Here is a 57,379-nt window from a genome sequence, read left to right as displayed (position 1 = left end):
GCCTAAATATATATTTTACCTGGTTAATGTGTGTGGCGGGGCGTGGTCTGCAGCGCCGCTGCATGGGAGGCGGACGCACCTGAGCAGCACCCGCAATCACGCCTCGCCGCCCTAAAGTCTGTGCTATCTATGCTGTTGTGTTGTTGGGCTGTGAGCTGAAAAGCTACAGCCAGCTGTATGCGTACAGCAACCGTGTGTGAAAAGTGGTCCGAAATGACCCACTGCTGCCGTGGTATGTTTACAATGGGACTTCTGCTCCTGAACCTCTGCGCACAGCGTCTGCAAATCGGGGCTGTACAAAGTCACTTTCATCTTTACGCAGGACTGTAAGCTGTCGTCTGTGAGGCGTGAGCGGTGTTTGTTTTTAACATAGTTCACGGTGGAGAACAGCTGCTGACATAATGTGGATCCGAAGATCTATAATTGGCCTACCTGGGGTTGAAAGTCTCGATAAATGCACGGCATTTAGGCTTCTGTGAGTGTGACACGTATTTTGAGCGATGAAAAAATTATAAAATATAATTTTATTTTTATATTTCAATATCACAATAATCTTCCAATTTAGAAGTACAAGTTAAAAAAGAACTAACATAAATAAAATACACTTCAGCTAAATACTTCTAATTTATTTTCCCAAACCACGCAGAGCCGCAGTACAAGGACTGAAGAGCCGCATGCGGCTCCGGAGCCGGAGGTTGCCGACCCTTGGGCTAGACCAATGACTGTAGAAAGTCATGAAAAGCAGCCAGTATCCAAAGAAAACCATCAAAAAGCCTTCAGAAATCCTGTGCAACTAGTTGCACAGGAGCACTTTAGAAATTAAATTAAATTATTATTAAATTAAAATATCTTGGACATATGCATTTAAAAAAAAAAAAACAACTTGTTTTAAAAAGTATATGAAGTATATAATTTCCCTCCTCAAAGATCTGACACGAGGTGTCCGCTTGTATCATTTATTTGAATTATAAATAAGGAATCCTCTGTCTTTAAGTGGCTGTAATGCATCAGATGTAATTACAGACATGCTTTCACACCAATGAGTGCTCATCAAATGTAATCAGACTAATAAGTGACTTTACAATTATATTGAATAACCAGCTCTGCCTGGAAAACAGCTTCATCGGACATTAAATTCATTATCCTTTATTGCATTTACTGTATATCTGAGATTATTCTTTCACTAAACTCTTATTCAAACTGGTGCCTGCTCTTTAAAGCAGGAAGAAACACGTCAGCGCTTTCCTAACTTGTGAGTGCTTCTGAGACACATAGAGAAAGTGATATCAGTCGAAACATAAAGACACAGGGAGAGGCGTGGAGAGCAAGCATTTAACAAGGCAATAGTCAATACAAGGATGGTGTATATAACAGTTGGAAGCCAATGAAGGTGGAAAGAACTGCAGGCTTCCTTGTTTGGTGAGCTGTAAGGAGATTACTTACCACCGGCCACAACATCTTATCCTCTAAATCCCTCTCTAACACCAGGCAGCCTGCAGCGAATACAGATTTTATGCTCCTTGTTGCCACCCGATCCAGGAACTTTTTCTATCTAGGGTGCAGGATATAATCAGCACAATATAAAACAAGAAGAAAAGTATAGACCCTGCCAAACTTTAATAAAAAATAAAAATACATAAATATATAACCAGGCTTTGGGGGGGCTTAAAAGATTACAAATCAAAACAATGTACTTGAGCCAAATCCAAAATAATGACAAGTAGCAAAATAACTATTAACTTAAGGCTCTTGCAATACAGAACTGAATGTAAAATTAACATGTTGCAATGCTAAAGATGAGGTAAACTGCAAGTGATTTATAAAGTTTTTAAGCAGTTTTTTTTTTTTTTTTTTTTAAGTTTCACTTACAGAGAAGAAACTCCTCACACCTACTTCACATTAGATGCTATCTCACATAGTTTTGACTCCCTTTGAGTGAGAGCAGGATAAGAGATTACACTCAGGCTGGCAGGTGACCAACTTGACCATCTGAAGATTTGCTTTGATCATAGCGGCATGTTTTCTTTTTCTTAAACTACATTAATTAGTTCAGCCAACCCACAAGACTCACCGCTGCCGTCAGAGGCCTCTTTAGTTAAAATTCTCCATTAGCCACACACAAACGAATGTGTGTAGATCTATAGCAGCTCTCTGTCAGCAGTAAACAGATATTTATAGTATAAAAACTAGCAGCAGTATATTTTCTTGGGACACATTGGCCTCCTTAATACCAACAGAGCATTGTCTAAATGCCACAGCGGTGCTGCTGACCATGTCCGTTCCTTGTTTTCCTCTGCTGGTTGTTTCCAGCAAGATAAAAACACCAAAGCTCAAATAATTTCAAACTGGTTTCTTTAACATGACAGTTCACTGTACTCGAATGGCCTCAACAGTCATCAGATCTCAATCCAATAGAGCACTGTAGGGATGCAGTGTAACCAGAGATTTGCATCTTGTATGCCGAGTGAACAAATCTGCAGCAACAGCGTGATGCCATCATGCCAAAATGGAATAAAGTCTCTGAGGAATGTTTCCAGCATCTTGTTGAATTTATGGCACAAAGCATTAAGGTAGTTCTGAAGGCAAAAAGGCAAGATGTACCTGATATATAACACTCCTAAGCCAGTAAAGACACCAAAGATTGATTTATTTTTGTCTAATCCAGTTTATTCTTCTTCAATAAAACAAAAAAGGGTGAAGAGGAGAAGCAAGCGGTAAAGCAAAAGAAAAATTATAGAATTTTACACAAGTGACCTTCTCACTTGATATCTTAACAACCAAAAGAAAATTCAGCTCTAAACTTCGATGTAAGTTTGAAATGCAAAATGTTAACAAGGTTAAATAAGTTTTTTATTTAGGATACCAAATATTCATTCATTACGCATTCTCTTTTCATTTTTTCTACACTCCATCTGGAAAACCTTTGGAAGGTAATTATTTACTGAATTTAACTTTCAGCACACTGACTCCAGCCCTATGCCCTCCATCTACAGCGCAACAAGAAATAGGGATAACGAATTAAACGAGAGAAAATAGAGCAATCAATACAGGGAAAGACGAGAAAACCAAAGAGAAGCACAGGAAGAGGAGAACGCATGTGATCTCATCATGCTAGCTAGAAATCGCAACTTATAGTAAGGGATATTAAAGTACTGGTAAAAAGGAATCAAATATGCCCATACAAAATCTTGCTTCAAAGCTGGGAACAAAGATAACTAAAAAACATGATGAGACCCAGACTGCCATCAGAAACTGCTACTGCAGCTTCAGATCAAATTATGTATACAGCAACGTTAGATTTTACCTGTTTGTGCTCAATGTGAACAACAGCTGAGCGCATAAAATATCACCAGAGTCAAACTGTGTATGATAGCAAAAGTACAGTAATGTGTAGCAATGCAGGTCCAAGTCCAAATCATAAGAACGCTTTATCCCTCACATCCTGTAAATTTTGTCGTGCTGAAGTTTGTACACATCCTGAAAAAGATTATGGATGTGAAGAGGAAATGTCTTTATGTGAAAGGTTTGCACATAATAAAGAGATAAGAGAGACAAAAAGAGGAAGACAAAATCTTCAAGTCTTCCTCAGTCACATCCTGACACTGAAGACAGGTCTCAGTTATTCAAGGACAAACGGTTTACGGTTCCCACCACCACTGTGTGTGTCTGAGTCCAAGACAGCCTGCAAGTTCTGAATATATGGACTTAGACTTCCACCAACAGTTTTATCATCCACAGTGGCAGAAACAGCCTCACAGAATCCTAAATGAATGGAGAAAATTGTGTTGTGTAGAGTAGGAGAGAAGGATGGAAGTTGATGGGAGGAGGGAAGACTGAGCTTCAGTATCCTGAGGTGGATGATTTTAACAGGTGTTTGTGTTTCTAGAGGTTAAGGGTTATGGGTGATCGATGGCCAGGGGGGGTAAGACACTGAATTAAACTGAGGCTCGCTTGCTCGTTTGTTTCACAAAGTCCATGCTTGGCGCAGAGTACAAAGCAGCTCTGGTCTGATTTTGAGGTAAAGAGCACAGTCTATAAACAGCGCCAAAGCCAAGGAGTACATGAAAGATAACCTTTTCTTTCTCCTCCTCCTCCTCAGTTTCTTCCTTTCCTTTTCTGAGGTAAAGAGTAAAGTCTGGCTTCCAAGAAATACACTTGTATAAAGCATTGCATTTCTTGTCTTATTCATGTCATCTTACTTGATTCATTTTTATGAAGTCGAGAGTTTGCAACAAAAGGGAACAAACTGTATATTTCCTTTGCTCTTTATTGTTTTGTCTTTCCTTGGTTTGGTTTTTTCCAAAAGGCAGCAGGGATATAATCAAGCCAACAAAAGCAGAAAACAACCAAGATAGGCGATAGTGGAATTCAAAAAGAGCAAGCATAGTTTTAAGAGAAAAAAGGTGGAGGTTTGTATCTCCACTCTCACAAAAAAAAAAAAAAAAGCAAAAATCTCGAGGAAAAAAAAAAAAGACAAGAAAATAATATCCCTGTTAAAGATTCTTCTGAGGGAACGACTATTCAAGAGCACTCTTCCCCGATGCGCTGGCATGAGCGGCCCACCTTGCGGTCTAGCTTAACCATTTTGAGGACGGCGTCCTGACGTCCACGGCCCATGTGGTCAAACAGACACTCGTGCTGCTCTGGAAGCCGATGGAGCATACAGAAGACATAACCTAAAGGACGGGTTTGGGGTTGTGGATAAAAGAGACAAGGAGGGATTAATTTGTTGCCTTAAGTAAATGCACAAATATTGCAGTTGTAACTGTACACACCGCAGTTAATACATGAACTAAAGAAAAAAGATATGGCTACATAAAGCACACCTAAAACAATTTAACGAGAAATAAAATCAAAAGAGTAGCATTACTTTTAGATGCCAGTAAAGGTCGATAAACATTTAGTCTTTAGATATACTTTTTAAATGGTCAAGGGCAGATAACATGTAGTACTTGCCACAGTGCCTGTGTGTCAAAGAAGACATTCTACTTGATCGCTTCCTCTTTCAATGCTTTTCCGTTTTTCAGTAGATAGTGTTTCCTCCCTCTAACTACTGTAGCACTTTCAACAAAAAGCCCTGCCAATGGTGGAGGCTCGTTAAGCTCAGGGAAGCTCGTTAGCTTTCATCATCTTAAATTCATTCATTAATACACATAATAACGCTACTGGCATTTAATAAGTAGTGATTAAAGGCCCAGTTTAACATCTGGTTTCTAGGCAATTAAAACCTATACAATTACAGCACAAGCGAGTGGATTAGAAGGGAGGAAAGTTGTCACGTTGGACAGAATATTCCCCCTATTAGAAAACACAAATCAAAAATTTTGTCCTCTGCTCACTGCTGGTATTTTCTAACAAAATGGTGAACTGAGTTCTTCTGTAAAATTAATGAACTGGGAAGAGACGTTGTGACTTGAGAATGTATTTTGTGATGCAAAAAACAATCTGTGAGTATACTGTAAGTTTCAAAGATTTTACAGCTAAAATCCAACATGTCTAAAATATTTATTTTACGTAGAGGCAAAAATGAATAAAGGATGAGGAAGAGCTGATGTGTGCACACACGCTGTAAAGGAAACCCTTAAACATATCCAGTTATATGCCTGGAAAATGTCAGACTGCAAGTATAATAACAGCTTGTGTGTCTGGACCTGTCAATCCCTACTTCTGTACACCAAAAACAGACCTGGCTGCACTGCCTCTTTACCAAGGCCCAAACTGTCTCTTGCACCTGCAGCATACCACCCTTGGTTAGAAACATAGCAGATGAAGACCTTCACCTCTGGGGTTCTTCTCTGGATAACATCTATGCCTTGGTCTTGGGTGCTTCGTCCTAATCTAACCTCTAAATCTAATTGCCAGTGAGTGAGTCACCAGTTATTGTATGGCAGACATTAATTAATAGGCTAATTATTTACAAAGTGTTTTTTCATTGTCCCCATTGCTTTACAACATGCAGCCGGCTAGCAAGGTCAAACAAACTGCAGCCACTGTGTGATTAAACCGTGTTGTATGCCCAGATTAATAATTACTTAAACCAAAGCTTACTGTCATGTTTTGAAGTAAGGTCAGAAGGCCAACAAGAAATCAAGTTTTAAGGTTGTAGTACTCCCTGTTCTCATCGTCTGTTGATTGTCTTTCTGACTTTAGAAGAATTTTACATTTTAGCCACACATATAATTGAGAGAGATTTCGCATTTTCCCCATTATGGGGAAAAATCACAGAAGTAATGTTTAGAAATTAGCAGGACCACTGTTATTAGGTTAAAAGGAAATGCTTTGGTTCCTTCATCTGTTAGGTCTCCACATTAAAAGATATGATATAATTAGCTGTTCAATTCCAGTGCCTCCACTCTGTGTTATATTAATACCTAGTACGATAAATAGCAACTGTGTAAAAGCAGAAAACTACTGAGACTAACAGCATCGGATCAGATTCACTACTTGAGCTATTTTTTCACCCCAATACAATCTGAAAAGCATTCATCCTTTCAGCTCATTATCAGACCTTCTTGGCTTACACTGTGGAACATTCTGCAGAACCATTAGCAAAGTAATCTGCAATTACTGCAACAGTCAGAAATCACTATAATTGCCACCATTTTCCCTTTCAATCTGTAAAAAGCATGTTTTCATAGTAAGCACTGGACTATTAAGGATGGATAGCCCGTGTATTAAGCAGCACCTGGTGGAAAAAAAAAGGCAAGTCAATTTCCAATTTAGAAATTATTGCATTGGTTTAAGCAGATTGGTCTTTAAGTAGTGAAGAGCTCTGACTTTTCAAGTACTTTAATTTGTATGCAAACAAGTTGATTAGCAAGCCAAGTATTGGTTTGAACTACATTAGTGTTTGTGGTAATTGGCTTATGTTTTATGTGCAATGTGAAACATTGAGGCTTTCCTGTAATGGTCCCTCAAGGCTTGCAAAATATATATATATATTTTTTTCAACACACAAAGAAATGTCCAGGTAACGGTGCTGTGCTGGACACATAATTCACAAAACTATTATTAAGCTAACCGAAGTGTACTTATGTATGTATCTGCATATTAACATAAGGTAATAACATGGTCTAAGGTGATATCTTTAAGTTAACAGTATTATGCATGTACTTAATGATAATGCTCCTTTGCGTAAGTGTTCATGTGATGCGTATGTTAATACTGTACATATGAAAATGTGTCATCATACCACAGCGACAGGAACCCAGCTCTTGCTGTACCAGCTCCAGTTTGGTTTGGCAGCGATGGCAACGCTTACGGCTCCGCTGTTTAGAGCCACTGCGAGACGAGGATGAAGACGATGATGATGATGAAGACTCCTCACCCTCTGGGATCCCACCTACTCTCGCTCGCTTCTCAGGTGAAACATCACTTTCTGAATCTGAAGCTTAGAAGAGAGAGAAAAATAAGTTAAAAAACAAAACAACAACAACATTTGGCTACAACTGTTTTGCTTAATTGTTGTTTTTTGTTGTTGTTTTTAGATCAGGCATTGCCAGTTAGAGCCCTGCAACAAAGGAACTGAACTTAAACTCAGCTTTTCATTTTTCTTTCAAACCCACTTTCACATTTTCATTCTTAATTTATTTGTTTATTTTCCTTGTTACTAAGACTGTTGTTGTTGCTTTAGTATGTATTTTGTAGCCATGTTTTAAATGGTGCTAAACAAATAAAATTTATACATCTAAGAAAAATAGTTCCTAGAGATTCTCTTAATGCAATGAAACACTGAAAGTCTGGAGCTACATTAAGCTGACTTTCAGCAAAATGACTAGCAATATTGTAATAGCTTAAGAGTATTTTGCATCTTTTTTCTGCTTCTATTGAGTTAAATCAGACTAGACTGTGATTACATTACATGTAAAAATTCATTCAATGAAAATTAATCTGTTTTGTACGGCAGACACAAAAATGCAAAGTGTAACAAATTTAAAATGGTTTGATACAATAAATCTAAAGCAACTGAAGCCAAAATTCTTCTTTACTTTTTATTACCATGGAATAAACAATACAAAACCTGAGGAACCTAAGAAAAACTCCAATACACCATTGTCAGAATTGGTCTATTCTGTAACTGGGATTGCACAGACGATGGCAAACTGGAACTAAACTCTTCTTTGTGATAAATTTAAAAAAAAAAAAAAAAAAGGAAGAGCGAGATTGATAGTACTCCTGCATTAAATTATGTGCAGCCCAGCACCTGAGACAGCAAGAGAATGTAGCAAGGTTTCACTGGTTGGCTAGAATTTCAACTCAGCTTTTCTCATCAATCCTGCAGACTTTTTCACTGGCCTGGCCGAAATGCAGATCAGCGCTCAATAAATCTCTGAGAACTAGGCCAAGCTGAACAGTTAGATCCCCTCCTAGTCTGCTCCATCGATCCCTTTGTGTGTATGTGTGTCTGCACATGTGCAATTGCATGTTGTGGAAAAAAAATTCATTCTTGCCTGCTTTTTGTTATCCTAGAAGATCTCGGCACCCAATTTAGCAAGCTGTAACATCAAATTTAAATGTAAGTGAACAACTATAAGTTAAAGGAGGAAAATATGTGAAGGCAGGGCATTTGCACTGTAAACTGATGAGCGGTTGGTTGACTTAATGTCGTTTTAATTCAAGATTAAATATTGTACAAAAGGTAAAGTCAAAGTGTATCCAATGTCTAAAATGAAATACAGATGGCCCCAATTTAGAGAGATTGTAAAAAGTGAAATGTCAACTCAACCAACAGTAAAAGGTTTAAATGACGCTGTGTGAGTATGTGTATTACTAGACATGATCCTGCTTTTTTAGACAAGGGATCAGTATGTTCACACACCTTTACTGAGCCTATCCTACTCTGTACTAGACATTGTCGTGTGTGAGTGTGCCCGCATGAGTTTAGCAAGTTGTGCCACCTAATGGTGAAAGAACAATAAAAGCAATCTGCAATAGGAAATAGTCTGGCTGTTTTATAGACCTCATTCAGTAGATTCCCATTAGTGCTAATGATAATGCTGTCCTTCACAGATCCACATGTGGTGTGCCACTGTGACCCATTTCCTCTTCATTAATCAAAATCTATGTTTTTAATCTATAGAATCAAATGAAGATGCTGCTAACCATGAAGCTACAATTCTCTTTCTATGTGACTTTTGCCATTTAAATCTCCATACTGCATGTCGATGTTATCATTCCGCGCAACAACTACATGTGGATATACTGCATATTCATGGTGTTCATTTACTCTAGTACAGCATGATTGGCTTTACATTTGCCTTGGCACATTCTGTTGCATCAGTAATATCCTGCTGTCCGCTACTTGTCCTGGAAGAACCATTAACCCAGCCATGTTGGATCAGTTATATGCTATTGACGCTAATGGGTCCTCCAATTTGAACTTTCTAAGTGCACATGACTAAAACATACAAACAAAATGCAACAGTGCATATTGTAGTAGTATAGAACTGAGGTATACCTGACTCAAATGTACGTTTTGTCGGAGTGGAGAATGAACCCAAGACTGTGTCGTTGCTGGATGCTCCTGAGGCAGAAAATAGTTTTTAGAAAAAAGAAGAAAAAAAAAAAGAAGGGAAAGGGATCAAAATGAGTAAAAGAACCAAAGAGGAAGGAAAAGAAGATTAGTTTCTTACTTTAATGTGATTTTTCAACTGAAAAAATTAATTATTTAGCAATTAAAAAAAAAAAAGTAAAAAAAAAAAAATCTGCAATTAAAGATCAAAATTACTAATTGTATAAATATCTCAAGCCCTTTAGACATGTAAATGAAATTTTAAACTGTATTAGATTGACAGACTAGGTGATGTGTTACAGGGACACTGTTAGGCCCAGAGTTTAAAACCCTAAGAGGCTGAGGACAAAAGCTGTCGAGGAATCTGCTGGTGGTTGCCCAGATACTCGGGTACCATCTTCAATATGGAAGCAGGATGAAAAGACTGTGACTGAGGCGTGCGAAATCCTTTATTATGCAATGAGGGGTTTTTTTCCCTCCTTGCAGCAACTATGATAGATATCTGTGAAGGAAAGGCCGCAGTGTGCATGTGTACAGGCTGGAGCCAGCCAAGAGGCAGTGTGGCTGTGGGTGGTAAAAAGGTGGTAAAAAGATAAAGAGTTGCACCAAATGTGTTATATGATCCACCTGTTCCTTATATAGTTTTAAAGGAGTTTGTAAAAAGTGTGTAACACTAGGAATGCAACAGAGTCAAATATCTTGACTTTTTCAAGAATGGTGACATTAAACACTTTCCTAGCTAGTAATGTGGTATTATTTACTCAGTCTAAGCAATATGATTCTATGATTACATCCAAATGATTTTCTGCTGTGGAGCCAAATATTTGAGCATCAGTTTCAGGCATTAAATTGAAGTACTTTCAGTCACTGGTCAGACAAGTATAATTTGTTAGTGGCAGATAAAGGATCAAAACCAGGAGTTTGTGAAGCTTTAAATAGCCAGATCGAAGAGTTATATGTACATGCTACATGTACAAATCTTTAAAAAAAAAAAGTGTGTGTGTATGTGTGTGTATATATATACACTGAACAAAAATATAAACGCAACACTTTTGTTTTTGCTCCCATTCCCCATGGGATGGACGTAGAGACCTAAAATTCATTCCAGATACACAATATAACCATCCCTCCCAAACAGTGGTCACAAATCAGTCCAAATGTGTGGTAGTGGGCACATCTGCTATATTGAGATAATCCATCCCACCTCACAGGTGTGCCACATCAGGATGCTGATCTGACATCATGAGTAGTGCACAGGTGTACCTCAGACTGCCCACAACAAAAGGCCACCCTGGAATGTGCAGTTTTTTGCGCTATTGGGGGTCTGGGGACCCAGAACCGGTCAGTATCTGGTGTGACCACCATTTGCCTCATGCAGTGCAACACATCGTCGCATGGAGTCTATCAGATTGTCAATTGTGGCCTGTGGAATGTTGGTCCACTCCACTTCAATGGCTGTGCGAGGTTGTTGGATATTCGTGGGAACTGGTACACGCTGTCGTATACGCCGGTCAAGCACATCCCGAACATGCTCAATGGGTGACATGTCCGGTGAGTATGCTGGCCATGCAAGAACTGGGACATTCTCAGCTGCCATCTGCCCTGAACAATGTGAACCATGATTCATCCGTGAAGCGCACACCTCTCCAACGTGCCAGACGCCATCGAATGTGAGCATTTGCCCACACAAGTCTGTTACGGCGACGAGCTGGAGTCAGGTCAAGACCCCGATGAGGACGACGGGCATGCAGTTGAGCATCCCTGAGACGGTTTCTGACAGTTTGTGCAGAAATTGTTTGGTTGTGCAAACCAATTGTTCCAGCAGCTGTCTGGGTGGCTGGTCTCAGACGATCTTGGAGGTGAACCTGCTGGATGTGGAGGTCCTGGGCTGGTGTGGTTACACGAGGTCTGCGGTTGTGAGGCCGGTTGGATGCGCTGCCATATTCTCGGAAACGCCTGTGGAGACGGCTTATGGTTGAGAAATGAACATTCAATGCACGGGCGACAGATCTGGTTGACATTCCTGCTGTCAGCATGCCAATTGCACGCTCCCTCATTGCTTGTGGCATCTGTGGCATTTTGCTGTGAGACAAAACTGCACATTCCAGGGTGGCCTTTTGTTGTGGGCAGTCTGAGGTACACCTGTGCACTACTCATGATGTCAGATCAGCATCCTGATGTGGCACACCTGTGAGGTGGGATGGATTATTTCAATATAGCAGATGTGCCCACTACCACACATTTGGACTGATTTGTGACCACTGTTTGGGAGGGATGGTTATATTGTGTATCTGGAATGAATTTTAGGTCTCTACGTCCATCCCATGGGGAATGGGAGCAAAAACAAAAGTGTTGCGTTTATATTTTTGTTCAGTGTATATGTGTGTATATGTGTGTGTATGTATATATATATATATATATATATATATAAGATACTGCGCAGGGTCCTGCACAGTATCTTAGCTGTTCCCAGGACTGCGCTCTTCTGGACAGAGATCTCCAATGATCTCCAATGCAAGCTAGCCACTCGCCTAGCTTGGGAGTCACCGCACCTAGTGCTCCGATTACCACGGGGACCACCATCACCTTCACCCTCCACATCCTCTCGAGCTCTTCTCTGAGCCCTTGGTATTTCTCCAGCTTCTCGTATTCCTTCTTTCTAATGTTGCTGTCATTCGGAACCGCTACATCGATCACTACGGCCGTCTTCTTCTGTTTGTCTACCACCACTATGTCCGGTTGGTTAGCCACCACCATTTTGTCCGTCTGTATCTGGAAGTCCCACAGGATCTTAGCTCTGTCATTCTCCACCACCCTTTGGGGCTTCTCCCATTTTGACCTCGGAACTTCCAGGCCATATTCGGCACAGATGTTTCTGTATACTATGCCGGCCACTTGGTTATGGCGTTCCATGTATGCCCTGCCTGCTAGCATCTTGCACCCTGCTGTTATGTGCTGGATTGTCTCAGGGGCATCTTTACACAGCCTGCACCTGGGGTCTTGCCTGTCTCGTTTACTCTTGGCATACAGCTTGATGTCATCCATGTACAGGAGGTGGCTGACAACTGCTCCATTCCATAGTCTGTATCCGTAGCCAGTCTTGTTAATGATCTCACTGAGGGGGTTCAGGCCTATGCAGAACAACAGTGGGGACAGCATCTCCTTGGTAGATCCCGCACTTGATGGTGACTTGTGCTATGGGCTTGGAGCTGGCTTCTAGTGTTGTACACCACATACCCATTGAGTTCCCGATGAAGGCTCTCAGGGTCCTGTTGATCTTGTACAATTCTAGGCATTCCAGGATCCAGGTGTGGGGCATTGAGTCATAGGCCTTCTTGTAATCAATCCAGGCAATGCACAGTTTGGTCAGTCTGGTCTTGCAGGCTCGGCTGACTGTTCTGTCTACCAGTAGCTGGTGTTTTGCGCCTCTGGTATTCTTGCCAATCCCTTTCTGTGCTCCGCTCACGTATTGACCCATGTGCCTGTTCATCTTAGCCGATATGATGCCTGACAGGAGTTTCCATGTAGTACTGAGGCAGGTTATTGGTCGGTAGTTGGAGGGGACCGGTCCCTTCTTGGGGTCCTTGGGGATCAGGACTGTCCGACCTTCGGTTAGCCATTCCAGGTGTCTCTCGTCAACTAGCAGCTGGTTCATTTGTGCTGCCAGACGCTCGTGGAGTGCAGTCAGCTTCTTCAGCCAGTAGGCGTGAACCATGTCAGGGCCTGGTGCTGTCCAACTCTTTATACTAGAAACCCTTGCTTGGATTTCTGCCACCGTGATGGTTACTGGACCCTGTTCAGGGAGGTTGCTATGGTCTGCCCTCAGATCCACTAGCCACTGAGCATTGCCGTTATGGGTTGTGTCCGTCTCCCATATGCTCTTCCAGTATTGCTCCGTCTCCAGCCTTGGTGGTGCTGTTCTCTTATTGTTCCCTTGCCACTGAGAGTACACCTTTGCTGGTTCAGTGGAAAACAGCTGGTTTATTCTCCTGCCTTCTATCTCTCTGGTGTACCTCCTCAAGCGGCTGGCCAAGGCTGTGAGTCTTTGCTTGGCAGTTTCCAAGGCCTCAGGTATGGACAGCTTGCTGTATTTTTTATGCACCTTCTTTGTCGCATCTTTCTGCAACTCCGTTAGTTGGCTAACCTCCCTCCGTGCTACTTTGATCTTGCCCTCTAGCCTCCTTCTCCATGGAGGGTACTGCCCCTTGTGGCTGTTCAACTTGTAGCCAAGCATCTCAATGATCACTGCTGCCATATTGTAGATCAGCTTGTTAGTCTCGGTAAGCGTGGCTGTAGGTAACATCCGTAGTGCTGCATTAACATCATCGAGCAGACCTTCTGGTACTTCCCGTAATCTTGGTAACCGGCTACGGGGGATCCAGGTTTCAAGCTTGGCCATGATCCTATCTTTCAGGTCAGTTCCTCTCGCACTCAACGATCCTTCTCCTGTCGTACTTGGGGCTTTGTACCCAATCTCGGGTGGGGGTGATGATATCTCCCCCCTGACCTGGCGTCCTGGCTCCCCCTTGCTGTAGCATTTATGTTGTACCTCATCAATCTCTAGCTGTGAGAGCAGTCCCTTCTTTTGAATGTTGGAACGCTGAGCTACTAGTTGTTTCGCCTTCATTGTGGATGTTGGGTATTGAAGAATCCATAGGTCCCTCATCCTATTCATGTAACCCCTTCCGCCAGGGTTACTTGCGTAGTAGCATTCCAACAACGCCCTGTTTTCGTCTCTTGCCCACCGATGCTTTCTTGTTCAAGTAGCCCACTTCTCGTCAGGGTGCCCTGGTTCCTCAACACTTGACGTGGACATTGTTGATCCGGGCGACGTCCGAGCCGGCATGTCTTCATATTTATCTGTCTCGCTCATGTCTGCGGTAGGCTCACTTAGCATAGGGGGTCTAGCCTTACAGTTTTGGTCTTTTATTATTTTAATAACATAATAAAAGACCAGGTTAGTGTGGCATTTTTTATACCATTTCTGCACATCCGTTTTGTAGCCACTTTATTTTTCTGTTATGAATTGGCCTCCACAAATAACCTTGTCACTGTATAGCAATGACTGATGCCCTGGCAATTGTAGGTGTCCTCTTAAAACCTTCACTTCTGAATAGATGCCCTTTCCTATCATTCTATCTGTGCCATGAGGACAAATATAGCCAGGACAGGGATACTGCAGCTGCTGCTTGAGCTGGCAGAATCTACTAACAGTGTTCCACAGAAAAATGCTCTCATCTAAAAGCTCTGGTTTTGACAACTCAATTTTATAAAGGCACACATTAACTCACTTCTAAATTTGAAATCTATGAATCATACATTGTTTCCATGTGTAGGGCGCACATTACAAATTACACACATTATATTACCAAGCCTTTAAGTTCATAATATTTTAAAGTGTAAATGTTCACAACCCACAGATCCAAAGGAAAAACTTGCTGATTGTCTTACCGTCCTGAACAGGTAGAGATGTCACTCCTATCTCTCCGGGCAAAGGGTCGTCTGATATGAGGGACTGACTAATGCTGTTGTTTGTTTCATTACAGAACATGTCTGCTTGACTGGTGTTAGAGTTTGAAGAGGCCTTTGGAGCACAGTCGTCGTTTGGCTGTTTCTTTTGAGTGTCTATGGAAACATGGACATGAGGACATTTTCTTTGTTTGGAGGTTTTAAGACAGAAAAATCAGTCAACAAACTCCCACTAAAACAATAACTTACCTGCAAAACATTTTGAGCAGAGATTCATGGTTTTGCTTGACCTGAGGAAAAGGAATGCGACGCAATTGTGTTAATAGAGCAGTCTGGGTGTTAAAAACAGTTTTGCAGTAAAAGGTATAAGATAAAACAGACAAGAGGCTAAGATAAAAGTGAGAGTGAGCGGTGAAATGTATCTTTTTGGCTATATTTTTGCTCATGTACACTTACAAAAACTTACAAAGACTATTTTTATTTATTTTTTTCTTTATTAAATCAATTTTAAACACATTTCATACAACTATCCAGTTTTCAAAACTCAAGAAAACAAACCTGTCACACATAGTGTCTGTACAATGTAAAATAAACTGATTTGTTGCAGTACAAACTAAAGTATGGATTATTGCTACAAATACAGGGCGTATCAAAAAGAATCTTCTGACTTCAAAGTACTTTAATTCTTTCAAAGTACTTTAATTCTGCAGACGTTCACCAGTAACGATTGAAACACGTACTGTTAGAGAGAGGGGCTTTCTGAGTTTCATCTGGTTGCCAGTATATAGCATAACAGAATTATCTTTGAGTTTGATCAGTTTGATTGTACAGACATAAGTGCGTCTGGGGGGGACATATTGAGCAGCTGTGAATACAAAACATAGGTTTTGTATGTAAAACTTTATAGTCAGTCATGTATTTTAAAATGTACCACAAACTTTTATGTTCATTACCTAAAGAAATTGGATAATTCTTTTTGACACACACTGGACATGCCAGTCCTCCAACGTATTTACCAGAACAATCTGAACAGTCAATATAAGTACAGATTTACATTATGTTTCTGTGTTTTGGATTTAGATTCTGTCTCACTTTGATCACAAGGTTCTTAAAACTACTTTAAGATGAGCTGAACAAAAGTCAACTAGTTCCCTCTGATTGTTATGAAATTCCCCATAGTATGTTAATGGGGATACAGACTCAAAGCTAGTGGTTAGCAGTAAGGGTTAAAGTATCAGTGTGATAGTTAGAGTTTTCTCAACATACTTTTCCTTCCTGAAGGAAATAAAGACTTTTGATATAAGTTATCTATTGTCATGGAGCCTTGCTGATTTCAGTGGCACAGCTCTTTCACAACAGATGGCTCTGGGTTTAGTCTGAGAAAGGCTCCTCTCATTTCCTCTGCAGCCTTCGTCCTTACTGTCTGTGCACTGAGCGTGACGGTCGCTGCTATCAGTCACATTCTATTTATTTTGGGCGCTCCATTGCACACCTTTGTCCTCATTTCTAAATGTGGGGTCAGCTGCAGTCAACCTGAGGGCTTTCTGTCAGTCTCCTGGTGTGTAGTCTCAGGTATAAAAGGGAAAGGATGAAGCAAGAAGTTAGGAAAGAGGAGAAACCTCATCATTACATGCAGGCAGGGAGGAAGCCAATGCTGGGTAAACATCAAGTCATATCCTCTTATCAACCTTACAATCAGAGGTAATCAAACTACAGATTCATTAAGGAAATTAAAAGGGTGAAGAAGGGTGAGAAAAACTATGCAGGAGAAAAAACAGCTCCATGGCTGTTAAGCTGACTGAAGCCTGAACAGAGTGCACACAACATGTCTATTTCATAGTTGGCCTACTGCTGTTACTAATGAGAATATCTGATTGGAACAGACAGGAAGACAGGCTCCACTGCCTTTGTGATTCAGCTTGAGTGACACAAAGGAGTGAGATATTGGAAGGGTGATAAATGTTTTGAAGAAATTAGTTTTTAACAATTTTTCTTGACATGAGCAGGTAAATGAAAGACAACATAAATACAGCTAGAACTCAGGTGATAGAAAGCAATCAAAGCATAGTATCACCAGTGCATGTGGCTCAATTACTTTTAAGATGATGGTATACCTTTACTGGGGGTAAAAAGTAACGGCAAAGGACTGAACTGTTTTAGTTTTATGTTACTGGGGAAGCAGACATACCATGCAGTTCTTCATGTGTGCTAGAAATACCTATTTTATTTTAGGTGATGTGTTTCTCAAAAGAAACTGTAAGGGTGGCACATTATCAAACAAACACCCAATTTTGAATTCAAACGGTAATCTTTAATACACTAAAATTGAAGGTCATACTTTGGAAAGAATAGCTCTTAGATTGCCTAAAGGATTTTTAATGTTTTGCTCAATGCTAATTTCCATAATTATGCTTTTTTTCCCTCCCCATCCTCTTACACACACAGAAAAATGCCTGGAGAGAACACTGACCTGAACAGTTTTAAAAAAACTAGCTTATTGACATTTCATAAAAGACAACTTAGCATTACCCTTACAACTTACACAGCTGAGCAGTCAACTGGAACATAGACGGATAAGCAGATCAGGTGGCTGCTTGCGAGTAGATCTCACAAATAGAAGAAAGTTAAATAGGAAGGGGCATTTGATGCTAAACTATAGAGTTTGGATGCATCATTGCTGACTTTTGTAACATCCTATTATAGTACCGAACAGCTTGTTCTCTGCTTTGGCTTTCTTTCTGAAAATGACACAATCTACAAACTACTGCGAGGCACACAATTAGTGCTTGTATTGATCCAAAATGTTTTGGTGTGGATAGCAATACAGAACAAGTTATTAAACTAAGTGACTGGGTAATTACTTGACTAATCCAGTCATTTTGCATAGCCTTGTCAACAGCGATCGCCATTTTCAGCATTATACATCTTTTCTGCTAATATGAAATCTTTAAAATGGGCTGGTGCTATCATGATTTTGCCATTCAGTACAAATAAAATGTTTTATATCCATGTGGGTACATGATGATATAAAATATGGATTCAATAAGTGAATTATTGTTTATGTGCAAGGCAACTTAACTGCTTTCCCAAAACTGTTAAAATAAATGTGGCCAAGAAATGGTTGAAGTTCACTCTGTCATTGCAGCCACATTAAAATATGTTTTCTCACAGCCTAACTGCAAAATTCAGAAAATCATTCATTAGTAAAATAATAAAATAATCAGAAGGCACAAAATAAATGTGCCCTTTTTCGCACCTACTCACATACGGACTACAAGTGGAGGTCACGGAAATGGGTGAAGTGCTGACGACAACATGCTATGTTACCATAAATGTACTAAAAGCTTAAGTTAGCGTTGACTTATTCCTTGTCAGTTTAATTAAATACCTCGCACCTGACCTTCTCAAATTTGTCTGAGAAAAAAAAAAAATAAAAACTTTGAACTTTTTAGAAAGAGCAAGTGTCTGATACTAATTGTGACAGTATTCACTTTCATTTACCCAATATGAACTTTTGGAATACTCATATTTATGTATGACAGCCAAATATTTTCAGAAGCAGTGCAAGACGTTTTCAATCAATTTATGCATCCTCACAGCCCAGCAAACAGTTATTTCTGGCCAAGATATGTGCCTGTGTCCTTGGTACCATTACAACGGATACCACCACTGGTAGCAGATAAGTTGTTGGAGGATGGCATAAAAAATGAGTCTAAATAAATAATACTAGCTATCCAAGTAACAGAACTTATGCAGTCCACACTCATAATTGTTTATACTTATTAACTTGTTTTTAAAACAAATCTTTGGTCTACTTAAAACATTTAAAAATTAAAGACATTTGATGTACTAAAAAAATTAAATATTGAGCCATCATGCTTAGTTTGGTACTGTAACAAACCCATTTAAACGCTTCTCCAAAGGCCAAGGCGGTATGGATATGATTATTTGCGTGCCAACTCCACAGATATTTAAATACTTCATAAACTCTAGTCAGGTAGAAAAAACTGATGCCTTTGGTCATGGAAAACACATTCTCTGATGAGAGCTGGTGACTGACATTGCAGTGTCAAGTCAAGTCAAGTTTTGTATTGTACATCATTTCCATACTAATCCAAAGGTTAGTGAATAAAGTGGCATTTTTGTAAAATATACACAAACGGAATGAGATACTTGTGAGTTCCAATAGTCTCATTTCACTTTGTGAGAACTAATTTTGGGGTCCTCTCTTGTCTGGCTAAGTGCTACATTTCTCTGATTTTTTACCACTGAGCTGAAAACTCAAGACTGCAAGTGTTTATAAATGCCTATCATAAATACGCCCACTAAAGTACAATATTTTGTATCCATTTTTTCCTAAAATACAACAATGTGGGCTACTTTTTAAAATTCGACATTTGAAGAACTAGCCAAAGAGTGATAACACTAATACATTTTTCAACCGGTCCATATTACAAAACCTAATTTGGGCTCATATGTGTTGCAAAGTTAACATATGCCTCAACACACATGAATCAAATTGTACACAGCAGGATTACTGCACAGTGCCAGTTTGTCTGTGCCACCCCGGCACATTCAGTTTAAAGTACCAGTTGCCCGTTTCTTTCTGCTAGAGTCTGGTTCATGGCGACACTTTGATGTCTCTAACTAACTGCTTCATGCATGAACTTAACACGTTAACTATCCAGTTGATTAACACTTTCACACCTGTCGCGTAACCTGGAAGGCTTACCCCAGATTCCCTACCCTGCTTCCTTCCTTTACAGGAGAAGGTTACCGAGGCCAACTGGTGTTAGCTAGTAGCTAATGCTACAAAACAATGGGGAGGGGGTAATAAGGAGAAAAGCAGCTCATCCCTGTTTGAGCTGCTAATGCTAGTGGCTATCGACTCTGCTAGCTACTGGCAGAGAAAGAAAGCGAGACGTTTGACAGGTTATTCTGCTTACCCCCAGAACCCACAGGGGCAGCGAGGGGGTATAACGTTAACGTTACTCGGAGGCTTGCTGCCCTCGCTCCCCGTGTCGCCCATGTCTGTCTCCCGTGTCAAGCTGTCGGTGTAGCAGGTGAATCCGTGGATGGAGTGAGGGCCTCGTATTTGCGTTTAGATCCCCTTGGCTTTGATAAGCATACAACCGTCACTCTGCCCAGATAATTCTTCCGAGTTTCAGTGTAGGGTGGACAATTTGACGACACAAGCAGCCACCTAGTCCGTCAAATTAAAGTAGTTGAAGTCGACGTTAAGACGCTGGGGCCGTCAAAGCCAGCAACGGACGGAACCACCGGGGATCCTGGGCCGATCAGCTGGAGTGAGGAACGAACCACTGGCAGAGAGGGGGAGGTGTGTGAGGAACACGAAAGACAAAAGTTAGATTGACGTGTTTGTACAAACTGTTAAGGGACACGGAATAACGACACAATAATTGTTAGCATTGTGTATACAGAAATAACATTTGAACTCGGTAAATGACTCATTTAAAATAATTCATTTTAGAAGCGTTATCATGGTATGATCCAGACAAAACCACAGTTAAAAAGCCCAGAGCTCTCAAAGTGTCTCTGAGAGTGTTTTGTTCACTTAAAAACAAAGTTATCCTCCCAGGATGTATCTTAGAAATGTAAAATGATGTGATAGGCTGTGACAGACCCTTTTCACTGGACATATTTTGACGCGTCTCGGTAGCAGTTAAAAAAACAAAACGAAACAAAACAAAGCCCCCAAAAACATGTAACAAAATTAAAACTGTAGTATGCATAGTTATTATAAAGGAATATTTAAAACACAAACAAAAACATCTGAATTTAAAAATCTAGATAGATAAAAAGATAGATAAGGCTTTATTTTTAAGATGTTAGAATAGCACAAAATGTAAGGAAAACGATAATAATAATAAATAACTTAACTTCCCATAAGAGGTGAAAAGAAGCATGCGGTTATTTAATCCCACCCTTCGCCACTTTTAGCAAATAATAATCTCTATTATTAATTAATCTTCCTTATTTAGTAAATAATAATTATCTCTTTAACTTCCGGTTTGTGTCCTGTCCTATCATCAATCCTTATTTACATTTTGCTACATATATTAATATGTGAATCATATAAACGTAAATAGGAAACTGTCTTTTAATAAAGTATTTAGCAAACGAAACATGCCTATTGACCTTTTTTTGTTTATTTTTTTTCTCTGTTACATCACATGCAATGCTTTCTTATTTTAGGATAATAATATTGACATGATACATTGTGAGACATTTGGGTTTTTTTTATAAAGGGTGTCCAATTTAAGGAATAAGTACAATTATGTGTTTAGGTGGTTGAAGTATTGATGGAAACATGCAGTAGTTTAGTATTGGTTAAAATACCTATAAAGACAGTCATGATTAGGGATGGGTATCGAAAACCGGTTCTTGTTGAGAACCGGTTCCCACTGTTTCAATTCCTTGGAATCGTTTGCCACTTTTAAAAACGATTCCCTTATCGATTCCAGTCGCCCCGAATGACGTCATCACGTTGAGTAGCGTCTTTTACCCAGTAGGAAACACGGCGCCTGAGCGGCACAAACGCTCAAAAGTTTGGTTACACTTTATGAGAAAGGATGACAACAGGGCAACGTGCAATACTTGCAAAGTAGAGATTTCATCAAAGGGAGGAAACACTACGAATATGCAAAAGCATTTGCTCAAAAAACACGCGATTGCTTTCAACGAATGTCGTGTTTTTGATCCGCTCCGGACTAGCGAAGCTCAACCCAGCAGCAGCGGTAGCGTTTCCACGTCCTCTCCCGTTAATACTGCAGGTAACTAATCAATTAGCATTGCACATTATGTTAGCGCGATTTACCTTATTACAAAACCTGCTATTACTGTGCGTTGCATTTAGATAACCATGATGAGAGAGACAGAGTCTGGCTGGCTCAGATGCTGGTGTTCCAGATCAACTGGCGTTTAGATCAACTGGCGTTGGTCGAACAGATGTGTGGCAGTCTTGCGTTTCAGGAGCTCCTACCGACAAACCAGCAAAAAAACACCAAATGTGTCATCTGTGACACTTGTGAGGTTATCTCAAACACACTCCGTCAGTCTTGATGCTGTTGAACAACAAAATGTTTAAAAATGTGGCGAGTTTACCTGGTGATATCCTCATGCGCGACGCGATCGCGAAAACAGCAAACAAGTAACACCACGCCGTTGTTGTTCACAGGACAGCAAGAGTAAACGATCGGGAGACCCTTGTCGTCGTTATCGTTCCACTCGCACGGTTTATTTCACCGAATTCAGCGTTTTTGCTTCACAACTAAAGCGAGCAGTTTGCTCTGTGCACCAACATGGACTCGAGTCAACCAGCGCCACCTCTGGCCAAGTGCCACAGCCTACAGCCAGATCAACCTGTGACACACATCTGCACCACGTTTGAATTCGTGTCATGCACATTTGTACCTTTCAATTGTGTGTTTGTGCGTCATGCAAATAAACCTTTGAAAAGAATGAAATGATATCATATATTCCTTATTGGCCTACATTTGTACAAAATTCCAAATTATATACACAAAGTCATAGAAATCACCACTCCAATTGGTCATCATGATTTTAATATTCTCTTTTTCCATAACAATGAAATACGCCTTGGACAAATATGACACATCAATATTTCATTAGTGTTGTAACATCACATGTCGCTAGCATAGTCTGTCTGTGTCTTTTCCCTGAAAATGAATATTTCCAGCCAATATAGGCAATTCATCAACATGGCTGGAGTTATATACAGTCTGTATAAGTGTGGTTAATCTAATGAAGATTTGTAAGGAGACGGCAGTTACTGTGAATCCACAGCAGTTACACAGTGATTAGTAATAAACAGCCAGTGAGAGTGAGTGGATATGACTGTTCCCACCACTAACACATGACCATAGCCCACTACTAGATTAACTTGTGACACATCTGCACCTGCTGCTATGATCACAGTGAGTAGAGGCTGAGTGGCTGCACTTACCCCTGGTACATCCAAATCTGCCCACAAACATGTTGAAAGATGCAATGCCAGCAATGTGGATTGTCAACACTGAAAACAATCAGTAAGCAAAGACAACAGGGATCACTTTTTTCTGTTTATTTAGCACCCACAACATTTGTAGTCGCCTTCTGCACAGGGGAAGTCCACACACACTGTGTGGTACCACTTTCCACAGAAGGTGCAATCTGCAAGATTGAATGAGATTGTCAGAGTCATTGTCTGGCTGTTTATTACTAATCACCTGCTGTACATTCACAGTAACTGCCATCTCCTTACAAATGTTTATTAGATTGACCACACTTATGCAGACTGTATATCACAACCAACTCTAACATGTTTGTTTGCAGAGGGAAGACACAGACAGACTACGCTAACGACATGTGATGTTACAACACTGGTGAAATATTAGTGTGTTCACGACATTTTTCGTATGGGCAAAAGTATTGATATCAGGATGGTGATTCTTATGTGTATGTCATTTGGCATTTTGTACAAATGTAGGCTGATATTAAATACATGATATCATTTCATTCATTTCAAAGGTTTGTTTGCATGACGCACAAACACACAATTGAAAGGTACAAATGTGCATGACACGAATTCAAACGTGGTGCAGATGTGTGTCACAGGTTGATCTGGCTGTAGGCTGTGGCACTTGGCCAGAGGTGGCGCTGGTTGACTCGAGTCCATGTTGGTGCACAGAGCAAACTGCTCGCTTTAGTTGTGAAGCAAAAACGCTGAATTCGGTGAAATAAACCGTGCGAGTGGAACGATAACGACGACAAGGGTCTCCCGATCGTTTACTCTTGCTGTCCTGTGAACAACAACGGCGTGGTGTTACTTGTTTGCTGTTTTCGCGATCGCGTCGCGCATGAGGATATCACCAGGTAAACTCGCCACATTTTTAAACATTTTGTTGTTCAACAGCATCAAGACTGACGGAGTGTGTTTGAGATAACCTCACAAGTGTCACAGATGACACATTTGGCGTTTTTTTTGCTGGTTTGTCGGTAGGAGCTCCTGAAACGCAAGACTGCCACACATCTGTTCGACCAACGCCAGTTGATCTAAACGCCAGTTGATCTGGAACACTGGCAGTTCTCGCTGCAGTCTACCGGTAGCGTCTCCTTTCAGGCCAGGATAGACGAATGTCACCCAGCAGTGTCTAAGTTTGTGGTCAAAGGCTTGCACCCATTTGCCACAGCAGATGCCCCCGATTTCACTTTGGTAAGTGAATGTGTTTAATTGTAGGCAGGGACATTACTGGATATTCTTGTGTAATTGCTACAGAATAATTTATGTTAAACTTTGTTATTGCTACAGGAGAATATTTATTTTATTATTTTACATATACGTTTTTTTTCCTGGGGACCCTGTGACACCCCATTGAAGAGCCGTAGGCTGTGGATCTCTTAAGATCTCACTGTTGGGTTTGTAAGGTCATGTTACTCCTAAATTTCTATCTTGTTCAAAGAGAAGATATAAAACAAAGTTCTAAGCTAATCGACCTTAGTGTTCTCCTTTTTTAAAAATAAGAATCGATAAGAGAATCGATAAGGAATCGAATCGTTAAACAGAATCGAAAATGGAATCGGAATCGTTAAAATCTTATCAATACCCATCCCTAGTCATGATTTAACTGTTGCTTTAATAAAAAGCAAATATGCGAAAGAGGTGGAAAATCAACACCATAGCTCAACAGTGTTTCAATATCAGAATCTGACATTGTTTCAATGTCAGCAGTATTAGAAAATATAACGTTGAATCAACGTCAGGTTTCAACATTGATTCAACATCAAAACCCGACGTTGTTTCAACGTTAAAAAAGGGTGCAAGAGTGACGTCAGGTCAACGTCACACTTCAACGTTGATTCAATGACACAGCCTGATATTGACTCAACATTGTTTCAATGTTTCCTTGCTATCTGGGTTTGGTTTTGTAACCCTGTAACACATCAAGGGATATAGTTATATTAACAGATTTACATATATATGTACACATTGCTTCCACAGCTTCACTCCATGCACAAAAGTACAAAAAGTTCATCAGATTAGTAAACTTTAATCTTTTTCATTTCAAGAATAGTTGATTTGCATGATTTCTGTCAGAAGTATTATCGCTTCATATAGGCTAAAAGTAAGTCAGTGCTTCATGTGTACTTGAAACATGTGAGAAAAAAAGTCAGTTCCCGATCAAAAATGTTGAGTCATTGGCTCCATTTTGTAAAGCATGAAAATAGAAGATGATGCTGAATTCCTTAAAAGTTGGTTTTTAGGGCCATGGTAATGTACATGCTGGCTTAAAGTCATTCTTATACTCATATTGAGTACAAGGCAGGAACTGTTAGTATTAATAGTAACCACTGTTACTATTACAACAAGTTTTGGGACATATTGCTCGAAAAATGCAATAAATGGCTACTACACCTAATTATTGTCATTTAACATGATATGTTTTCATCATAAATCAAAAGTATGCAGTGAGTCAAATTCAAGGTTTATAATTTCAAATGGTAAATGGTCTGTATTTATATAGCGCTTTTCTAGTCCCTAAGGACCCCAAAGCGCTTTACATATCCAGTCATCCACCCATTCACACACAACTTCACACACTGGGTGATGGCTAAGCTACCATTGTAGCCACCCAGCCCCCTGGGGCGCACTGACAGAGGCGAGGCTGCCGGAGCACTGGCGCACACCGGGCCCTCTGACCCCACCAGTAGGCAACCGGGTGAAGTGTCCTTGGCCCAAGGACCCAACGACCGAGACTGTCCAAGCCGGGGCTCGAACCGGCAACCTTCCGATTACGAGGCGAACTCCCAACTCTTGAGCCACGATCGCCCAAAAATGGTGGACAAAAATGCATGTCTCCCTGCAGGATTAATATTACAAATTATGTATTTAATGTTTTTCATTCTTTGTAGCATTACCTGAACATTAAGCTTACTTCTTAGCCATCTTTTGTTAAATCAATCTTGCAATTCAGTGGCTTAATACAAATAAATGGTGGTGATTAGTTTGACCATCCTCATGAACAGACTTCCTTGTATAACACATTTCAGAACCACATTCATCAAAAAATATTTTCCCTGGCTGAAACCTTTTTTTTTATTAATCACACCTGTGTTTTATCTCTTTTTGGCAAGACACGGCACCTGTTGTTGTTTTTTATGCTGATGTTAGCTCATTAGCATGTGCACTTTATTTTTTCCTTTCAAGTTAATCTTAACTAAGCTTTCTTTCTTTCTTTTTTTTCTTTTCTTTTTTTTTGCTGACTTGAAGTATCATTACAGACTTTGCTGGGAATTGAGTTGTTTTATGTTCTTGTGACTTGATGGTGCCAAGAAGTAGCATTACTGAATTCTGTTTCTCACCTTAAAGTGACTTTCAGAAAAACACAACACTTTACGTTAGAGCCAGGAGGCTTGAATTCCCCTCAGCAAGACCTGCCAAGAAGTAGCTACTCTCTGCAGGGAAGGACAAGTGGGCCTTGGGTGGAATGAAGATAGATAGATGATAGTTCATTAGCTTGGTAGGCACAGGGAGGTTGATGCCGCAGAGAATTGCAGAATCTCGTTTTTCACTGTTGCTTAGAGCATTTATTCGAGTAGAGAATGTAACAATAGCTAGCACAGATTAGTTGTTTTTTGTAGTTTTGTCTCACCCAAAGCTAAATAGTTTTGACTGACAGTTTACTATCTTAAGATACTGTATTTCTGATGGGATGCTTTATTTCAAATAAACAGGTAATAGTTCAGTGCTGCAAACATGGCCATGACAAGCCCCAGTTTTGGCCTCACAGTGAAAAAGCAGTTGTTGCTTCTCTCCAAAGCCTCAGTCCAGCCTCAGGCTTGGCTGTCCTCTAGAGATTTGGTGTACACCACTTCAAAGAACCACCACCTCTCCTCACATGCCATACATCCTCTCTCCCCTCCCCTGCAATAAACACAAGAACTTAAGGAATTAATTAGACACTAAATCAAGCATGGGTTAGAAAATTCAGCTCACTTAAAATATCCATAACAGTGATGTCACATGCAAACCCTTGTACCCCTTGTTATGGATTATCTTTGATATGCATGTAGATCCAGTAAGATAACATGCATTTGCAGTCTCTTGACCCCTCTTTAATTCACTGAGGGATATGGATTGTGTATTTTGCAGGCTTTACTCCTCACATAACATGATCGCCCTGTAAAAATGCAATGAGGAACATCCTTGATACAGCTTGGCTCCTTGAAGGGCTGTTCATTAAAGAAAGTTCTAGTCACAAAGGAAGTTTTAAAATGTATTTTCACTTCAAAGAAGCAGAAGATAATCTGTGAATCTTCACAGAGTTCGATCAGAGGTGAAGGTTCATTAATTTTACAGTACATCTAATTTTTGGAATGTGAGTGTGAATGATTGTCTGTCACTCTCTGTGTTAGCCCTGTGACAGACGGGCAACCTGTCCAGGATATACCCTGCATCTCACCAATGACAGCTGGGACAGGCTCCAGCACCCTCATGACCCTGAACTGGATAAGTAGTTAAGAAAACAGATGTGTTGAGGGTAAACCAGTATAATCTAATATCTCAAATTTCATACCCCTTGTGTAACCAATGTAATATCTTTGTTTATAGGTATAGTAACAAATCACTGCCTAAACAATATGCTGATTAACCAGCTGGACTTGCATTAGCCCATGTGTCGATAAAGGGAGTTGATTCATGACTTCTATTATGAGAGACAGGCCCTCTACAAGATGGATTGTATGGGAAATCTATGTGAATACATTTGTACATAAATGAGTCTTTGTTATCTTTTAATGACATCCCCAGATAGGCAGGCTGGCTATTACTGACTGGAGACAAGCAGCCTGTTAAGCTTGTAGTGTGAGGGGTGTATCAAAAAACACAATTACAGTTTAGTCAACAGCATTATTGATTTGCGTAAGCACTGTGCACCATCTTGAGTTTGAACACTGGTTCTTTTATGGGATGTCTGTCTGTGATATTTACAGTTGCAAAGTTTTGGGGAAGTTTTATAATTGCGCAATGACACAAACACTACTAACTAAAGATCTGTAGTGAAAAAGAGCTGGCGCACTCTTCCTATTATTTCAATGTGAGTCTGTCACATCATTCCTTGCGGTGAACTTTCTGCAAAACACTTGGTAATGCAGTGTAATATATTGCACTTGCTGTGTGCTGATTGAAGTCGGTCAAATGACACTGAGTGCAAATGCCTTTTTAGCAATGTGCAGTTTTCAGCTGCACAAATGCTCATTGACAGACGAGGAAAAACACCTTTGACAACAAGCTGAGAGATCAGAACTTGGCTGTGAAGCAGCGGTGACTGTAGGCAGTGTTTAGAAGTATACACAGCGAGGATAAACATCAGAGAGGACCCTGCCAGGCAGCCAGTAAAAACAATGCGCACTACCTATCCGAGTCCCCCACCCCACAATTGTTTTTCTTATTATGTGTCTTTTCCTCTCTTTCACTTACTGTCTTTCTTTAGTTAAATATCTCTTCCTCTTTCCTTTTCTGTCTCTGACACACATTTATTATGCCTGCACACACTCGCATACACACACACACACACACACACACACACACACACACACACACACACACACACACACACTAAAAGTCCAGCCTCCCACTGTGTGCAGAATGTGTAGTGAAGCCACCCGTGTATCAGGCGGGGAATCCAGCATAGGCAGCCTTCCTACTATCTCATCTGTTGATCAAAGAGCTGCTAAACAGACAGAAACTACAGTGGGTGCAAAAGGAGAGCATGCACAGCAATACAATTAGCAAGCAGCTTTCCACTTTTTTTTTTCTTTTTACATGTTGAATTCCACTCCCTACCCCAGACACTTTCAGAAGCAAACGCAGCTATGTGCATACAAATGTGGAAAATATAAACATGCAAACATGTCTGTTTATTCCAAATATTTTTAACGCATATATATTCAAAGTATAATCAACTGTGGTTTCACCTTTGAGTGACTGCTCATGATAGCATCAGCCACTGATCTTTAAGTTGCTCAATTAAAGTGAGTGAAGAGCCTCAGCAGAGCAACGACTGGAGAGGAAGAGGAAGATCAAAGGAAATATAATAAAAAAATCATTGCTAGAAAAACAGGGAGAGAAAAGGGACGTGTGAGAAAGTGCACAGAGAGAGATCATGATAGGAATAGGAGCTAAGAAATCTCAGAAGAGGAGAGCACAGTGGAAAAAACAGTTAGGCTATCCATCTTACCCATCTTATCCACTGTCGTCTTCTTATATTGATGGAAGAACAATAGCTTGCATGCAAAAACAGATAAGACATAGCAGTATGAAAAAAATAAGTTGAGAGGCAATTGTCTCTCTGCTGGCACCACATTTCTATCCCCAAACTCACAATCGTTTCTCCACTTAGTGATTATTTTTTTTAATCGTTTGACCCTGTTGAGCTGTCAGAGAAAGCAGAGGTCAGTTCGTGTCATTAACAGCTGATTAACAGCAGCACTCCCATCTACAGCAGAAACCGTATGAAGCACGAAGCAAATAAAAAACATGCATTTATGAGATAAGAATGATGAACATGTGAAAAGCAACTCAAAATGCCAAGTGGTGCAGAGTGAAAACAATGCTGAGTGCCAGAGAGTTTAAATAATTACAAAACAGATATTTCAATTTCAATTTAGTTCTGACTTTTTTTTAGGACTACTTACATACAGTTGGACTAAAAAATTAGTCAAACCACACCCTGTTGTGCTTTCAGGGGTATTTTGCTGCTTATGTTTGGGTCTGCTTGCTCCTTACGGAAAGGGTCACTTAAAATCAATATAAAGTTGCTGATCACCTTTATCATGGGGTTAAAGATTTATAGCCTGATGGGAATGCAAGGTTCCCATCTATAGGTCAGAAGAGGTATGAAAATGAATCATATGCTAAGCACTTATGGGAGATTTTGGACTGACAGCACTGTCTAACAGCATCATTAAAACAACAAATGTGGGAAAACCCTATAGAAGATCTGTGCTCCTGACAATCATGCCAAGATATATTAAAGCTGTTCTGGGGGCATCTTTTTTGTAAGGCTCATTAGCAATGTGAAATATATTTTACTTTTGGACCCTTGTTACAGTACCTGACATTCAAACTACAGCCTCAATGTAAAAGATATAAAACAAACACTTGATCATTTCAGTAGACTGTAAGAGTCTCACGTGATTGGTAACATAATGTATGGCTGCTAAAATGATCAAACCTAATTACTGATATTACTGTATCTGACATGACTGAGTTGATTCACTGGATGTAATAATCTTAGGTACTTGTGCTGTTAAACTGCAAAATTAAGAAATGACACTTGTAAGAAATCGGCAGCAGGATGGGAAAAAAAGAAAGACATCCATGATGACAAGTGAAAGGCTATTAAGCAAAGCTATTAAAGGGACATTTGTAAGAGAATAATCATTTGAAACCTAATAATTAAAATGAATATCTTGTTCTTAAAACTATGTTCTTAACATTAAAACACAGTCCCAGAAAATTTCTGGGAGCAGTGCCAGGTGGGGATAAGTCACAAATCTACAGGGATGTGTTCAAATGTAAATAGACATATGTAAAAAGGTCGGCATGTGCATGTTGTGGTTTGGGTTCCCTTCACTGCTTCTGTTTATTCAAGTGTGCCCTCCAATGGAGGAAAACAGGTCATGTTGACATAATAGACTCCTATGCTGGCAGTTTAAGTGATACTTGGTTCTATTTCAGTGCTTCTCTGGCTTCTGTGTTTGGACTCTTCAGCAAAGTTAAATTTCACCATGACTTTTCTCTGCCCTTAGGTGCCCAAATAAGTGAGCTGAGTGCATGTTCTAGAGGCGCTTCAGAGTTAAACTTGGACATTACCTCGGATCTAACCATTAAGCCACATTGAACATCACAAAATACTCTGTGAACATAGTGAATAGGTCAAGCCAGATATTATGAATGTCAGATAAACGGTGGGCTAGGAAATTTAAACTCAAAACTTTTTAATATTAAAATAAGCAACCAAATACTTTTCTCCCCAAATTCATAAAGTATTATTTCTGATAATCCAAAAGCCTTCAGAACAAGCACAGACTTCATTTGTAGCATATGTTCATTAGCAACACATTATAATGTAGTTTTTCGAAAGGTCGCTGGATGATTGCGAGGTTCTAATCCAAATGCTAATTCAGTAACTGATTGGAAAAGCACAGTAATGTGATGATAATGATATGCAGATGAGTTCTCATCAGAGCTGTCTATCCATTAATGAGATGATATTTGAGTGCAATGTGTGTGTGTGTGTGTGTGCTGGCAGTTGAATGTCTATGCACCAGACTTGTGTATATAAGGGTGCACATTCAAATTCATCAGACTTTTTGGCATATTAATGTTCAATCAATCTATCACAGGACTAATGCAAAGTTTGATTAAGACATGCCATAGTCGGCAATTAACAGACTGAAGAAACTGCACTTGAATATATCACTACAAGTTTGCAGGACCAGAGAAACCCTTTTGTTTTTTATCTGCACAGAGTTTGAGCTATCCCATTTTTTCCATGAGTACAAGAAAAAATATGTCGCTCAATGTGATTGTTCAAAAGGTACAAAGAGTTGTACAGTGATCAGGTGCCCTACTTTAGGTGGAACTACAGCTTTTTTTTATCCCCACAATGGAACCAAAACACCACATTCCAGTGTGCTGAAGTTTTAATTTGTTTGCCTGCTATATGTAGTGGGTGAAAAGTAAAAATTTAAAAAATGTTGTACCTGTTTTGTGTCTTATAACCCTTCTACTCCCCAACATTTTAATGCAGGATTATTTTTTTTTACTTAATTAAAAAAAAAATAATCTAAAAGTCAATACACCGATAGAATTTAAGGTTTTCAGCTATTTTACTTATCTCCCCTTATGAATACAATCTTGGGTCTCTCTACTATGTTTTAAATGTCTAATATATTGGCACTTCCTTCAAAGAGACTAAAATTGGTTTTTGATAAATATCAACACTCCAATTTGTTACAGGTTTTTATTGACGGTTATGCAGTTTAATGTCTCATTGCACTCTGAAATGAAAGCATACTACAAATAAGCAATTGGAGTTAAAAAAGAAAACATGAAATCAATTCATAGACCAAAATGTATTCGAAATTTTGGACTCATCAAAATAGCTAGCTTTCACTCTTCTGTCCGGTTCATCCCAAACCAGCTCGATGGGGTTTATGTCTGGAGACTGTTTTTGGCCACTCCATGTTTTCAAGTTTACCATCTTGTTCTTATTTCCTGATATAGTTCTGGCATAGCTGCGACTTATGTTTTGGGTCATTATCTTACTGCAGGATGAACCCCTGACCAACTAGGCGCATATCAGAGAGTACTCCATGGCCCTGCAGAATGCTGTAGTAGCCGTTTGGTTCAGGGTGCCTCTCACTCTGGATCCAGCAAAACAGCCACAAACCATCACACTTCCTTCTCTGTGTTTGACAGTTGACCACACACTATGTAACCATCTTTTCGCCTACTCGACAGCATATAAAGATCCTGAGTGATGAACCAAAGATTTCAAGTTTTGACTCATCAGTCCATAATACCTTCTTCCAGTCTTCAGTAGTCCGATGGCAGCGTTTCATGACCGAGGCAAGCCTCTTTGTCTTATTCTGTCGTCTTAGCAATGGCTTTCTTGCTGCAATTTGTCCTGTCAAACCTGTAGCTTGAAGTCTTCTCTTCACAGTTGAAACTAAGACTTGCTTCCTATGACCACTATTAAGCTGTACTTGAAGCTGTTGTCCTGTGAGCCGCCTATCACGCAAGCTGTTAACTCACAGAAACTTGTCCTTTGATTCAGTTATTTCTTTGGGTCTGTCGGATGTCTTCCTGTGAGAGTGTACCCCAGATTCTGAGTGCCTTTTGATGGTGAAGGAAACTGTACTCACTGACACTTTGACTTTCTTTGCAATGTGTCTGAAGGAAAGATGTTCATTTTTACATGTTATGGAAGAGAGACAATTAACAATGTCTCTTTCCATTGTTAATTGCCCTTTTTTTTGCCATTTTTGTAGCTACTCACTACCTGCACTGCAGTACAATACTGTTCAACTGATGCTCACGAGGGTATGGTACCACAGTGTGTTCACTGCTTTTATGCAGACAGAGGGGGTTGTAGGTAAACTAGAAAAGTTGGAACATCTGTAGGAATTAGTAGCACCAGCTTTCAAGGCTTGATCAACCTCCACTGCTGGAGAACAGCTTTAAATTGTTAACCCATTTTGTGTTCCCTGAAAAAGGCCTTTTTGTATAATTCTGAAATGTACATTATTATTCAGTTTTGGGTAGCCTTAACCTTTTTTTTAACCTCTGGCAGCTCACCACTTACCTTTGTACCATTTCAGGCTTTTCATTGGACTTAAATGACTTGAATTACAATAAATAACTGAAAAAATTGGGGAGTTCTAAAACTTTTAACCAGCAGTGTATATCTTTGTAGTCCTTTTATAATAGAAGAAAAGGGTACATTTTGCTTTTTTGTTTTTGTTGGGGTTTTTCTCCCCTACAATCCCAACTCTGAAAAAAGTTAGATTTCAAGACAAAAATGGCTAATTTTGAATTTCCTGGCAACACATCTCAAAAAAGCTGGGAGAGATATACCATTGCATGGTAGCCCTTCATCTTTTAAAAAACAGTCTGTAAATGAGGAGAACTGGACTTTGGGAGAGGACTGTTGTCCCATTATCATCTGTATCTTGTCTTTTAGCTGATCAACAGTCTTGGGTCTTCTTTGTCATATTTTTCCATTTCATGACGTGCCAATTATTCTAAAAATACAAAATGTCAATTAATTGTGCTTTTGTCTGCTGGACATACGACAATGTCAAAGCAGTAAAACACAATTTGTATGCATTTGATCTTTTTAGAAGACTTGTATTCATGACTTTACACTGAGAAGTAAACTGCTTAATGTGTCTAGCCACCTTGCCATCATGATAAATGATGCTTTGTTTTGTCAGTTGCACATATACAACAGAACCACAAATCAAATCTTTGTGTTATTTGAGGGAGTGTAGTATGGATGACTCTTGATGTCACTTGACCCATTCTTTAATGGCGTCGAATCCCTAAACACCGCTCAAACGTCAGCACCATTTCAAGCTCACTAACACTACATAAAGGCAGAACTTATTCTGAATTCAGATTGGTCAGCTTTACTTTCTCTGCCCATTACCCAAATGAAAAATGTTGTTTCTTTCACTCTGGGACCCCATGCCCATTAAAGAGTGATGAAACACAACGTAACTGCTCGTCTCTGCTTAGTTCAAATTTTCATCCCCTAAATTGAGGAAGAAAATATATGATGGAATAAGCCTGTTAAGTTCTATTTAATGGCGATGTGCACTGAATCATAATCTTATCTATTTCCAGTAGAGCCATGTGTTTTGTCAACATTTATTTCTCTTTATGTGGAACCTGTTGAGTTGATTCTGCAGGATAACATCCTGCTGTAACATGTGCATTTAAACAGAGCCAAATACAGCGGGCTACACAACCAGCATGCTGATCCTACAGTCAGTTCCAACCCGTTTTGGCAGAAGTTAGTTATCAGCTTCCCTGCAAATGTCTACCGTCCAGAGCCAATTCAGATTTACCGGCCCTTCTGGAAGAAAAAAAATAAAAAATTTTACACCAAAAAACAGGACAATGTTGGCCAGTAGAGGGCAACAAAGACCAAACTAAGTTTCTGCATGCGGCTGTTCTTTCAAGTAATTCATACCTCATTAGTAAGAAACGCCTTTAACTTAGATGTCCACTTCCTTTTATCTCTAATCACTACTTTTTTTTTTTATCAATTATTAAAATATCATTAACAAGGACATGTACCATTCCTCACTCTTTTCACTATTAATCCAACTGTGCAGCTGATTCTACTCCCAATATTTCAAACACACAAAATTAGTGGAATTATTCAGTATACATAATGCATATGAGGCGTATTAGTGTGATGACACAGACCCTCTCTATAGTTTTAGTTATATAAACATATTGGTGCTGTACTGACATCTGGTGGACAATTAAGTGGAGACAGGCCAGTCACTCTGCAGTCTGCTAATGATTGACAATGAATGTTAGGATACTTGATTTTGTAATTCATTGGCATAAAGTGATAGTTCTTAGTGTTGTTACTGGCATTCTATCCATGTAATAATTCACAAGGTGCTTGTTTGACTGCTTTCCCTTGAAATAGCCATAACCTTTCATCTATCAATTCCTGGAATCAAAGTTTTGTTATTTTTGGCTTTCCTCAACATTACTTTCACGTCCTGGAAAACAATTCCTTATCAGTTGGCTCTGCATAGATACTGATCTATGTACTGATCAGTGTCTGCGTACACAAAATAAAATACCTCTTTTGAGAGACATTTGGACTTTGGAGGAGGGAATCATTTGGTTTAGACATTAAAATGTTGTTAATGTTATGCATTAAAGCTATTAAAGGACTTGGCTTTTGAGAAAAGATCATTGTTTGTGGTTAAATTACAACTTTCTGCCATTTCTCTATACAGAATACATGCTTCTGACATAAAGCCCACATGCTGTGGAGATATTTTCTTGGCACACTTTGGATCCCTTCATACCCACGAAGCATCATTTAAACACCACCTGGGTACCAGTTACCTAGTTATTATTGCTGAACGTTTTGCAGATCACTTCAAACTGGTTTCTTGAGCATGATGATGAGTTCACTGTACTCAAATGGCCTCCACAGTTACCAAATCTCAATCCAGTAGAGCACATTCAGTATGTTGCTGAAGAGGAGATTTGCATCATGGATGTGCAGCCATCAAATCTGCAACAACTGTCTGATATGATCATGTCAATATGGAGTGGAATGTTTACAGCACCTTATTGAATCTATTCCATGAAGAGTTCTTAATGCCAAAGTGGGCCCAACCCAGTACAAGCATGTTTTACCTAGCATATTTTTCCTATCAAAATACATTTATTAATTTATGCACATGGACCTGAAAGAAAGAAACACTTTTTCATGACCAAAGTGGAAATCTTCGCTTCATCGCTCAGGATCGTTGTACACCGTCAAGTAGGCGTAAACACATCCAAGTAGAAGTACTTCTATTAATTAAAGGCGACTATATCTTAGAATCACTGTTTGCTATCCATCCAACTGCAATTATGAAAAAGACCATATCAGAGCATATTTAAGCAGTTAGTTAAAGTAGCAAACAGATGAAAAAGACCAGAACGGTTATTTGCTGTAATCACAAACATTTTATTTTTATATGTATTTCATGACCAATAAGATTAATAATTTCATAAACCATCATGTAAACACAATAGCCTCATTACAGTATAACTCAGGGGAGAAGCATTGTTAAAAATTAATGCACAAACGTTTACAAATCTTTGATGTTTGGGAACAACAAGAAAAGTTAGACATATGCAAGGTCTTCATGTGCTTCTGTCTGTTACAACACAGTTAAAATGTTTACAATTCCCTTTGCTCAAGTGCTGATTCAAACCGATTCACTGAGAATCCCAATAGAATCCCAACATGAAGTGACCTTTGACCAAATAAAAAACATTTTGCAGTGTGGCTAAATAAAACAGTTGCTTGTATAGTGATTGTTCATCTCAGCATTGAGCAATCACTCTGAGCAATAGATAGATACTCGTATCGATATTGAACCGTTCAATACAGTGCTTTCGGTTCGGTACACATATGTATCGAACAATACAAAATTTTTAATTTATTTTATCAACTTTTCTTCTGACGACGCTGTCTGTGTTGAGTGCTCAGTGGATCTGCGTTCGACTACTCTGCCTAGGCTGCACTGTCGAGCGCAGATCCACTGTGCGCAGAAAAAGCTAGCAAGACAGAAGCTAAGCTCGTTGCAACATGGTTTATTGAACCTCCCCACCCTCATTCAGATCTGGCCTTTGAAACTATTTTGGTCTTCATGTGAAGTATGACCCTGAAGGTAAGCGTGTCATGGACAAAAGTAAAACAGTATGTCGGATGTGCCAGGCAATGCTCAATTACATGGGTGGGAACTACTGCGTTAGCGCAGTTTCCTCGTTAACGTGTTGACGCCGTCCAGCCCCACGCACAGGGCGATCCGCGGTAGCTCGTTAACGGAGATTTGCCGTGTTGTGGCGTTAACGTCAAGGTATGAAAACAAGGGGCTATTATGCTCATTTACAACTGTCATAAATAAATAAAATTTAGGCATACTGCATTACATGTGGATTAATAACTAGGTCTTTTGGGGATGTTCTCATTTATGTCTGTTAAAATTTGATATCAGTAATAAGTTATTACAGACTGAATTTAAATTTAAAAATTAACGTCTCTCAGCTATTTTAACTTTCAATGATTGACAAAAGATATTTGTATTTGCTACTTGTTTTTACAGTAATTCAAGATATGAAGCTTGATTTTGACACTTTAATATCAATATTATTTATCACTATGTCTAATTTTCAATCTCTGAGATCGTAAACAAAGGCGAGGTAGGCGCGGAGGGCTACGGGCTAAGCTAAAGCTAACACCACACCGGCTGCCTTTACCCAGTATTTTTCTCGCCAATGTCCGTTCTCTGGCAAACAAAATGGATGAGATACGGCTCTCCATCACTAACAACAGACGGATTATGGACTCAAATGTCATGTTTTTCACCGAAACATGGTTGAACAACAGCTGCCCGGACAATGCTATCGAGTTAGCAGGACGCCACACACACCGAGCCGACAGGCTAGCAGATGACTCCGGCAAGACCAGAGGTCGAGGTTTGTGCATTTATATTAACAATGCTTGGTGCATGAACTCCACTACTACTGAGAGTCACTGCTCACCTAATGCGGAGTTTTTAATGGTCAAATGCAGACCTTATTATCTCCCCAGAGAACTCACTTCGATCATACTCACTGCCGTGTATATCCCCCCCGACGCTAATGCTAGGTTGGCCATGAAAGAACTTTCTGCAGCCATTAACAAACACCAGAATAAACACCCCGAGGCTGCTTTTATTGTTGCTGGCGACTTCAACCACACCAACTTAAAGTCAGTCCTCCCCAGATTCCACCAACATGTCTCCTGCCACACCAGAGGAGACAAGACTTTAGACCATGTGTATTCCAACCTGGCTGGAGCCTACAAAGCCACACCCCTCCCCCACATTGGACAATCGGACCATCTCTCCCTGTTCCTTACACCTAGGTATTCACCACTCATCCAACGTGTGAAACCTGCTGTGAGGACAATTAAAGTGTGGCCAGAGGGGACAGAGGCAGTGCTCCAGGACAGATTTAAAAACACAGACTGGAATATGTTCACCCACACAGACCTGGACCAGTACGCATCATCTGTACTGGATTACATCTCCGAAACCACAGACAGTGTCACCACCCAGAAACGGATCACCATGTACCCCAACCAGAAGCCTTGGATGAACCGGGATGTTCGTCTCCTCCTGAAGGCCCGCAACACCGCCTTTAGGTCAGGAGATGCACACGCCTACAGCACAGCCAGGGCTAATCTAAAGAAGGGCATCAAAAAAGCCAGACACCATTACAAAAAGAAGGTAGAAGAACACTTCTCCAACTCCAACCCCCGACGAATGTGGCAAGGACTCCAGACCATTACAGACTACAGGACCACCAAACCCTCCCCCGCATCCTCTGATGTCTCCTTCCTCAACGAGCTCAACAACTTTTATGCTCGTTTTGAGCGAGGGAACCCCACAACCACAACCAAAGCAGACATGACGCCAGACCACCAACCTCTGACTCTCTCCCCCACCGATGTAGGAGCGGTGCTGAGCAGGATCAATGTCCACAAGGCTGCAGGTCCTGATGGCATCCCTGGGCGTGTTCTCAGAGCGTGTTCTGGGGAGCTTGCAGGAGTGCTCACAGACATATTCAATCTGTCCTTGGCCCACGCTGTGGTACCGGCCTGCTTCAAATCCACCTCCATCGTCCCGATACCCAAAAACTCCAACCCATCTTGCCTCAATGACTACCGCCCAGTAGCACTCACCCCCATCATCACTAAGTGCTTAGAGCAGCTGGTCCTAGCACACTTCAAATCCTGTCTCCCCCCCACCCTGGACCCCCACCAATTCGCATACCGCCAGAACAGGAGCACAGAGGATGCAGTCTCCATCGCACTGCACTCTGTCCTCTCACACCTGGACAACAACAACACCTACGCCAGAATGCTGTTTATAGACTTCAGTTCAGCATTCAATACAATCCACCCCTCACAACTCATCAGGAAACTGACAGACCTGGGCATCAGTTCCCTCATCTGCAAATGGTTACTGGACTTCCTGACCAACCGCCCCCAACATGTCCAGCTGGATAACCACTGCTCATCTACCATCACAATGAACACCGGTGTACCACAAGGCTGTGTGATGAGCCCTTTCCTCTACTCCCTCTTCACCCACGACTGCAGACCTGCTGATGGTTCCAACACCATCATTAAGTTTGCAGATGACACCACGGTGATTGGCCTCATCAGTGACAACGATGAGGTCGCCTACAGGGAGGAGGTGGATCGTCTGGCTGAGTGGTGCGACACAAACAACCTGCTGCTTAACACCGAGAAGACCAAGGAGCTCATCGTGGACTACAGGAGGAATGCTGACCCACATCCACCCATCCACATTAAGGGGACGGCTGTGGAGCGTGTGAGCAGCTTCAAGTTCCTGGGAGTCCACATCTCCGAGGATCTCACCTGGACGACCAACTGCTCCAAGCTGGTCAAGAAGGCTCACCAGCGCCTCTTCTTCTTGAGGACTCTGAGGAAGAACCACCTGTCCTCAGACATCCTGGTGAACTTCTATCGTTGCACCATCGAGAGCATCCTGACCAACTGTATAACAGTCTGGTACGGGAACTGCTCTGCCTCGGACCGGAAGGCGTTGCAGAGGGTCGTGAAAACTGCCCAGCGCATCGCCGGAGCACCACTTCCTGCCATAAAAGACATCTACAGGAAGCGGTGTCTGAAAAGGGCTGGGAAAATCATCAAAGACCCCAGTCACCCATCACATGGACTCTTCACCCTCCTGCCCTCTGGGAGGCGCCACAGGAGCCTCCGGACTAAGACCACCAGGTACCGGAACAGCTTCTTCCCCACAGCTGTCAGACTCCTGAACTCTGCCTCCTGACATCTGACCCACGTTAAACTCATGGACTGAACATACACACACACAATGGACAACTGTACCCTCAAACACACAATAATAACATGGAGTGAACCACCACTCACAACCACTAGCACTTTATATAGCCTCTGTAGAAACTATCTACACCCTCACTTATCTTAACTGCACTACTGTATAGCTCTGTGTAAATAATCATTCTGTACATTCAATAATCTTTAATCCTACAACTGTTTACAACTTGCATAGTTCCCATTTCTGTATAGCTGTATATCCCAGATTCTGTAAAGTTATTTATTTCATATTCTGTATAGTTTTTCATATTTATATCCTGTTCATAGCTTGTACTCACTACAGCCTGTACATACTTAGTTATAGAATATTCACAACATACTTCATACCGTGTACATTATAACATACCATAATAGACCCATTTCTGTAATATACTTACATATCTATATTTACTGTAATATATCTATATCACTAAAGCACTTCTGGATGGATGCAAACTGCATTTCGTTGCCCTGTACCTGTGCATGTGCAATGACAATAAAGTTGAATTCTATTCTATTCTATTCTACAGACCAAATAATGAAACGTCTTCCTGCCTTGTGAGCAAAGAAGTATCCTTTGTGTAGTTTATCAGTTCAGCTACATTTTATGATCATCCCAGCAAAATACACTCCTAGACATAGAATACAGAGTTCTTTCATTAGTAAAATTCTGAAACAAACCACCTGGCTTTTTAACAAGCTCTTTTCTAAAAGATAAGGAAGGGAGGATGGGAGTAAGGAAGTGGTCTCGTCTCTGTGGTATTTTCAACCTTGGGGTACCAGCCTGTGATTCTTACACATCAATTCTTGGGTCAGAGAGAAAGAGAAAAACAACTAGTAAATGGGCCTTATTGAGTAACTCTTTTCTGTATAATATCACTACAAAACAATATCATGTAAATGCTACCATGGTATCAAAATATCACAACAATAGGTATATCTGTCACTCAGTAAAAATTCAGCCCTTTCTAGCTGAAAAGCAGTGGTAGGAGTCGTGCATAAACAAATGCCCAAAACCTCACTGAACTGAACAGTATTGCAAAAGCAGTGGGCCAGAAATCCTCCATAATGATGAAGGAAACTGAGAGTCATAGAAGAAATGACTAAGTTAATTTATTGCTGCCAAAAGGGGTTTTACAAACTACTGAATCGTGGAGTGTATTCCAGTTTTCATACACTGCTCCTGCATTTGGACATAGCTATTTCATCATGAGGTTGTAATTTAATGGTTCTAGATCTAGTAAGATCTAGATGATTTTTTGCTCATCTCCTGTTATGTAAAACCTTAGAAAGAGGGTACACTTTTTCACATGCTTGTACTAGCAATGTAATACAGAAATGCATAACTAAAAACAACATACTCAACCAGTACATCATCTGTAATTGTATAGAAAGCTAAAATAGTTTCACAGGTTCATCATCAAGGCCCACGTTTCTACCTGGGCCTTGATGGTTATGGTATCTGCTTACTAAAAATATTTTAGTGTAATTTGTTGAATGCTGCCTGATCTGGATACATCAGTAAGGTTATTTGAGATAAAATGCAAGCAGTTTGAAGTATGTCATTTTTAAAAACAAAGATGTAAAACAGTTTTGTTCTTTTCTTTTCTGAATGCTGAGGATGGTGCCCCTTATTTGAATTCAGAAGAGCAGTACTCATCATATTATCACATATAGCCTGAGAAAGTATGAAACCAAGTAAATAATTACCATCCATCATAAGCCCAAAGCCCATTATAAAATGCAAGTCCAATTGCTCCAAAAGATGTTGCAGTGCCATCAAAAGCATTTGAAAAATTCTCTGTTTTTCCTAGACACAAATACATAATATACAATAATATTAGTGGTTAAACATTGATTAACATTTATTAACACAAACATTTAAAGACAGAGCTGTATGTAAAGATCTATAAGAAGACTGACCTTGTGCCAACAGAACGATTCCTGCTCCAACTATGACAAGAATGATTATAAGTTTGGCTGCAGTAAAGAAGTTTTGCACATAACTTGCCAGTTTGACACTTAAACAGTTGATGGATGTGATGGTCACTGCAAAAAAACAGAAAATGTAATCATATAATTTCCTACCTATACATTTAACATTAAATGGATTTTTCAAAGAAGACTTGGTATTAGGGGTTAGTTTAACTCATAATTCTAAATTGCCCACAGGTGTGAATATGAGTGTGAATGCACGTGGAGCAAGCTGTCTTTTTGTGTTAGCCTTGTGACAGACTGGCGATCTGGCCAGGTCACCAGTCTCGCCCTATGGTAGCTGGCATAGGCTCCAGCCCCCACATGGCCCTGACAAAGATAAGCAGAAGAGAATGGATGGATGGACACAAACCGCACAGCTGGTTTAACTGCTGGCACAGATGGTGGCAGCTGAAATGGCTGCGATGCATGTGGAGCAAGCAGCAGAGCAAAGAGAGCAGCTGTGGAGACTTCAGGACCGAGCATCAGGCACAGATTTTGGGGAGGTGGGTGAGGGTCACTTTGCCACCGCCCCCTCGTCCACTGGCGGTGATGATATACTGGATGGGGGAGGGTGACGACCCTTGGGTCTTTCTGGAGGCATTCAGAGCCACAGGCGTAACAGTGGCAGAGTGGCTCAGATGGCGGCTCTGAGCCTGCCGCTGGCCTCACGACGAAGCTTCAAGGGCATCTGCCATGGATAACTTGGGCCTCTACCCGGAAGACCATCACCAGCGGTTCCGGGACAATCAAATGATGGCAGAGGACCAGCTGTTCATATGGGCCTGGAAGCTGCATGACACAGCAGTGAGGTGTCTGCAGCCCGGCCATCAGAGGGAGAGGCGTGGCAATGATGGTTCTGGAGCAGTTCATGGACGACCTGGAAATGGCACGTTGGGTCCGCTGCCATCAGTCAGCAAGCTTGGAAGCCACGGTCACCCTTGCAGAGGACCACCTGGCTGCACGGACCGAGGCAGCAGAGATCCACAGCCAGCCAGGAGACCACAGCTCATGCAAGCACTGAGATAGAGGCTCCCTGGCCCCTCCTTAGGGGAGCAGCAACTAGTGCTTTGGGCCACAAACCATTTTTCACCTGGTCCGCTTGCCCAGGCCCTGGAAGGAGCAGACAATGTATCCAAGCCACGGTGGGTGGCACAGGAGTGCTGGAAGTGCAGGCGGCTGGGATCTGAGTGTCTGTTGAGGTGTTTCACATACCTGGGGCTCCAAACACCTGCCCTGGTCCAGGAGGGATGTACAGCATTCCAGTAAGTTGTCAAGGGGGTACACGCCAGGCTTTGGTGGACACGGATAACACACAAACCCTGATCCACCAAACCCTAGTGGCGAATCCACTCTGCCTTTAATAATGCCCAATGGCAAATGGGCTATTAATGAAGGCAGAGTAGATGGAGGTGAACTGTGTTCCTAGGGATCTTCACAAGTATCCCATTATACCTCTGCACATAAAGTTCAAAAGAAAAATGCATACAGTGAAGGCTGCAGATAACTCACGTCTATCCCCTATTTCTGGGAACAATTTGCTAGGGATGTGATACGAATGGCTATCCGGTGGATGGTCTACTCCAGGTATTACCTCCTGGAATGCTCATCTGTTTCAGGTCATCTCCTGAGTTGGGATCATGAAAGTGATACTGACTGATCAGGGCACATGATTCATGTCTCTCACACACTTAAAGAGTTGTAGGAATTGTTGGGAATTAAATCTGTTCAGACCTACAGTACGTCTACCACCCTCAAACTGATGGGTTGGTGGAGTAACTGAATAAGACTTTAAATTCCATGATTTGCAAGTTCATTCACAAGGATGAATGCAATTGGGATCACTGGTTAGACCCTTTGTTATTTGCAGTGAGGAAGGCTCCCCAGGGCTCCACAGGACTTTCAGCCTTTGAGCTACTGCTTGGCAGAAAGCCATGGGGGGTGTTGCACCTGATTAAAGAAAACTGAAAGAAAGGTCCAAGCCAAAAATGAGATTCAATGCATCCTGGACCTGAGAGCAAAGCTGCACACTTTGAGGAGGTTATCTGGGGAAAATTTGCTCCAGATCTGGTAACGTCAACACTGTTGACTCAGGCAGTTTTCACCGAGAGACAAAGTACTTGCATTACTTCCTTCTTTAAGCTGAACGTTACTCACCAAGTGACAAGGACCCTTTGTGGTCACACTACAAGTGGAGGACGTTAACTATGAGGTGGTGCGCTTGGGGAGGAGCCACACAAATATGTCACCTCCACATTGTGAAAGCATGAAGAGAGGTGGAAAGCGCTTCTCTGGTGAGCCTGGTTAAGAAAAGGCTATATATATATATATATATAAAAACACCCAGCACGCCCCTGCGGGCGGTTTATCCTTCAAGCTCGGGTCCTCTACCAGAGGCCTGGGAGCTTGAGGGTCCTGCGCAGTATCTTAGCTGTTCCCAGGACTGCGCTCTTCTGGACAGAGATCTCCGATGTTGTTCCCGGGATCTGCTGGAGCCACTCGCCTAGCCACTCGCCTATATATATATATATATATATATATATATATATATATATATATATATATATATATTAGGGGTGCAACAATACACAAAATTCACGGTTCGGTTCGGTTCGGTTCGATACTTTGGTGTCACGGTTCGATATTTTTTCGATTAAAAAAAAGACGTTCATGCCTTTTTAATTTGTCATTTATTAAATTTTCACGGCACATTCCGCACCACATCTCTGTGCGTTCATCATTTGTTTGAAGCCAGCTCACCTCCTGCAACTACTTTTCCGAGAATACGTGCTTCTTTTGTGGTTCGGACTCCTTCTGACATTTCTTTGGAGGTGGAAGAACATCACAGTAATTGCTTAAAGGAGCTTGCTTCTTTGACATCTTTAAGAGTTCTAAACAAATGTCTGTCCTCCTCCTGAAAATCTTATGTATGCAAACACGCGTTGCAACTTCTTATCTTGTGCCCGTTTTTTATTTTGACAGCGAATGCGCACCTGCGGACCACTTATGTGCAGCCCTGGTTATTTCGCTTGTCATATTGCAGCCACAGAAATTCTTTTGTCCATGAAACCATAAAGCTGCACTTTCTTTTTGCCTTATAGTCTGATTTGTCATAACTTTTCCGTTTTGTGGTAAGCTTTTCTTTGGCTGTCACTTCTTCACCCTGACCTGTCTTACTTGGCTCAGCAGAACTAAAATATTGTGGTGAGCTCAGACAAGGAGGAGACGAAGGTATCGTTTGGTCTTGCTTCCCGTGAGCTAGCCAGGGAGCACAGCCGTTTATTGACATCTGCAGAAGAACACTGCCGCTAGCTAACTGCTCAGCGCGGCAACAGCACAGCAACAACAACACACAGGGCGCCCTCTGACCCCGGAAGGACACACCGTCGCAGCGAGAGGGCGTCACCCGTCACTATGGCAACATAAACAAAACATAACTGTACAAACAGAACCCTGAACAGCCCTGACCCGCTACAATATGTATCCTGCTGCTTTTACACACGCACTCACATAACGCTCAGCGATTCTCTGCGCGATCAACCTCTCACATGTTTAAGCTTGCTGCGGGAGATTTCACTTGTCATGTTTGCATAGTAAGCTAACGATTGATAAGACGATGTCAGAGGAATTGGTGTACAAATTATCATCACTCACCAATCAGTGCTGTCGCTCTCTATACACAGTTCACGCGATTGCAAAGTGAAAGCAAAAAACAAGCCCAAATTCAAACGCGACTTCAATATGTCACATATTGACAGTGGCTCACCGATGCCAATGACATAATTACCCAGCTACATTTCCGAAAGAATGCAAAACCATTGACATATATTTTTCCTTCCTACGATAGCCCGACGGGCAGGGCAGAGATAGATTTTGGTAGCCCGACTGGAAAAATCGGGATGTCGGCGATTTTGCGAGCCCTGTATCTGATTGAGGAATCACTCATCTTTGGAAAAGAGAGTTTATTACAGAGAAATGGCTCTTTCCAAAATAAAAGCTATACTATACGCTTCGTCTGGGCTATATTCTCAGCAGCATATTAAACATATCAGGTCCCCATAAGGAGAATCACGTGCTAACGGCTGTCTAAATGACTCGGGTAAAGTTTGTAGCATGCGTGCTTGTTGTTTTTGTCTGCTTCCACTTGTCTTTGCACTAGGATGATGTCGGTGTAAATGTGCAGTCATATTTGTTGTGTTCCCACTGTTGCTGTCAGCGTAAATCTCGTTGAAATGACGTTAACGCCACAACACGGCAAATCTCCGTTAACGAGCTACCGCGGATCGCCCATGCATGGGGCTGGACGGCCAACACCTTAACGAGCTAACTGCACTAACACACTAGCTCCCACCCATGTAATTGAGCATTGCGTGGCACATCCAACATACTGTTTTACTTTAGTCCATGACTCGCTTACCTTCAGGGTCATACGTCACATGAAAACCAAAATAGTTCCAAACGCCAAATCTGAATGAGGGTGGGGGAGGTTCAATTTGCCATGTTGCAAGGAGAGCTTAACTTCTGTCTCGCTAGCTTGCCCTGCGCTCAGTGAATCTGCTTTCGACTACTCCGCCTAGGCTACACTGTGGAGCGCAGATCCACTGAGCGCTCAACACAGACAGCATCGTCAGAAGGAAAGTTGATAAAATAAATAAAAAATTTATTTTGTATTGTTCGATACATATGGGTACCGAACCGAAAGCACTGTATCGAACGGTTCAATATCGATACGAGTATCGTTGCACCCCTAATATATACACTCAACAAAAATATAAACGCAACACTTTTGTTACTGCTCCCATTCCCCATGGGATGGACGTAGAGACCTAAAATTCATTCCAGATACACAATATAACCATCCCTCCCAAACAGTGGTCACAAATCAGTCCAAATGTGTGGTAGTGGGCACATCTGCTATATTGAGATAATCCATCCCACCTCACAGGTGTGCCACATCAGGATGCTGATCTGACAACATGAGTAGTGCACAGGTGTACCTCAGACTGCCCACAACAAAAGGCCACCCTGGAATGTGCAGTTTTGTCTCACAGCAAAATGCCACAGATGCCACAAGCAATGAGGGAGCGTGCAATTGGCATGCTGACAGCAGGAATGTCAACCAGATCTGTCGCCCGTGCATTGAATGTTCATTTCTCAACCATAAGCCGTCTCCACAGGCGTTTCAGAGAATATGGCAGCGCATCCAACCGGCCTCACAACCGCAGACCTCGTGTAACCACACCAGCCCAGGACCTCCACATCCAGCAGGTTCACCTCCAAGATCGTCTGAGACCAGCCACCCAGACAGCTGCTGGAACAATTGGTTTGCACAACCAAACAATTTCTGCACAAACTGTCAGAAACCGTCTCAGGGACGCTCAACTGCATGCCCGTCGTCCTCATCGGGGTCTTGACCTGACTCCAGCTCGTCGCCGTAACAGACTTGTGTGGGCAAATGCTCACATTCGATGGCGTCTGGCACGTTGGAGAGGTGTGCGCTTCACGGATGAATCATGGTTCACATTGTTCAGGGCAGATGGCAGCTGAGAATGTCCCAGTTCTTGCATGGCCAGCATACTCACCGGACATGTCACCCATTGAGCATGTTCGGGATGTGCTTGACCGGCGTATACGACAGCGTGTACCAGTTCCCACGAATATCCAACAACCTCGCACAGCCATTGAAGTGGAGTGGACCAACATTCCACAGGCCACAATTGACAATTTGATAGACTCCATGCGACGATGTGTTGCACTGCATGAGGCAAATGGTGGTCACACCAGATACTGACTGGTTCTGGGTCCCCAGACCCCCAATAGCGCAAAAAACTGCACATTCCAGGGTGGCCTTTTGTTGTGGGCAGTCTGAGGTACACCTGTGCACTACTCATGATGTCAGATCAGCATCCTGATGTGGCACACCTGTGAGGTGGGATGGATCATCTCAATATAGCAGATGTGCCCACTACCACACATTTGGACTGATTTGTGACCACTGTTTGGGAGGGATGGTTATATTGTGTATCTGGAATGAATTTTAGGTCTCTACGTCCATCCCATGGGGAATGGGAGCAAAAACAAAAGTGTTGCGTTTATATTTTTGTTGAGTGTATATATATATATATATATATATATATATATATATATATACATTCCATCCATCTTCATCCGCTTTATCCGAGGCCGGGTCGCGGGGGCAGCTGCCTAAGCAAAGAGGCCCAGACCTCCCTCTCCCCAGCCACCTCCTCCCGCATATCCGGGGGAATACCAAGGCGTTCCCAGGCCAGCCGAGAGATATAATCTCTCCAGCGTGTCCTGGGTCTGCCCCGGGGCCTCCTCCCGGTGGGACATGCCTGGAACACCTCACCCAGGAGGCGCCTAGGGGGCATCCTTTTCAGATGCCCGAACCACCTCAACTGGCTCCTTTCGATGTGGAGCAGCAGCTGCTCTACTCTGAGCCCCTCCCGGATGGCTGAACTTCTCACCCTATCTCTAAGGGAGAGGCCAGCCACCCTTCGGAGGAAGCTCATTTCTGCCGCTTGTATCCGCGATCTCGTTCTTTCGGTCACTACCCACAGCTCGTGGCCATAGGTGAGGGTAGGGACGTAGATCGACCGGTAAATTGAGAGCTTCGCTTTTACACTCAGCTTCCTCTTCACCACGACGGACCGGTGCAGCGTCTGCGTTACTGCAGCTGCAGCCCCAATCCGTCTGTCGATCTCCGGCTCCCTTCTCCCATCACTCGCGAACAAGACCCCGAGATACTTGAACTCCTCCACTTGGGGCAGGAACTCATCCCCGACCCGGAGTGGGCACTCCACCCTTTTCCGGCTGAGAACCATGGCCTCAGATTTGGAGGTGCTGATCCTCATTCCCGCTGCTTCACACTCGGCTGCGAACCGTGTATATATACATTATTATATTTATATAGTGCTTTTTGAGTCTTTTCTAGTACGGACTACTCAAAAGTACGGATACTGTGTGAACTTGTTCCTATTTTGACCATCGTTATTTGTCTACATGACTTGAAAAGAATATTAGATTCCTGATATAGCAACAGAACTGGTTGCTGAATACAATGAAATATGAGTTAAAATGTTGGTCTCACCAAGAGTAGATAACACGCCGCAAGCAGTCCAGATTAGGAGGCAAGGTCCCACAGCTCCCGAGTACAGCAAAACAGACTTTGGGGAAATGAAAATGCCTGAGCCAATCATAGTCCCCACAATGAGACAAATGCCACTCAGCCGACCAACCTAAGCAAGCACATGGAAAATAAAAAATATTAATGTGTTTTTTCAGTTATTTAATGTCAGTAACTGTTTTCAGGAAACTATCATTCCCATGTGTTCTATAACATCATAATTATATTATAAAATAATATTTTTTTAGCAACACCGGTTTAATGCGTGGCTGTGCTTCAGCTCTTGGGATCTGAAATAATAGTGGAAATAGTTGATGCACCATTTCCGTGTCATATTTTGATTTTAAGTTGGTTGACAGCAGCAGTTAAACTCAAGAACTGGTTCAATCAGATATCATTACATTGCCACGCTGAGTGAGGCAGAGTAAGCTGCTAAAGACTAAATTAAAGATGAAGAAGTCCCTTATCATTAAAAGCAAAATTCTCACATCTCACAACATGTGAAAACAAACAGCAATGCCACTTTTATAGGTAATTTCATTTTTTAGTCACTATAGATAGATCAGGCAAGAGATAAGGGCAATACCCAGCAATACCTAGTCATGAAAAAAAAAAAACAGAGAGGCTTGTCATCTCTATACTTGTTTAGAAATTTCCCAAGTATCCTTGAGAGGAGCAAAGAGCTGGTTTAATGTTCCTCAACCAGAGTGAAACCACATTTTTTATTCTGAATCTGAGGTCCAACAAAGGGGCAGACTCTTCTCTTTTGTACCCTTGCATGCATCTTGTAAGGGAGGATACAGAGTATGGTCCCGTCTTCATAAAAAGGATGACCACCACTTTAGTTTGCACATTCAAAGACACCACCTTGACCACAATGTTTCAGAGGCATGTCAGCACACACCCTGATATCCCTTTGTTGGTGTTGATCTGATATCATCATAATAATTTTGGAGGAGGATCCAAAGATCAACACAACAACCAACAACCTCTGAGTTTTCAGTTAGTATTTTCCAAGAATTTGGCTAATCCTATTACATTTTCACAAGTAAACCAGCATGAGTAATGTAAACTGGCTAAAGGCAAACCTAACTTGATAGTATATTTATTATATTGTATTGATTAATAAAGAAATACAGAAAAGACACATCCTGGGGTTATTGAATCCAGGTCACTGACCAGTGTCCGTGGCACCAAAGCGATAATTAACTAGTTAACTAGTAATTAAAAATTACACACTCTTTCAATTCTAATTGGTTTTTTTTATCAAAACATAATAGAAAAAATGGTTTCACAAAACATTAAATTATACTTTTTCATTTATTTAACAAAAATTAAGCCAAAATTCAAAAAGCAGTATGTAAAAAAACTGTCATGGTGCTGGGTCGTTGGCCCAGCGTTTTGTGTTTTATGATTATTTCCCTCTGTTCTAGTTATTCTGTGTCCTCCCCCCTTGTGTCCGGTTCGGGTTCTAGATTTCCTGTTTTGTTCTGAAAGTCTGTGTCTGTTGTCATTGTGTTCAGCTTGTCTCCTCCGGTCCTCATGTGTATTGGGTTCAGCTGTTCTTCCCTCCTGTGTGTGATTACCCGATTACCTTGTGTGTGTATATTTAGTGGGTGTTGGTCTGTGTTCATTGTCGGCTCGGCTGTGTTTCTTGGTATCCTGTTCCTTAGTCTGCGTCTCTCTGCTCCACTCTCCGTTTCGTTAAGATTTCAGGTTTGCTCTTTAGTTTCTCCCAGTTTAGGTTTCCGTTAGTATTTTCTCATGCTTCGTTGCCTGTTTCTGCCACTGCCACCTTGTAAATAAACGCCACTCATATCATCAGTTGGCTGCCTGCATTTTGGGTCCTCCTTTCCTCCACACCACACGGCTCACCCCGCAGCCGTGACAAAAACAATAATAGAAAACTAAGTATACCTCATTCAGTGAGAATTGAGTACCAGCCAATTGCCAATAATCAAATACACTTTTACACAATTAACTGATCATCAGCAAGTATGACCACTTCTAAGAGCAGAAACATTGTCAAGTTGTGGGTCTGAAGCATTCAAGTGTCTGATAACACAATGTTGTAAAGGAAAGACATTAGTAAAAATGTTAAAGAAGCAATTATTACTGCCAATAAATCTGAGGTTTCAAGACACTTCCCAATGTTTTCAACAGTGACTTGAAAAAGTAATCAGTAACTAATTACTGATTACGTCCCCCCAAAAGTAATCTCATTACTTTACTGATTACTTATTTTCAAAAGTAATTAATTACTTAGTTACTTTTTTTTTAAAAACATGATTTACAACCTGAATAGGTAATAAAGCAATAGATCTTTCAGCCCAATTCTACTTTCTCTGCATAATCCATCATACAAAATGTAATCAAGTAGAAAAGTCTCTTTTTAAACTTGTTTTATTAGTTTTAATCTTTTAACTTTATCCATCAAGCAAAAATTAAATTATAGGCAACATTCTCTGAGTGGAAGAAATTTGTTTGACATTTAAACCTATTTTCTGCGCATTCCAGCACATAAAATAAAATATTTTTTGTGTTTACACTCAGTCTTTCGAATAAATGCAAGTGAAACAGCAGAAAATAAATTAAATCAAAGACTCAGCGGTCCTGTTGCTCTATTTTCACCTGTATAGCAGGCTGATGTTTGCCCTGGTGCAGGTGTGCCGCAGCGGTCAGTGGAAGAATCCGCGAGTTTGTCTGTGAATTTCCCATTCCCTGGTAGTATTTGCCGGTGCTTGCTCGGAAGTTTAGGGGTTTTCTTCCCACGCAGTGAGCAGCAGACCCGCTGCTCTTCATCCTTTGCATGGACACTGCGACGGCGGATCTCCAGTCACCCCATCCCTGGACACTTCTCTACGCCGACGATGTCTTCCTGGCCGATGAATCGCGAATAGAACTGCAATACCAAACGCAGCAGTGGAAGACTCGCCTAGCTGACTTCGGCCTGAGGCTCAACACCAACAAGACCGAATACTTAGAGGCTGGCCCCCAGACCGACGGCACGATCAGCGTCGATGGAGAAGATCTGGCGAAAGTACCTCATTTCAAATACCTCGGATCGATGATCAGCAATGACGGCGATATCCTACTAGATGTACGAGCCAGGATCAACGCAGCGTGGATGAAATGGCGCCAAGTCACCGGCGTCCTGTGTGACCGAAGAATGCCCAATCGCCTCAAGTCAAAGATCTACAAGAGTGTAGTGCGCCCCGTCGCCCTCTATGGATCCGAGTGCTGGCCAGCCACCGCAAAGCACGAACAAGCCCTTCACACGATGGAAATGCGGATGCTGCGATGGTGCCTAGGCCTGACACAATGGGACCACGTCATGAACACCGACGTTAGAAAGAGGATGGGAATCGCGCCAATCACAGATAAGATGCAAGAAGCGAGGCTGCGGTGGTACGGACATGTGGTACGGAGCGATGAGAACTCAGTGGTGAGAACAGCACTGCGGCTCAGCCCCCAAGGACGTCGACCTAGAGGCAGACCAAAGCGGAGATGGATGGACCGAATCAAGGACGACGTGAAGAAGATCGAAGCCGATCTGACCAACGCCCTTGACCGACCCAAGTGGAGACAACTTTGCAGAAAAGTGGACCCTGCAACCGAGCGGGAAAAACGCTAGGAGGAAGAAGAAGCAGTGAGTAGCGGACGCTAATGTTTTTGTCACTTTTTACGGAATGAAACTCAAAGTAAGGTCAGTACTTCCACGCTTTAAACGCTGCACGTTCATACTCTCTGATCTGATCTGCACACAGCTGTTGCCACGAATGTTGCACTCGCTTACGTCATTGTCATCAGACACGGTTTTAGTAACGCAGTAACGCAGCGTGCTTACGGGAAAGTAACAGTAATCTACTTACCTTTTTTACAATAGTAATCCCTTACTTTACTCGTTACTACAAAAAGTAATCAGATTACAGTAAAGTGTTACTTGTAACACGTTACTGCCCATCTCTGGTTGTCAAGAGTGAGTATTCCAGAAAATTCACCCTAAGGTCAGGCTGTTTGGTGCTCGGAAAAAAGACCCCCCAAAAAACAAGAGCTGCGTCTTCCATAGGCCTCCGCTAGCATGTTAAATGTTGCGGATCATGACAGTGCAATTTGAAAAAGACTATACAAACATGGTTTGTGTAGAAAGGTTGGAAGGAAAAAGCATTTTGTATCTAAAAAGAACATGGCAGCATAGCTGAAGTTTGACAAGTTGCATGGGTTGCCAGGTGAAATTGTAGGGTAAAAATGTCCTTTAGGCACACCATATCAACACAAACAACTTTTGACAAATGTTTAGCACACTAGTGGAAGGGTAATGGTTTGGGTGACTCAGCCACAGGACTTGGGCACCTTGTAGTCATTTAGTCAACCGCTAACTCCTGTATACAAAAGTATTCTAGAGTCAGATTTATCTGTCCAACAGCTAGCTTGACCAAAAGTGAGTCATGAGCCAGGAGAATGACCCCAAACACATCAGCAAATCTGTAACAAAGTGGCTGAAAAAAAGAAACTAATCAAGGTGCTGAAGTTCCCTGTCTAAGTCTTGAACCTAATTGAAAAGCTGCATAAACAAATACCTACAAACTTTAGAGCACTGAAGCAATATTGTAAAGAAAATTAGGTAAAAAAAAATCCTCCACAATAATGTGAGAGACCAATAAGATAATAATTACTTCAAGTTATGGCAAATAAAAGTGGTTCTACAAGATACTGAATCATTGGGTGTACTTAGTTTGTCCACAAACTGCTTCTGCATTTTGGCTCAGTTTTTGGTAAATAAATAATGAAACATTATAATATGCTATGTGTTGTTGTTCATTTAATGTTTATTTAAATCATTTTAGTACCTGGTAAGGACTGGATTTTTTTTTTTACTGTCTTGAATTAGGATTGATGGAGGGTTACTTTTACCATGACTGTAAATGCCGATATAATAAAAGAAGACACGCAGCAGAATTACGTGTGCGCGCGTGTTTGTGTGTGTGTGTGGGGGGGAAGATATGCGTGTATTCACATCGTTTATGTTAATGAGAGTGTGGGGAGTGAGTTGGAGGGTGGGGTGAGCTGCTTTTAACCATGTAAAGCACTTTGTGCTACATTTTTTTTGTATGAAAAGTGCTTTATAAATAAAGATTGATTGATTGATTGATTGATTGAAGAAGCAATAAAAAAGCAATATCACATAAAAACAAGTCTATAAAATGTGTTTAAAGAAGAGACCAAAGTAACTGATTTTCCAAGCCTTATCTCTTCAGGTAGGTCATTCTAAAGCCTAGGGTGTGGTCACTTTTAGATTTATGCTTCAAATGTGAGACGGCCTCCCAGAAGGGCCCTACCTGAGGATATAAGGATGCAAACATTGGGTAAAATCTTAAAGATCTATTAAAATAAACAGCGATCTGGTGGGGCTTGATATAAAGATACAAAGCCAGTGACTTTTCTTTATGCCAGAAAGAGAATTACAGAAGTCTGCAGGAAAATATGTGTGAATGGACTTTTCCAGGATGAGAGCAACGACTATCATAATAATCCTATTTTAACCTGAGAAAACCTTTCAGTTCCCATAAGTTTATTTTAGGTCTTATGGAGCTTATTAGGCGTCTGGATTGCACTGCTGAGTGGATGATTATGGAGTTAATCTGTAGAGACGCTTGCTGTGGTACTGCCTGGTACTCAGTTCCAAGGCTCTATTATTGTAAAAGGTAAGGATGATCCTTTAGTGTGAAAATTTAGTGAGACTTGTTCTCAGGAACCTGCATGTATATAAAAGTCAAGCACACTGGTTCATACTTACATCTTTTTGAAGGGCAACGGCCTTCACCACCTCCTTGTTGTCTTTGGTAAGGTCAGTGGAGCCATTCTGTGACTCCTTTCTCTTCCTTATTCCACTTTCATCCATAGCAACTATGAGGTAACATAAGTGTTGACACACATTACAGACCACTTGCATTAACTTTTACAGGAAACACATCTTTGTTGTCCCTATAAAAGGTTATCATGACATGATAACGTTTAGAGGGAAAACTATGCTCTTCCATGGGCAGTAAATGTTCCCCTTCATCAAGATACACAGTGACTCTCAGAAACAAGAGCTCACTAAAAATCCACTCAAAGCCAAATCAAAACTAAATTTGTTCACAAATTGATTCCCATAATCTTACAGATTTAATTACATTACCAGGAACAGATATGGCTGAATTGCACAAATTTTGATTTTAAAGAGTTTCACTACAGTATTAACCTCATGCAGTGATATCTTAGACTAATCATCAATAGAGCAGCTCAATAACAGCCTTAAAGAGATCACTGAAATATCTTTAGAAGGGTTTTGGGTTGATTTTAAGTTTATTATAAGGTGATTCAGCATGTAAGCATTGTTTGTGTGGAGCTTTTAAACAAATATAATAGCAATTTTTAACAAATGTCCCTTAGAGCTGTATTAACTGTAATCCTTAACATTCATTAACTATTTGAGAGTCAAAGGGTTAATTTTAGTGATTTTTTTGTGATTTGTAAAATACAATTTAAAAGTAGAACATTTGGATTTGGCGCTCTTTAGTGCAGTAATGATCAGCTCATATGCTTCATATGCTTTTTAACTGGGAAAAACTGTGAACATATTAGTATTCTAAACATAGACCCCAACTTAAAGTCAAACTAGGAGAACTGGTACAGACTGGCAGTAAGTCAAACATTATAAAAAAGAGTGGGAAGAGCTCAAATGTCTCTTACTCTGACACTCTGTGATAATATTTAACTACAAATTATAATATTAATACTTAACATATATCAAATAACAAACGACTTGTTTAAGATAGAATTGCTTGAATGTAATTACATTTAACAGTAGCTCTGCATCACCACTATCACATACTAGAGGTGGGAATCACCATGCATCCCACGATACGATATCACAATATTTACAATATTTAACGCACGATACGATATTATTGCAATTTTTTAAAATATTTTGCGATATTCAGATTCTATACATAAAAGTAAACTTTATCAATATTCATTTTATCTAATATCAAAGTGTCACACTCAGTCTTTCTCTCATTTCAGTCAGTTTTATTGTTGACAAACTTGAACGGTTTGTATTACAGTCTAGTCCAACTTAACTGAATGCAACCATCTGGTACAATTATAGCTATTCTGAACTATGCAATTTATGAAAACTATGCAGCACATTCAGCAACTGAAGAATTTGAAAGTACATTAAAACAAAATATAATTTTACATTAAATAAAAAAGTTTTAAACTTAATTAAAATAAAACATGTCTTAAATTAAAATAAGTAAACTGTCATGTTTATTGCTGCCAAAAAAAAAAGTGAAACACATTTGGACAGTGAAGGAATGTCAGGATTCTTGCTCAGAAAAAGGATCAACATGCACTGAAGTCAGAGCATGTTCCAGTCCACAAAAACCTTTTTGTAACAAAATATCGATTTCTGCTGTCCCTGTATCGATACATTATTAGCAAACAAAATATCACGACACTACACAGTATCGATTTTTTCCCCCACCCCTATCACATACTATGTAATACATGATTATAAAGAAATGCACATTTAAAAAACATGTTTTAACTTACTTAACTTACTTGAAGAAAACAAAAAACTCAATGTTGGACCTTGAATGCAGCTTTTTCAAACCCAGGTGCAGTGTTGTGAACACACAAATTATGTTAAGCTAAGTTCAGCGAAGTAGAGCAGAAATGTCTGATGAAAATTGGAAAAGAAAAAAAAACTGCATTAGACTGAGCAACTCCTCTGGTGGGAGGTTCCCAAATGTGATTGGACAGCTCTACATGAGAAGGGGGATGGGTTAAGGCGAAGTTCTAGCTTCATGAAATCTATTGAGCAGAAGCTTTAAAAAGGTACTGCTTTGAATTACACAGCAGATTTTCTTAACTCATCATATTGTGCAATAGCAAAATTTTAAACATATGCAGCTCCCCAACTTTGTAAAACAGTAACTGAGAGTAAGAATAGAGTGAGAGTCTGACGGCGATACTATAACCATAAAA

At 40.9% G+C, this 57,379-nt stretch overlaps 1 protein-coding gene across 2 annotated transcripts; it reads right to left on the bottom strand.

Annotated features, from left to right (window-relative positions):
* Positions 1-4,249: 4,249 nt before the first annotated feature.
* Positions 4,250-20,330, bottom strand: LOC113024640 (AN1-type zinc finger protein 3-like). Of its 2 annotated transcripts, none has more exons than XM_026171857.1 (6): positions 19,927-20,330; positions 15,230-15,270; positions 14,963-15,136; positions 9,458-9,523; positions 7,193-7,390; positions 4,250-4,676 (listed from the first exon to the last, which is right to left on the bottom strand). In XM_026171857.1, exons 1-6 carry the CDS (start codon positions 20,007-20,009, stop codon positions 4,522-4,524), a joined length of 717 nt encoding a protein of 238 aa, XP_026027642.1. In that variant the 5' UTR covers positions 20,010-20,330; the 3' UTR covers positions 4,250-4,521. The 2 variants fall into 2 exon arrangements, with proteins under 2 accessions (XP_026027642.1, XP_026027650.1); XM_026171865.1 differs by lacking the exon at positions 19,927-20,330 and adding an exon at positions 19,713-19,912.
* Between the last annotated feature and the right edge of the window lie 37,049 nt (positions 20,331-57,379).

Source organism: Astatotilapia calliptera, chromosome 1 (genome assembly GCF_900246225.1).
Source record: "Astatotilapia calliptera chromosome 1, fAstCal1.2, whole genome shotgun sequence".
Classification (NCBI taxonomy): Eukaryota; Metazoa; Chordata; class Actinopteri; order Cichliformes; family Cichlidae; genus Astatotilapia; species Astatotilapia calliptera.
The sequence above is the reverse complement of the archived record's forward strand: the minus strand, read 5'-3'. Positions and strand labels throughout refer to the sequence as shown.

Excerpts from the sequence above, each read along its gene's own strand:
- LOC113024640 (XM_026171857.1), bottom strand. The coding sequence starts at position 20,009 with ATGGGCGACACGGGGAGCGAGGGCAGCAAGCCTCCGAGTAACGTTAAC. Across the intron at positions 9,524-14,962 it reads ATCTCTACCTGTTCAGGACG|GAGCATCCAGCAACGACACA; the intron begins GTAAGACAATCA and ends TTTCTGCCTCAG. Across the intron at positions 7,391-9,457 it reads AAAACGTACATTTGAGTCAG|CTTCAGATTCAGAAAGTGAT; the intron begins GTATACCTCAGT and ends CTCTCTTCTAAG.